The sequence below is a fragment of the Vicia villosa genome, linkage group LG1, assembly GCF_029867415.1.
Source record: "Vicia villosa cultivar HV-30 ecotype Madison, WI linkage group LG1, Vvil1.0, whole genome shotgun sequence".
NCBI lineage: Eukaryota > Viridiplantae > Streptophyta > Magnoliopsida > Fabales > Fabaceae > Vicia > Vicia villosa.
The window spans coordinates 82,942,439-83,014,527 of NC_081180.1; the positions used below are offsets into that span (position 1 = coordinate 82,942,439).

The 72,089-nt window shown below is 36.3% G+C and overlaps 1 protein-coding gene across 1 annotated transcript; it reads right to left on the minus strand.

Moving 5' to 3' along the window:
- Positions 1–19,955: 19,955 nt before the first annotated feature.
- LOC131610936 (uncharacterized) lies at positions 19,956–25,668 on the minus strand. The gene is made up of 7 exons (XM_058883033.1): positions 25,210–25,668; positions 24,816–24,965; positions 22,165–22,257; positions 21,957–22,091; positions 21,618–21,809; positions 20,988–21,535; positions 19,956–20,697 (listed from the first exon to the last, which is right to left on the minus strand). The coding sequence occupies exons 1-7, from the start codon at positions 25,658–25,660 to the stop codon at positions 20,083–20,085; spliced, it is 2,184 nt and encodes a 727-aa protein (XP_058739016.1). The 5' UTR covers positions 25,661–25,668; the 3' UTR covers positions 19,956–20,082.
- Between the last annotated feature and the right edge of the window lie 46,421 nt (positions 25,669–72,089).

Below are 72,089 nucleotides of genomic sequence, written 5' to 3' on the forward strand. Positions count from 1 at the left end.
CCCCAGTTTGGCTCTTTGAATTACTCCACACCTTTGAATTTTTGAAGTTCTCTATGTCTTTCACCTTTTGCAATTCACACCTTTTACCTTTTCGAGGTTCACTACACCTTTAACCTTTGGAGGTTCTCCACACCTTTAACCTCTCGAGGTTTTCCACACCTTTAATCTTTCGGGGTTCTCCACACCTTTAACCTTTGAATTAATCACCTTATGTAATTCTCCACACCTTCACCTTTTTTTGGAATTCTCCACACCTTTCGAGATTCTCCACGCCTTTAACTTTTTGAGATTCTTCGTGCCTTTAACCTTTTGCGGTTCTCCACTCCTTTAACCTTTGGAGATTCTCCACACCTTATGGGCTTGATATCCCATGCCCCAATGTTTAGTGGAAAGGATGCATATTATCTTCAAGCCATGAAGGGAGTCCCCTGAGGAGTAACCTTGTCATACGCTTCAACGTTTAGGTCAAAGGGCATGCCCTTGATCTCAAAGATATGGAGGATTATCCATAGTGCTCTATCCTTTTGAATTTGAATTCTTCCCATGTTTGACATGCCCCTGTTTGTGATTGCTTCGAGGTGTTCCCTAAGTCGATTGAACCTTATGAAGAATGCCCCCAGTGAATAAGATGTTTGGTTGCATGCCCCTACAACCCTTGAAATTTTTCCCCTATTTAGGAGAACCCTCTAGATGTGATTCCCCCCATTCCAGAGTCTTTATTCGAAATGATCGCCTTTGATTAAACCAGTTTCGAGATTTCCTCGATGCTAAGTGTATATTCGTAGATGACGTTGTACCCTTTGAAAAGTAACTCCAATGCGATGTGTATGCATGTTTTGGAATCGAAGTCCGTTATGAATTAGGAATGGATGGTTAGAAATGAATGCTTGAAGAAGCATAGTGGTTAGAAATAGTTTTAACAAACCTAGGAGTCAGTATAACAAATCCTGCTTAATATGCTTTCGTTGTTAACCTTGCCTCAATTAGGACTTTTGAATGTTGTAACTTGGCCCGGTTCACGGTTTTAAGAAACAATGGATATAAGGCTCAAAATTCATTTAACCCACCCCTTTCTCCTTGATGTTCTTCAAATCCTAAAGTTCGCCTAATCCAACGAATGTGCTTTGTTTGCAACAAAATCGCTTCAGTTTTGATGTTGAACAGAAGCCTTAGTAGAGATCCAAACACTGGTAAAAATGTTGTAAAGATCCAAGCATTGATGTGAAGCTTTGATGATTTGGCAGTCACAAGATTATATTTTGTATTTCTCCTTTGTTTTTATCCCTTATTTTTGCATGAACCAATTCCTTTGAGTTTGATCCATCAGGATGCCCTAATTTTTGCCTAAGTCATTTTTGTTTTCTTTCCTGAAATTTTCTATTTTGACTTAGCGGGCGTTTTTCTTTTGAAAGCTTCTTTTGAGATTTGATCCTTGGATATTTGATGTTGTGACTGCCATATTGACTTTGATTTGCAAGCTTCGTCTTTGATACATCCTCGATCTTGAATGATATATGAGGAAGAAGATTGTTGTGAATGTTATCTCCATTACTCCCACATTCTTGTATGTATGCGAGGAAAAAGATATGCTTGAACCTTCGCTTGCCTCGATCCTCAGGTTTGAACCTTGCTTGGATTGACTGATTCTCTTGACAACCAAAATACTCCATTGAATTAATTGAAATCTACCCTGCCCCTGGTTAAAATCAAGGTTTATTTGAAAAATAGAAACAAACTCCAACTCCTGGCTCGAGGGGGGTGACGAGGGATTAACATCCTTATATCTTCACTGCTTAGGAATTGAAACAATGCATGTACATCCTCGGCTCGGTCTTACCTTGAAAGCATACGTTTAGCAAGACTTAGTTATTTGCATTCGTCATTCTCCCTTAAGTTTGTTAATAACCATAATGTCATACCCCAAAATTTGCCCATACTATTTCTCTTGTTCAAATTCAAATCAAGGTACAATGTTCAAAGACACCCTCTCCTAAACAAAGTTCAAAGAATTAGGGTTTTGTTGTTCTGAGGGAAAATCAATGAACCAATAGCTTCCAAAGTGGGTTGAAGAGGACATGTTGAGCTTTCCAAAAAGTCCTAAAATACCTTCATATGATCATTATTGAGAGGGTTATGGATTATTAAAGATGGACAATTTTGCGAAAATACATGAAAGTAAAAAAATATGAATTTTGATGTTTTGAGCTATTGGGCCTAACTTTTGAATCTCAAAATGTGTCCATGGGCCAAATAAGTACTCATAGGCCAATTAGTTTATTTTATAACATTTATTTTTATTTTTATGAATTTTACTAATTTAAATATCAATAAATCAAGTAAATAATAAATAATTAAAATAAGTCATGAGAGTAATTTTTCAATCATGCCAAGAGATCCAAGCATCAAATATGGAAAAAAATCGTTCAAGACATGATTGGTAAGGATTGATCAAAACTTCCAAAATTGGAAAGATTCCATACAAAATCCAAATGAAATCTCCACATCTCTCCAATCAAATATTTGGTTCATGTTTTGTAAGCCTAATTGAGTTCACTATATATGGATACTATTCTAGACTTGTAGAGGAAAAGAGAACGAAAGTCTGCACACGAAAAAATACAAAAGCTGAACTAAAAATCCGCAGCCTTCAAGAGACTTGAAAGTCAAGAATTCAATCAATCTATGTCATTCTAAGGTTACCAAACGATTTCCCAGGGACTTCTGAAGCTAATCGCACCACCTCCATTGATCAACGCACTCTGAACCATTACGCTAAGGGTCACGGTGTTCCTTTTTCTTTTTCTTTCGATTTCAATCATATGCGTATCATAAACATGTTTAAATGATATATTCATGATCGTGAGAACATATGTGAGGTTTCTGGATGATTTAATTGAATTTTAGATGCAGATTGAAGCAAACACCATTGTTAGGGTTTGGTGTTCGTGAAAAGGGGATTCCCGTTTAGGGACGATTTTAATCCAAATCCATAGGTTTGTTGAACTCGGGATAACATCCTTGCTTGATCTGGGTTACTGTGGTGTCTCGAATCATGTTTGATTTGAAGGTTTGAGATGGGGACCTATAGCCACGTTTAAAAACCGTGGCCAAAGGGTCGGTGCATTCATGACTCCTACGAGGAAGAAGAGGAAGGGATGGCGCGCTGATTCTTTTAAAAAAATTTATCTCTTGTTTTTTTAATATATTATAAATACGTTGCATATGTTATACAACACATGAAAATAGCAGGGATGGCAGAATGCGTATGATGTTAACACTAGAGACTGGGGTTCGAACCCCACTCTGACCTCCTTTAATATTTTTACCATGTTACTAGTTATTCCCAGATCTAATGCTTCTATCCACGCGTGACCTATGGTGTACCATCGTTTTCCTGCCAGCGGATCATTGCACTATCAAATCCAATGCACCAGAAACGCTGGCATACCATGGAACAATATAAGCCATCCACACTGAATCATCAGCTAAGTCTTTTAAGTGTCTTTTTTTTAACATAATTTGTTTTATTATATATTATTTTGTTTAAGTATTTTATACATAACATATACCTTTTAGAATAACTCTTAAAAAGCAAATTATCCTTATTTCTTTTTTTCACAAAAAAATAAGTAAAAATATTTATTTGTTTTAGTTAATTAATTTTATTAATTTAATTTGTCTTGATTATTTATTTAGATTACCTAATTAATTGTTAAAAATATATATTAGGGTTAGGGCATTTAATCACAATCCTATTTTCACCGATTTAATTAATTAGGTTGAAAACCAATAATTAATTAAATTTGATCTTTATTTAATTTCTGCCCGATTTAAGATTTGAAAGAATTTGTCCTACACTAAAAATATTATTTTTGTGTATTCTTTTCAGGGTTAGCAACAAGGTGCCTTCCGATTACGCGTCACCCCCTTCACAAAGCTAAGTCCCATTCAATTTTCTTTATTATTTATTTGAAAAATGCTTAATAGCACGAACAGAAATTCGTGAAAACCATACGAATATTGTTACAAAGCTCAATTACTCTCACTTCACTTCACTGTAGAACCATATGAATGCACGATATAATTAATTACATCATTGCCAATAACAGTACTTCTATAAAGAAACACAATACAGATGTCAAAAGAGTAGATGAAAATAACCGCATAGAAAAAAGTGATGAGATACATTGCAAATCCATGATTATACATATCATACCACTTATCTAGTTTTTTATTTATTAAAAAATAATTACAAGTAGCAATGTTTCAAAAGTGTAGCCAATTTCTGAACACATGTGCCGGTTCGTGAAATTTCGTGAAAATGTTTTTCGCACCATATAGCACTGCTCTATTTATTTTTCCTTTTATTTTTATTTTAATACAATATTATTTTTGCCTTTAATTTTCTTAATGATTTATTTTGCCTTGCTAATTTAAAAAGAACTTTCCTACACTCACTTCCTAATATTTTCCTGTTAATTTTTAGATGTTCAGGGTCAATGCTTAAGGCTAAAGGCAAATCTTTGCCCATCAACCTTCGTCAATCGAAGCTAAGTGTCTTTACCCTTTTCTTGTATTTTTACTTTTATTGATTAGGGTTAACCATATTTATGGCTGAACTGATAGTGCACTCACATATATCCTGTTTTCTATTTTTCCCACCTTTTCAGGGTTTGCCAATTGCCAAAGCTTCGAATAGTCGGTAACCCTAAACCCCGATCTTAACTATTACTTGTTTCTAACTTATTGCTCTGTTTATCCCGCTGGTTTCAATTTCCCTTTCCCCCGCTGGTTTCATTTTCCCTTTCCCCATAATTATTTTAATTGTTAATATTAATTGTTGTGGTTAGTAAATTAGGGACTGCAACTATGAACCGAATTAGAGTCACTTAATTACAAGATAACATTTTTCTGAATCGAATCACGTGATTGCTGCACACACGCACACTTTTGGGGTAACCTCTTTGCTACTTGTTGCCTGTTGCCTTTGTTGCCTTGTGTTTTTGCAGAATAGCCATGTCACTCGAATACGAGGATACCTCAGCCATGTTGCCTCGATTAAGATCACGGGTCCCTAATGATGCTGCCTTCGATACACTAAACATGATCTTGACCCTCGGAAGTTGCCTACGAAAAGGCTGAGGTATCCTCTGGCTGCCTACGAAAGGCTATTCTGGTTCTTCCCTTAGACTACCTGCCTCACTATGGCATGGGACAGTCTTATGGCGAACGAACTCTCGATGACCCTTCAACCTCCAAATGAAAGGCTTCCTGCCCTCTTATGGCATGGATAGACCCTTTCACCCTTAAAGGCTAAAAGAACCTCTTCTACATTATTAAGGTAATTGCCCCTAATTGCTTTGCCTTGCTCTAAAACCTTTTTCATATTCTTTCTCATAAACCTTCAAAATGGCTACGCTCATTTATGAGCTAAAGTCCATATTCTTTTCTTCTACGTTTTTGAAAACAAAGAGCAAAGTAATTAAGAGCCCATGGAAAACCATGGATGCAAAGAGTACCTTACACCTTCCCTTTGCATAATTACCCCCCGAACCCTGTTTTTATTTAAAAGGTTTTTCCTATTCTTTTAGCCTTTCTGATTTAATTTGGATAAAATAAAAGTCGGTGGCGACTCTTGCTTACCACGACATTTCGATAAAAAGTCAGTTCACCGTATTATAGAACTGGCGACTCTGCTGGGGAAGCTTTCGAATAAAAGAGGGGTTACCTTAAAAGTTTAGGATTCACTTAATTGTTTTCTATTGTTTGCTTTGCTTGCTTTATTTTTTCAGGGCTGTTTCGGGAATAACTGAAGAACAAATCCTATACCCCGATTCAAGAACAATTAAGATTAGGAGTGGCATAGTCATGGCGACCTCTTACATATATGTGCGAGATGAGTTAATATGAAGTTCACACTTGAGTTAGGACTTCATAGCATATGCACACCTTTCTCAAATGAGGGGGTCCATGTATGTGTCTACGGGTGCGCCAGAGCTCAAGGACCTTTAGTTACCCTTAACCCATCATGGCCTTTAGGAACGTAGTGGGGGGACTACTCTTGACAAATATTGAGAACTAGTCGCTACCCGATGCTACAATTCAGATAGGTCCTTTCTCAAAGTATCATTGCATGGTGCGAATGCATCATGTCCGAGGGTGCTTTGGAAGGGTTGACAATTCTGGATAACTTATAGAACCTGTTGCTGAAATCTCCTTATCCATAGAAATACCCTTGGCAAAGACACCTGATCAGACTCCATGCAAGCCTTAAGCCATAAATTGTGTGACTTATGTGACTTGTTTGTGTTCGCTACTAACCTTCGTTTTCCTGCAGGTTTTGTTAAAAGGACTTATTTGTCCTTACTATCTCACACTATGCCTAATGCACTGCATTCGCATTACATTCATGACATCATAAGCATAACATGATTTAACTAACCCTTTCAAGGATCTTAGGAATTTAGGGCGCAGAATTTCAGGTGCTCTAATCAAGGAAAAAATTCCTATCTAGGGGCAAGAAGATTTACTTTCCTCTGGCCATTGGTCTTCTAAATGAAAGACACCGTACCTATCAAAGGGCAAAAGGATTTATTTTCCTTTGGCCACATACCTTCCAATTCAGAGACTCAGTACCTACCAAGGGGCAAGAGGATTTAGTTTCCTCTAGCCATATACCTTCAAGTTCAAAGATATCCCGAATTAGAGGCGATGACCCACTCGATATGGTGAGCTTGATTCTCAAAGAAGGACGTGCCAAGACGACACTCAAAGTTCTTCAGACGAAGCTGGGATTGATTTAATGTCTAAATATTGCAAACTAAATTTCTTAAAGATCCTTGAAAACATTGCATCTGCATTCATAGCATCGCATCACAGGTTTCTACCACAGGTTTTTCACCTCCTCGCTGTTTATTTCAGCATCATGAATCTCGAACAATCAGTCAAAAATCTCCAAGCTCAGAATGCTAAATTCCTAGTTTTGATCCTTAACTTGGCCAAGGGGCAAGAAGAATTGAAGGCACTATTGATCGAGAAGGAGAAGAATCAACATAAGCATCAAGGCGGTCAAGATAATCGGAGATCCAAGCATAATCAATCATTTTCTCTGTTACCCATGCCGTTGTCTCAAGTTCTACAACATCTGATCAATCAGAACTTGATAACTCTATTGCCTCCATATTCATTTCCTACCAATCCTACTCCTGGGTGCAAGTACCATGCAAGATGTGCTTATCATTCGAATAGTCCTGGTCATGATACAGAGGATTGCTGGCAATTAAAGCACAAGATTCAAGACCTCATTGATGACAAGATCATCGACTTCAACTCACCTGAGGAACCTCACCTGACCAATGTTGTGCACAATCGGAAAGGTCGCAATGAACACAACCAATCTGTGGGGACAATTCTGATCTCTACACTAGTTCCACAACAAAGACGCAAGTCAAATGCACCTAAGCGTCAGTTCACAAAGATCAACATGTCACTGGTTTAAGCATTACAACATTTATTGAAAGCAAACTTGATTACTGTGACGGATCCTCCTGTGAAGCCCAACACTTCCGCTCCTAGCTATAAACCCAATGTGAGGTGCGCATATCACTCCAATAGCACTGGACATGACACGAATGATTGTTGGCCATTAAAGAATAAGATTCAAGATATGATCGATGCTGGTGAAATCGAATTCCCTCATCCCAAGACTCCTGTAGTGATCACTACTCCCAGACATAATCAGGACAAGACTGATTAATGTCTAAATGGATGAACTTTTAATCATTAGCTTTACCTTCATTTGCAATTTATATTCTGTTTGTTTAAAAATTTGACTTATGATAGACATTATATGTTTTAATAATCATCATCAGTGTATTGCATATGTTTGTCTTGAATAAATTATTTCGCTACCACTCATTTTAAATTATGTCTTTACTTTACATGTGTTTTGTGATACTCAACTCCTGCTAAGTTGTATGCCTTTTAAGGGAGGATGATGAAAACGATATCGCAACCTCATACAGTGTGCTTTTGAATGGACTATGTTGATGATGTACAGGCATTGTTTCAATTCCCAAACAGTGGAGATATAAGGATGTTAATCCCTCGTCAACCCCTTTGAGCCTAAGGATTAGAAGTCTTCTTTCATGAGCAAATTGAAACCCTTGATCATAACCTGGGGCAGGGTAGTTCCCAGTTAATTTGGTTGTGCATTCTATTTTAAGAGAATCATTCAATACACCTTTCAACAAAGGTTTCAATCACAAGCGTTCATCCGCACACATCAAAGAAGTGTTGGAGATGTCAATCAAAAGCCAATAATGGTTCATCAATCATTAAGCAAAGCAGCCAATATCTTTCGGGAAAAAAAATGAATGAAAAAACATATATACAAAGAAAAGTCTGCTAAGTCAAAAATCAAAAAGAAGACTTAGGCAAAAATCAAGGCGTCCCGCTGACTGTAAAATAGACAGTTCAGGAAAAAGTTAGAGATATCAGAAAGATGAAAGAAGAGAAGTCAATAAATTCCTGAACAACACAATGTCGTGACTACCAAAAGGAAGAAGTTACTGCCATCTCAAAATTTCTCTTTGCTTGTGAACCATCATCATTATCAAAGGTGCAAATCCAAAAGTCTCTTGGAACCTGAATGCATAAGGTGAATTAACTGAACTTAGGACTGAAGATCATCACAAAGAGGGGTGGGTACAAATAAACTTTGAGCCTTTATCCATTGTTTCTTAAACCGTGAACCGAGCCAAGTTACAACCCTTGAAAGTCCTAACTGAAGCGTGGTTAGTTCAAAAGCATAATGTCACCAAAAAGGTATCCTGACTCCTTAAGGTTTATCACAAATGCCGAGTTGATGTTTCGTTTTTTCAAATATCATGTTTTTATAAACATCACGCTTTTACATCTCCTGTTTTAATGTTTTTAAAAAAAAAATTCAAGACGGACGTAAGCATTGCATCTCATGAATTCATTATTAAACATATTCTGCTACATAATTTCAAATGTTAGCAACAGAAAGAATTTGCACAGGGTACAACTAATAACTGAAAGTTATCCCGATAGACAATATTACTCCAAGAAGCCATACAAGGGGGATGACACATTCTGCCCAATCAATTTGGGGAAATCAAGTCAATATTCCAAGAATCTCTCAAATGACAAACAGTCAAAGGCATACATCCCAAGTGGATTTCCAACTATTCCTCTGATCAATTTGGGGCAATCGAGTCAATATTCCAAGAATCTCTCAAATGACAAACAGTCAAAGGCACATATCCCAAGTGGATTTCCAACTATTCCTCTGATCAATTTGGGGCAATCGAGTTAAGATTCCGAGGATCTCTCAAAGACGCCGAGACAATCAGGGGCATGCATCCAAGTAGATTTGAAGCTACTTCCCAACCAACATGGGATATTGTCTTTGGCCTATGATTACTAGGGGCATGTCGCCCATAGTGCACGTCTCATAAAGTCCTCACAAGGCGAATCTCTCCAAACTCCCTACTAGCAGGGGCAAAGTTGTGCAAAGTCTGTTTAACACTTCAACCAACACTCGCTGATGTGCCCCAATCAATACAAATCCAGGAATGACAGTTAATATAATACTGGGGGCAACATTCAAGACATCCATATATTCCCACAAAGTCGGTTTCACAGGATCATATCCCCACAGAGTAATTATTAAGAAGATATCTTCAAATGTTCTCGTCCCAACAAGGAGTTAGTTCCCCAACCGAGTTTTACATCTTCGACACTACTGATTCCCCGACTCTTTTCTCTTCTCCAAACGGGTTTATTCATCCTTCTTATCCCAAGTTAGGGTATATCAAGATCAATCACTCAAATGGCTCTCATCCCCAAGCAGAAATCATACATCACCAGCTGAGCATCTCCAAGACAATATCAAACATCAAAATCACAATAAAACATAGATTTATTTTCTCAAAACACTCCAAACAGCATCAGTCATACATCATATATTCATACATTGCATACATTACCTCATAATAAATTGATACATAACACGCAAGTTTCTCATTTATTTTGAGAGACTCGTCACATAAATACATGCATCATGACATTGCATAAAGACTAACGGTGTTGACACAATCAAAGAAAGAGACAGACTTGATCACGACACTCAATTTAGAAAAGACAAATGAGTCACGATAACGGAATCACGACAACTGAGTCACGATAATGAAATCACGACAACTGAGTCACGATGATGGAATCACGACAACTGAGTCACAATAATGGAATCACGAAAACTGAGTCACGATGATGGAATAATGACAACTGAGTCACGATAATGGAATCACGACAACTGAGTTACGATGATGGAATCACGACAACTGAGTCACGATGATGGAATCACGACAACTGAGTCACGAAAATATAATCACGACAACTGAGTCACAATAATAGAATCACGACAACCGAGTCACGATGATGGAATCATGACAACTGAGTCACGATAATGGAATCACGAAAACTGAGTCACGATGATGGAATCACGACAACTGAGTCACGATGATGGAATCACGACAACTGAGTCACGATAATAGAATCAGGAAAACTGAGTCACAATAATAGAATCATGACAACTGAGTCATGATGATGGAATCACGACAACTGAGTCACGATAATGGAATCACGACAACTGAGTCACGATAATAAAATCACGACAACTGAGTCACGATAATGGAATCACGACAACTGAGTCACGATAATGGAATCACGACAACTGAGTCACGATAATGGAGTCACGACGATTGAGTCACATATCTATTCCCAGTATTTAGTTTAGGAACGATCATGAAAATAGAGTCACTACAATTAATTCACTTCACACTCCCAACATTCAGATGGCATCTGTAAGCCCATCTCCGATAAACTTTCTGTCAACACCTGAGGGCATCTTCAAGCCCATCTCCGACAAAAGTCCCTACTTCAGCTAGGGCAAATTCCTGGGTATTCTAGTGTTCAATCTTCTTCTACCTTTAGATTCCGACAGGCACACATGCCAATCTACATCTTCAGATATAAGAAGATTGAACAGGGGCAGCTGTCATACCCCAAAATTTGCCCATACTATTTCTCTTGTTCAAATTCAAATCAATGTACAATGTTCAAAGACACCCTCTCCTAAACAAAGTTCAAAGAATTAGGGTTTTGTTGTTCTGAGGGAAAATCAATGAACCAAAAGCTTCCAAAGTGGGTTGAAGAGGACATCTTGAGCTTTCCAAAAAGTCCTAGAATACCTTCATATGATCATTATTGAGAGAGTTATGGATTATTAAAGATGGACAATTTTGCGAAAATACATGAAAGTCAAAAAATATGAATTTTGATGTTTTGAGCTGTTGGGCCTAACTTTTGAATCTCAAAATGTGTCCATGGGCCAAATAAGTACTCATAGGCCAATTATTTTATTTTATAACATTTATTTTTATTTGTATGAATTTTACTCATTTAAATATCAATAAATCAAGTAAATAATAAATAATTAAAATAAGTCATGAGAGTAATTTTCCAATCATACCAAGAGATCCAAGCATAAAATATGGGAAAAAATCGTTCAAGACATGATTGGTAAGGATCGATCAAAATTTCCAAAATTGGAAAGATTCCATACAAATTCCAAATGAAATCTCCACATCTCTCCAATCAAATATTTGGTTCATGTTTTGTAAACCTAATTGAGTTCACTATATATGGATACTATTCTAGAGTTGTAGAGGAAAAGAGAACGAAAGTTTGCAGACGAAAAAATACAAAAGCTGAACTAAAAATCCGCAGCCTTCAAGAGACTTGAAAGTCAAGAATTCAATCAATCTAGGTCATTCTAAGGTTACCAAACGATTTCCCAGGGACTTCTGAAGCTAATCGCACCACCTCCATTGATCAACGCACTCTGAACCATTACGTAAGGGTCACGGTTTTCCTTTTTCTTTTTCTTTCGATTTCAATCATATGCGTATCATAAACATGTTTAAATGATATATTCATGATCATGAGAACATATGTGAGGTTTCTGGATGATTTAATTGAATTTTAGATACAGATTGAAGCAAACACCATTGTTAGGGTTTGGTGTTCTTGAAAAGGGGATTCCCGTTTTGGGACGATTTTAATCCAAATCCATAGGTTTGTTGAACTCGGGATAACATACTTGCTTGATCTGGGTTACTGTGGTGTCTCGATTCATGTTTGATTTGCAGGTTTGAGATGGGGACCTATAGCCACGTTTAAAAACCGTGGCCAAAGGGTTTGTGCATTCGTAACTCCTACGAGAAAGAAGAGGAAGCGATGGCGTGCTGATTCTTTTAAAAAAATTTATCTCTTGTTTTTTTAATATATTATAAATACGTTGCATTTGTTATGCAACACATGAAAATAGCAGGGATGGCAGAATGCGTATGATGGTAACACTGGAGACTGGGTTCGAATCCCACTCCGACCCTCCTTTTTATATTTTTACCATGTTACTAGTTATTCCCAGATCTAATGCTTCTATCCACGCGTGACCTATGGTGTACCATCATTTTCCTGCCACCAGATCATTGCACTATCAAATCCAACGCACCAGAAACGCTGGCATACCATGGAACATTATAAGCCATCTCCACTGAATCATCAGCTAAGTCTTTTAAGTGTCCTTTTTTAATTACATAGTTTGTTTTATTATATATTATTTTGTTTAAATAGTTTATACATAACATATAAATGTCTCTTAAAAAGCAAATTATCCTAATTTCTTTTTTTCAAAAAAAAATAAGTAAAAATATTTATTTGTTTTAATAAATTAATTTTATTATTTTAATTTGTCTAGATTATTTATTTAGATTAGCTAATTAACTGTTAAAAATATATATAAGGGTTAGGGCATTTAATCAAAATCCTATTTTCACCGATTTAATTAATTAGGTTGAAAACCAATAATTAATTAAATCTGATCTTTATTTAATTTCTGCCCGATTTAAGATTTGCAAGAATTTGTCCTACACTAAAAATATTATTTCTGTGTATTCTTTTCAGGGTTAGCAACAAGGTGCCTTCCGATTACGCGTCACGCCCTTCACAAAGCTAAGTCCCATTCAATTTTCTTTAATATTTATTTTTCCTTTTATTTTTATTTTAATACAATATTATTTTTGCCTTTAATTTTCTTAATTATTTATTTTGCCTTGCTAATTTTAAAAGAACTTTCATACACTCACTTCCTATTATTTTCCGGTTAATTCTCAGATGTTCAGGGTCAATGCTTAAGGCTCAAGGAAAATCTTTGCCCATCAACCTTCGTCAATCGAAGCTAAGTGTCTTTACCCTTTTCTTGTATTTTTACTTTGATTGATTAGGGTTAACCATATTTATGGCTGAACTGATAATGCACTCAAATATATCCTGTTTTCTATTTTTCCCACCTTTTCGGGGTTCGCCAATTGTCAAAGCTTCGAATAGTCGGTAACCCTAAACCCTGATCTTAATTATTACTTGTTTCAAACTTATTTCTCTGTTTATCCCGCTGGTTTTAATTTCCCTTTCCCCCGCTGGTTTCATTTTCCCTTTCCCCATTATCATTTTAATTGTTAATATTAATTGCTGTGGTTAGTAAATTAGGGAGTGCAACTATGAACCGAATTAGAGTCACTTAATTACAAGATAACATTTTCTGAATCGAATCACGTGATTGCTGCACACACGCACACTTTTGGGGTAACCTCTCTGCTGCCTGTTGCCTGTTGCCTGTTGCCTTGTGTTTTTGCAGAATAGCCATGTCCCTCGAATACGAGGATACCTCAGCCATGTTGCCTCGATTAAGATCATGGGTCCCTAATGATGCTGCCTTTGATACACTAAACATGAACCTTACCTCGGAAGTTGCCTACGAAAAGGCTGAGGTATCCTCTGGCTGCCTACGGAAGGCTATTCTGGTTCTTCCCTTAGACTACCTGCCTCTCTATGGCATGGGACAGTCTTATGGCGAACGAACTCTCGATGAACCTTCAACCTCCAAATGAAAGGCTTCATGCCCTCTTATGGCATGGATAGACCCTTTCACCCTGAAAGGCTAAAAGAACCTCTTCTACATTATTAAGGTAATTGCCCCTAATTTCTTTGCCTTGCTCTAAAACATTTTTCATATTCTTTCTCATAAACCTTCAAAATGGCTACGCTGATTTATGAGCTAAAGTCCATATTCTTTTCTTCTAAGTTTTTGAAAACAAAGAGCAAAACAATTAAGAGCCCATGGAAAACCATGGATGCAAAGGGTTCCTTACACCTTCCCTTTCATAATTGCCCCCCGAACCCTGTTTTTATTTAAAGGGTTTTTCCTGTTCTTTTAGCCTTTCTGATTTAATTTGGATAAAATAGAAGTCGGTGGGGACTCTTGCTTACCACGACATTTCGATAAAAAGTCAGTTCACCGTATTACAAATAAATTTAAAATAGAATAGAAGCGTGCGAGTGGAAATTCATAGCGGTGAGCGAATGAATTGATTCCAAAACCCGCATGGTTGTCCCATTAGAATTGCTAAATCCGAAGGTACAACTTCTATCCTGAGTAATTCTTAGTGTTCGTAAGGGTTGAAATTGTGAGCATGGTAAACACCTATTGATCCTAAGGATAATCTCCTTTGTAGATCCATTGACCTTGTTTCACTCCTTAGTCCATGGACTTGTAGAAGTAAAGGGTAACCTTGAATTCTCCTCGGGCACGTCAAACTTGTCGGGCATAAATTGTTAGCGGTGGGTTTTCGTCGTTTCGAAACTTCATGAGTTTCCTTAGACTAAACCTCTTTTGCTTTTTCTAAGGATAGTATCACACCATTTGCAACCTCTAGAGTTTGTAGATTGATATACAGAACCTATGACCCTTTTGCTCCTTGACGTGGAGTTAACATATGTCGCCTTCCCTCCATCGTAGTTACGCATCTTTGTTCAGGATATTGCCCCAGTTGGACGAACCCTTGCCCCTAGGTTATCGTGGAGTGTCCTTGTAAGTTTGATATGTTCTAAGATGAACCCCTTTATAACTAGATACATCTTGAGTGTACCTATGAGGGAACTTCTTTGTTGAATTGATCCTTTCTCGGTCATAACCTTTATATTTATGATCCTGTTACGACAAGGCATGGACATGTGGAAGGCATGGTGAAAGGTATCCTCTATCTCTTGTGAGACCAAGCTCATTCCCATTAATTGATCCTCTTTTCTCCGTAGTTTATGATCCTTTGATTTTTTTCGTGAGTCTCGGGAAATAGGCTAACATGGTAGGTGTGGATGCGAGCGAAGATATGAATGCAAATGTAAAGGCATGAAAATACAAATGCATATGTATGGGAGAGACCCCTTGTATTATAACTCCTTGTATGCAATGCAGACGTGTAACGTATGATCCTTGGGATAGCTTTAGAGGAGACATTAGAACCTATTGAAATCCTTGTAAGATAGATGTTATGACACGCCCATGGAAATCCCTTAGATTAGGGAGTGTGCGGAAGGTAGCGACTGGTCACCGTTACAAACAGTCACCAAGTCTCATGGTCATCGAGAGGCCGTTCGACGTGAACCAATGAGGTTGTCCCTCGTGGGAAGGTTCTGTATGTGGAACACAACCTTTCTAAGGACGATATTAACCGGAGAGAAATCCCTACAGGCTAGAGACGAGATGTGTAAATGGAAAATCCGAAACTCTACAAGTTAGAGGGTGCGCAGGAATAAGCACGGTGTGACCGTTCAAGACAGTCGCCGAATCTCATGGCCATCGAGAGGCCAATCGATGTGCGTTAATGAGGACGTCCTTCGTGGAAGGACAAAGTTATTATGAAAACACAAGGATATAAAAGGAGAATCCCTACAGGCTAGGGAGTACGTAGGAGCGAGCACGGAGTGACTATTCAAGACAGACACTGTATCTCATGGCCATCGAGAGGCCAATCGACGTGCATTAATAAAGATGTCCTTCGTGGGAAGGACGTGATTTTTTTTATAGAATCCCTACTGGCTAGGGAGTGCGTAGATGTAGGCACATGGTGACCGTCCAAGATAGTCACTAGATCGCATGGCCATCGAGAGGCCAATTGACTTGCGTAAACGAAGATGTCCTTCGTGGGAAGGACACATTGTTGTAAGAGTACAAGGAAATAAAAGGAAACTCCCTACAGGTTAGGGAGTGCGTAGATGCAGACGCGGGGTGACTGTTCATGACAGTCACTGAGTCTCATGGCCATCGTGAGGCCAATCAACGTGCATAAATGGGGGTGTCCTTCGTGGGAAGGACATGGTTTTGGAAATAAGGTCCCTATAGGCCAGGGAACGCGTAGGAATACCTGCAAAATCAAAATGCAAGATATTCACAATATAAATTGCAACCACATAATAAGCATATAAGCACATAAGCCTTAGGTTCATAGGTTCGACGTAACGGCTTAGGGTGCCTACCCTTCCCATTTGTATGTTCTAGAAGTTCTCATGGGGTCGTTCGTAGCTGCCGATAATTTTTGTCTCTTTGGATTTTAGAACAACTCTTTTATCCATGAGGTTCTAGTTTTAGGGGTAGGTTCCCAGAGAGATCAGCCAAATACCAAGTCCAGCCCTCAACAAGGTCAAGCCTCGTGTCAGACCTTTCCGGATATTCAACCCACTCTTAGTGGATTAATAATAAGACTCGTAGGCGATGTAATTCCCCTCTGGTCTTAAATATAATTCCCACGCTTAGGTTTGACGGAAATTTATATACAACCCAGAAATGCAATAAAAATAACAAATATTCAAATAATCGAATATTTAATAAAAATTGCTATAAACAAATTAAATTGTAAATAAATAAATAAATAAATCAAATTAAACAATTTAAATATTTATATAAAGACCATAAACCCTGGAAATTTCAAATAAATATATAAATAAAAATTTAAATATTTAAATATAAAAGGAAAGAAATAAAACCTGAACCCTGATCCAAGACCCTAATTTTGGCAAATTAGCCAAACCCTAAAAAATTCGCCAAAACCCTAAATATTCGCCAAAACCTAAACCCTGCCAAAACCTATAGGAGCATAATAATTCACCATTTTTAGTTATCCCCAGCAGAGTCGCCAGCTGTAGCAACCTGCCCTAAAAATTAAGACTTAGAGTCGCCACCTATTCTGAAGGGCGAATAGGAAACCCTACGCAGTTTAGAGATTCAGGGTAAGTTATTATAATCAGGTTGAGGGAAGGTGTTAGGCACCCTCAACCCTTTCCTAAGGTTTGTTCTAAGGCAAAAGTTTTATGGCTAAAATTTAGAGGTTTAATAGCTAAGGAAATGAATAAGGTGAAAATTGAGATTTGAAAGTGAATTGAAATTGTAAGGGGGGAGACTCACCTTGTTACCTACGTATCTCCTTATGGAGAATCAGAGTCAACGTAGTTCGGGCACAGGGTTGTACGCCTTAGAATTTGAATCTGATTTGATATGGTTTGGAAGTTGTTTTAAAGGCTTTTTGAATGGCCTATCACAGTTTTGAAATGCGAAGTTCACAAGGTATTTTGAATTACCTTATCGTAGTTTTGAACATCGCAGTGTTGAAGAGATGAATTTTTTAGTGTCGTGGTTTAGTGTGTTTTCAATGTTTGAGCGTACAACCCTGATTTAATATGTCACCGTTAGTTGCGATGATCAATAGGTTTGATCATTATAGTTAACGGATTAAATAATGTATTGCTGGTTGCTTTGATTAATAGATTTGATCGTCGCGGACAACAAATGAAATGTGTTTTAAATTTTGTCATCAAATTATAGGTTTTATCATTGCCTCTCATAACCAATAGATTTGGTTATTACATGAGAACGAATTCAATTATTTACGTTTTATTATTTTATCTCTCGTCATTGCGACTAATAGATTTAGTCGGGTCTAGGAGAGAATTAAACCAGAATTAGTTAAATTAATATTAACAAATGAATTGATTAGATTAAATTTATTTCTCGCCAATGCGACTAGTAGATATAGTCGGATCGAGGAGAAAATTATATTAATCAAGATTTTTGTGATTTTAACCGTTAAAATTAATTAAGTAAATTAAATCGAAAATAATCGAGTAATCGGGAAAATAATCCTAACGTTGATTATGTTAATAATATGTTTTAAGAATTAAATATATACATGATAGAAATAACTAAAATCAACTATACAATTATATAAATGATACAAAACAAAATAAAATAAAAATATATAAAGCGAACCTGGGGGTCGAACCGGTGCCCCTGCATATTAACCCTCATAGCCAATCCCTTTGCCACTAGGAAAATTTCGCTTGGTGATTATGAATTGCAACGGATCCTCCTTCAACCCTCAAACGACGCGAAAAGTTTTAAAAAAAACCCAGCACCCTTCTTCCATGCGTGACTTTTCTTCTTCTTTTTTTATATTAGTCAATTTGGGTTTTTCTTACACTTAATGGGCCTACTAAAACTAAACCTAATAATCCTAAAACTAACTCTAATAATAATAGTTAGTAATAATAATATTTAATAACAATAATCCTAATAATAACTAATACTAATTCTAATAATAATAGTTAGTAATAATAATATTTAATAACAATAATCCTAATAATAACTAATACTAATAACTAATAATAATAGTTAATAATAATAAAAACTAATGATAATCCTAAAAAATCAACAATAATTAGTTAGTAAAATTAAAAAAATTAATACTAACTAATAATAAAATTAATATTAGTAATAAAAAAAACAAAGTGTTAGTGAAACACAAATAACATCCCAAAAATGATAGAACTTTTTTGTGTAATAATTGGGCCCATTATTTGGATCCCAAAAATACTTGCTATTCAAACCCCTATTTTATTTCAACCGATTTATAAGGGAATTTTATAAGAGGTCGAGTTTAATAATAGATATATTAAACCCTATGGCTCTTAATTTTTTTCAACACCCTTAGTAAATTAGAAGATGTGGATTATATCGAGTAAATTTTGGGGTATGACAATTTGTAGCAGTAATTTCATGCTTTGCGGCTTGTAACTTAATTTTCATTCCTGCCAAGGGAAAAAGTATGGTTTTCATTCCAACACGTCATTTTGAAAATATTGTTGTTTGCAATCGAACTCATGACTATTGTCACTTTTTATATTAGTTGAAATAGATCTGACGAAAAAGTAGTGCATTTTTCATGATACCCTAAATTACCTCGCCACCCAAATGAGATAAAAACCCTATTCCAACAAAGATAAATGTTATTTTTGTTGAAGTTAAAGTTTGTTAGTGAAGCATGAAATGAAAGATGGGTTTTTTCGAATAAATAGAAATTGTAATATTAAGTAATATACATTTATATTAATTAATAAATTACTTGAAAATGCATAAGGGCTTTGGCTAATATGCATAAGGATTTTCCTTATGCACCATGCATAAGTCAACCTAATTCATTGGATCCTATTTTTAATCCATTATTGAGTATTGAGTGGTGAATATTGAGTATTGAGTAATAACAATTGATATTTAGAATTTGATCTAATGATCCATGGGTCCATAATAATCTATGCACGGTGCATAGATTTTTATCTATGCACGGTAACTGCACCCATGCATAAGTATAAATTATATTACAATAATATTATTTATATTTTAGTAATATTTTTAATAAATTTATAAATATTTTATTTATACTGACTACTTTAATATAATAAGTTGATATTTTACGAATAAATTAAATGAATACTTTATAATATGAGTAAAAACAATATTACAATAATATTACTTATTATTATATATGACAACTTTATACAACAAATAATTTAATACTTTTATAATAACAACTAATTAACGTAATCATAAGAATACGCGAACATTTTAATAATATGAATAGTGTATGAGAAATTACATGGGAAGAAGTTGAAAATTAATGTCATCATTTTCACACATTATAGTTATACAAGAGAGTCAATTCACACTACATTCAGAAGAGTACTCAACTTTAGAAAAAATACATTAATCAAGTACAAACCAAACACATTAGTTTCAATTCACATAAAAATACATCAAAACAAACACCTCTACTGAAGAAAACCCTTAATAGGCTCTGGTGGAGACTTTATCAAAATAATTTTAAAAAGATCAACGATCAAATGAAACTGCACAGCTGCAAAGAATATGACTGGCAAACAAATGGAAATATATAAATAGAACAAGACACCTTCGTTTGTATATTTATCTGTGAGCACGAAGAAATGTCCAGCACAAAAAGAAACAAACATGGAAACAATGGATACGAAGAGAGAACTCAATCCGAAAAGAAGCTTCATTGGCAAGTTTAGACGAAATTGTTCGACTTCTTTTCTTGAAGTGAGAATAGAAAGGAACATGATGAGTGCACTGACAGAGAAGTAAAGTCCAATCAATGAAGTTATAGCAAATACTTCAAATCCATGTTGTCCTTTTAATGCTGGTTCTCCTGTTGGTTGATTGCCACCAGGTACACTACCTGATGTCGCAAAGGCGACACCAGCAATGAGAGCTGCTACAACTGAGTATGACTCTGTTGTGTTTTTCAACCAATCAACATTTTCTTTTAGAAGTTCTGTGTGTTGCTCCTCAAAGATTTCACTTGGAATTTTTCCTTTCTTATTGGCTAAAATATTGAAATGCTCTGGTACTAGGTTTTTAATATACTGTACCAGAAAATATATGTTAACAATACTTTAATAAAGTTACATAAAAATATATATTCGTAAGAAATAATTAAACATAAGACTCTCTTAATGTTTTACGGGCTCTGTGTAGGTTATCCACGACTTAGCCATGACAAAACAATGAGAGATCCTATTTAACCATGGTTTAACTATGACAAATTGCATGAGACCATATTTAGCCGTAGTTTAACCTCGGGAAATTTTGGGCTCTTTGTCGTAGCCCACCTTACACACCCTCAAAGTACATTCTTATTAAAATATAAACGTACCTCATACCACTTGATCTCCAATGTCATTTGCATGACAGCACCAGATATCTTCCAAGTATTTTTTCTCTCGAATGATGTATATGCTGCCAAGTGTAACATGGTATCCCCGTTATTATTAACTTGTAAGCTTAGGATATCAAAGGCTTCTTTATTAAATACCTTTACCATCCATCGAACAACACGTGGTTTCCTATTCTTTACTGCCAAAAGCAATGCATTTTCATTCTTAGTGTTAGTCTCAAAGACCACGCTACTTATACTAAATAGAAGAAAGGCCATCATCTCAACTATTCCAAAACTTGATGCAATCAAAAAGGGTGGATTTTTTGCTGAACTTTCCTCTTCTGATGATTCCTTTTTATTATTCTTTTGTGCAACAAGTAACATATCTTTCTTATCAAATGTAATTTGTATATTAGAATTAAGCACTTCCATAATTTCTTCTGTTGATATTTTTTTTGCTGCAAAAAATGTTGTATTTGTTACATCAATATTTCCTAAAATTTCCATTTCTTTGTATTCTTTTGTCTCTTGCATTGAGGCACTTCCTGAAATATACAAATAATTAAATTCTTTAGATTTTAATCATTTCGTTATCTTTATTAATTTTTTGTACTTATTTTTATTTACCTTCATCCCGTGCGCGCTTGATAAACTCATAAAAATTTAGAAAGTTATCTTCCATTATTCCATGATATTCTATGTATCCTGTTGGATTATCCCCACCACCCATGTATTCCAAAGTAACTGATTTCATATATTCGTCCAAGATCCAACGGCCATATATGTGCTTCTTCTTAATAGCCTTTATTGCATGTAAATCTTCAAAATTAATCAAGCAGAAGAGCACTTATTGATGAGTTGTGGAAACAAACTTATACATCCAACATTTATCTCACTTGTGTACTTTAAATGTACACTTAAATCAAAGCATGTAAAATTAAATTTAGAAGTGTTCAATACACATACCCAATAGTGACATGAATGGCCATATGAATACTAACTTTAGATTGCCAATACATAATTGAGTATTAGAAAGTTGTATTCTATTTGTGTTTTCTAATGATTCCATGTCGACTATCATCTCGGCATCTCCAAATCTCACTGCAATATTGACATCTCTTTAGTAAATAATAATGGAAAAGTTATCATAAGAGCTAGTTCTTTGGAAGCATACCAATGGGTCCACTTTTTCTTTCTTCTTCCGATATAGCATTCTTTAAATGCAATTCCATTTCATTTTTCCCGTCGTAGAGGCTTATAGGAATACCTTTTACACAAAAATTTCGACAACAACATTAAATATTTTTTTCATGAAATTTGATCAAAAAGTAAAAAATAATGCTAGAAAATGTCATTTATGTTTTAGTGGCGGAAGGACTCGCGGGGCTTGTGAGATATCTTGTTGGGTGGATTTGTGACAATTTGCGGATGACACTTTAATTGTGGGGGAAGGGCCTTGAAAGCATGTATGGGCAATAAAGGCGATCTTAGAGCATTTGAAAATGTTTCGGGTCTTGGCATCAATTATCACAAGAGTAAGTTGATTGGAATAAATATTAGTAATTCTTTTATGGAAGCGGCGGTGAAATTTCTCTCTTGTAAAGTAGAGGATAGCAACTTTCTGTTTCTTGGTATTCCTATTAGGCAAGATCCAAGGAAGGAGGCAACGTGGAATCCTACTCTATAAAAATTGAAGAAAAGATTGGGAGGTTGGAAGAATCGGTTTCTTAATTTGGAAGGTAGGATCACTCTTTTGAAATCTATTCGCGATTGTTTCCACATTTGCTCGACCTCTCAACCAATAAACTTTGCAAGGTTAGTGATGTCATTTCTTGGAGCGAAGGTGCTTTCTCTTGGAATGTCAATGCCCTCTTCGGCCTTGATGGTTTGGACATCTTGAACTCGTTTTCCTCCCATTCCGTCCAAAATGACACCATCTTGGATATAGCTCTTCAATTGAGGGAATTAAAAGAGTCTTTGGAGAGCATTAGTCCAACTAATACGGAGCATGATGTTTTTCGTTGGAACTAAATCCTTCCGGTGTTTTTTCGGTTGCAAGTGTGTCTAGCTTGGTTTCTAACGCCAAAGACTATGCTTGACCAATCAATACTATTAAGTTGTTGATAACAATGTGGAAGACTAAGGTACCGAAAAAAGTCCATATTTTTTCTTGGAGATTCTTTGTTGATCGAATCCCTTTGAAAGACCTTTTGCTTCATAAAGGAGTGTCGAATCTCGATTCTCTTGATTGTGTCTTTTGCTCCAATCACCCGGAATCTTGGGAACACATCTTCTTTCATTGCAATGTTTCGAAAGCGGTTTGGGAGTAAATTTTCAAGTGGTTGGGAAACGACTTGGAGTTCAACTTGGAAGAGTTCTAAAGCTTCGGTTGCATTCAACAAAAGGTGAAGAAACACAACATTAGAGCTAAATTAAATTCAATTTGGTTAGCTTTAATTTGGTGTATTTGGTTGATGAGGAATGCCATTATCTTTGAGAATGTAACGTTTAGTTTTGAAACGGTAATCTCCAACATTTTGTTTTTTTCTTGGAGATGGTTGGGTAGTAGTAATTCTACTTCTAGGACCCCTTTTTATGATTGGTATAAATTACCTTTAAATTGTTTCAACTCTTTATAGTGTTCTTGTTGTAAGGGTTGCACCCCTAGTGCAATTTCTTATATAATTGCTTATTAAAAAAAATCTCTTGTGGGGGGAGGGGGTGGATGAAAAAAGAAAGATTCACTGTGCGAGTTGGAAAAACGTTAATCTACCTTTTGAAAACGGAGGGTTGGGGGTAAAGAGCATTCCGACTTTTAATTTAGCACTTCTAAACAAGTGGAGATGGAGGATTCTTCAAGGGAATAATTCACTTTGGTTTAGAATATTGAAGGCCCGATATAGGGATTTATCTTCCCATGTTTATAGTGAAGGAAATTGCACAAAAAATTCTTCTCTTTCTAATTGGTGGAGGGACATTGTTCATACTGGGAAAGATTATTATAGAGATCGTATTGTTAAATGTTGTTGCTTTGATGTTCATAATGGGTACATAACACCTTTTTGGGAATCTATTTGGTTGGGCGAAGAGTCTTTGAAGAATGCTTTTCCGGAGTTATTTGAAGCTTCTCGTCTTAAAGGGGTTTCGGTTGGGGCGATGGGAGGATGGATTGATGGTAGTTAGAAGTGGGGGGATTTCGGGATTTCCGCGGATTTTTTGGATGATGCCGAAATTGCTCTTTGGGTGGGTAAATTGGATAGTTTGGAGGAGGAATGTTTGTCAAGTTTTATGGATTGACATTTCTTTTTCCGAGTTCACAATATGAAGATTAGTAAGATGGATGTGGTTTGGCTTGCCACTTCTTGGTCGTTATGATTGTTAAGGAACAGGGTGTGTTTCCGGGAAGAAGGATGGAGTTTAAACGACACGGTTTGGAACATAAAGATTTTGGCTTGCAAGTGGTCTTTTTTTGACAAAATTATTCATCCCAATTATTACTTTTATGAATTTTGTAAAGATCCTATTTCTTTTTTCTCGTAGTGTAATTGGTGGGTAATTTTTCTCTTTTATTGGGTGTTGCCCGTCATATTATGTAAAAAGGTTGTTGCCCGTCATATTATGTAATTTTTCTCTTTTTTCTCGTAGTGTAATTGGTGGGTAATTTTTCTCTTTTATTGGTGACTCATCCCTTGCACCTGATTAGTTTTTTTTTTCCGCATTTGAGTTCAAACTTTAAACAAGGAATGAATTTTGACATTTGAAATACTGAGTAAAATAATAATTTAAAATCATTATTTATAATATACATAAGTATGTGTAACTTACAGTAGTATAAAATTTGCTTCCACCATGAGAGACGACATTCACTCTTGAAGGCTGATGTCTTAGTAGCGAGAATTCCAAGGGGTGTATTTCCATTCTTGTCATTCATAGAGATAAGACCTCTGTAGTAACATATTATTATAATCGCCCAATCTATTAAACAAGAAACGTAGATTATTATTATTATTATTATTGACAAGATGCAATGTTCAAAATTATTATCTAATATAGTATAAATTTGTTATGAATTTCCAATATCAGCTTATTTAATAAACTCAGAAAGGGATTCAAGGAGGATAAACTCATCCTCTAGGATCTAAGGAAGAACTAGTCTTTTTCTCTCCACATCTCTAGAATAAATAAGTAAATAAATAAAGAAAAAGATTAAAAAACTGACCAAACATTTCTTTGGAGATGGCAACATGAAGGATGCTAGTATTATGCTTATCGATAGCAATATTGAGGTCAAGAGGATAAAACTGTCGTAGGTAAACAAACACTGATATGTGACGTGCACGTACAGCCCAAAAAAGTGGTGTTTCTCCATTTTCATCTTTCACTTGAACTAAAGGTTTCCTTTGACCCTCTTTTCCAATTATAATTTCACATGCATTTGTGTATCCTATCTGCGCTGCAAGGTGAAGAGGAGTAGCACCTCTGTCATTCACAATTTTCAAACTACTTTGATCACCAAATTCTAATATTGCTTCAACAAGACTTTTTAGTACATCATTGCGCCAACTGTTTATTGCCACGTGTAACGCTGTTCCTCTTCTCTCGAGTAATATATTGTGATAATTACTATCTTCTTGGTATTTTTCGATTACATCATCCCATTTCCCTTCCATTACTAGGTCTTGAAACATCGTAACTACATAATTTCATTTTACAACTTGCGTTAATGAATAACAAAATGTGGAGAAGCTATTGAGTGTTAGTATATAATGAAAGTTTAGACTTACCTTGGTAATCTTCCATTTCTCAAGATTGAAATGCACAATGAATGAGTGTTGCTGCAAGGTACTAGTGCAAGCCTAATTGTCTTATATAGGAAAAGAAATGAATCTGATACTTTGGAAAAACATCGAGCATACACGAGTATCACATTTGGAGTGTCACTTAGTAATATTTGTATTCCTTTTTTCAACTTTGCAGCTTTCAAGTGTGTAACAAACATATAATATGATGCCAAAAGTAAAGAACAATATGTTCGGTGCTGACTGCTGAGTGAGAATCAAGCTAAACCAAAAGCTACTAAGTACCTTCTTTTATATTTTACGTTGGTCTAAAGTAAAAGCTACATTCTTTTTTTAACATTAGCCTAATATAAGGCTTCTAATATCACGTTGTGTAGAATCCAGCACTATAAAGCACAATACTTGATACGGAATGGTTGGACATGCACGTCAATCATTTCCAAATTAAATATCAAGTGTGTGTTTTCAACTTTAATTTTCATTTTTCAAGTTAATTAGAAATATTGTATTCCTTTTTTCAATTTTGCTTTTGAAGTGAGTGAGACAAATCATATCATGAGAAAAGCAAAGTGCAATAGTTCACAAAATGTTCACTTCTGTTCTGAGTGAGACTCATGCTTAAGCAAAAGCTAATTACCTTCTTTTATATATTTTTTCTTTAGCCTAATATAAGGCTTCTAATATCTCTCCACGAGTAGAATCCTACATATGAAGTACAAATCAGAAGTCTTGAACACTACATGGATATTTCTCGTATATTTTAGCTGAGCAAATTTTGTTAAAATTAATGTGTTGTACCCACCACTGGCTTTAGTAAGAATTATGAGAGAACTGCAACCATCAAATTCTAATTATTGTCTTTATTTAGAGTTATGTTAGAGTTGTAACATTAAGATTGAGAAAACCAAGAGTCCTCATCTTAATTTTCATCTTATTGTATTCTATGTCAGTTTTGATTCAAGCCTATATAAAGGCTTTGTAATGCTAAGAAAGATATAGCAGTTGGTGGTGAATTCAATAAAATAGCAGTTTTAAAGCATATCTTCCACCAGTGGAAGTATAGCGAGAAAAGTGTCCTGTGCAGTTTTAAAGCATATCTTCCACCAGTGGAAGTATAGTGAGAAAAGTGTCTTGTGCAGTTTTAAAGCATATCTTCCACTAGTGGAAGTATAGTGCAAAAAGTGACTAAATCTAGTTTCCTCTGCAGAATACTGCAACACCATAATTTATCACATACCACCTATATAATACCACCAATAGAGTGGTATCAGAGCTGTAGATCCTTGCAGTTGCAGCAAAAACAACAAAAGTTATGGCTTCCACAAACAATCATTCTGCAACTTACAACAATGTCAAAGTTCCTCTATTTGAAAGAGAGAACTATGATTTTTGGGCTGTTAAAATGGAGACTCTATTCACATCTTTGGATGTTCTAGAGTATGTCAAAAACGGATATGAAGAACCGGTACCAACGGAGGCTGAAAAATCAAAAGAAAAAGCTGAAGAATCAAGCCAACGGCTTGAAGAGTTGAAGAAGAAGAAGATCACAGATGCTGGAGTTCTCGGAATGATTCAAAGAAGAGTCTCTCTATCCATTTTCCCAAGGATTAGGAGAGCTAAAACATTAAAAGAAGCCTTGAGTATCCTACAACAAGATTTCAAAAGAGACTCAAAGGTGCGAACGGTGAAGCTTCAATCTCTTAAGAGAGATTATGAAAATGAAAGGATGAAGGAGAACGAGAGCCTGAATGAGTACTTCAACAGACTCTCCGAGTTGGTGAATCAGATGAAGTCACATGGTGATACGATAGAAGATCGCAGAATTGTTGACAAAATTCTGATTAGTTTGACAGTAAGATTTGACCCAATGGTGGGTGTGATAGAAGAAACCAAGGATCTATCAACCTTGACTGTTCAAGGGTTGATGGGGTCTTTGAGATCCTACGAGCAAAGGATGTTACGTTATTCTGAAAAATCAATTGAGAGTGCCTTTGAATCTAAACTCAACATTCAGCCCAACAATGGTGAAAATAAGCCCCAAATACAAACTAGAGGTGAGTCTTCTAGAGGTGGCAGATTTGGAATAGCCAGAGGCAGAGGTCAAAACTCACGTAGCAGATTTGGAAGAGGCAGGGGCAGAGGTCGAAACCATCGTGGCAAATATGGAAGAGGCGCAAATGGCGGAAGATGGAATGAAGCATCAAATAAATGGTGCAAAATTTGTAGCAGCGACACTCATGACGAGAAGGACTGTTGGAACAAAGGCAAACTGCAATACCACAATTGCAAGAGATTCAGGCACCTTCAAAAGGATTGTCGTCTTTCAAATCAACAACATGCTTCGTATGCAGAAGGAGAATCTGATGAAGGAAATTCGCTTTTTGCTTGTCAAAAAGCATTGCATGAAGAAGATAAAAATGTTTGGTATTTGGACAACAGCTGTAGCAACCATATGACCGGACAAAAGGAAGCATTTATAAAGATTGATTCATCATTTGGCTCAAATGATAAATTGGGCAATGGAGAACATGTCAAAGTGAAAGGGAAAGGAAGCATTGGAGTCACCACGAAGCAAGGAAGCAAAGTCATACATGACACGCTTTATGTGCCTAAGTTAGAAGAAAATTTGCTTAGCATTGGACAACATCTGGAGCATGGCTATTCTCTAAACTTTGAGAATAGAGGGTGCATAATTTTTTACTCAGAAAGAAGAAGTGTTGCCGTTGTGAAGATGACTAGCAACAGGAGCTTTCCACTATCTTTCAACTATGAGAAAAATGTAAGCACGATGGCCAGAGAAGAGAATGACTCGTGTTTATGGCACAGGAGACTTGGGCATTTGAATTACGAAAGTCTCAAGTTACTCTATCAAAAGAAGAAGGTGTATGGGCTGCCAAGAATCGAAGGAAAATCTGGTGTGTGTGTGTGTGTGTGTGTGTGTGAAAGACGTGTTATTGGAAAACACCACCGGCAATCATTTCCAAAGGAACGTGCATGGAGAGCCAAACAAGTGTTGGAACTTGTACACACAGATGTGTGTGATCCTATGAATACTTTGTCTCATGGCAAAAAAAGGTACTTTATCTTGTTTATTGAAGACTTTACCCGCATGACTTGGGTATATTTCATGAGACAAAAATCTGAAGCGTTTGTAATCTTTAAGAAATTCAAAGCATTAGTTGAAAAACAAAGTGGAAGATTTATAAAGATGCTGAGAAGTGATCGAGGAAAGGAGTACACCTTAAATGAATTTCACAAATTTTGTGAAGATGAAGGTGTTGAAAGACAGCTCACTGTAGGATATACACCTCAACAAAATGGTGTATCTGAAAGAAAGAACCAAACTGTGACGGAGATAGGGAAATCTATGCTACTTAAGAAAGGCTTACCTAAAACCTTTTGGCCCGGGGCCGTTAACACTGCTGTGTATTTGATGAACAGGTGTCCAACAAAGGCCGTATGGAAAAAGAATCGGTTTGAAGCTTGGAGTGGAAGAACACCGTCGGTGAACCATCTTTAATTTTTTGGATGTGTTTGCTATGCTCAAATTCCAAAACAAAAGAGGACAAAGCTGGAAGAAACAAGTGAAAGATGTGTCTTTATTTGCTATAGTTCCATGTCAAAGGGCTATAAACTTTACAACTTGAAGACAAACAAGGTGATCATTAGTCGGGATGTTGTATTTGATGAGAATGCTTCTTGGAATTGGGAAGAAGACAAAATGAAGGAGAAAACAATCCCTGCAATCATATTACAACAACAAAATTCAGCAATTGAGAATGAGCAACCAGCTCCATGTACACCAAGTTCCTCATCCTCTCCAAGTTCACCAAGTTCAAGTTCATCATCTCCCAGCTCAACTTCAATAAAATTGAAGGATTTGAGCGATATTTATTCAAGATGCAACTATTGTGTTGTGGAACCAGAAAATTTTGATGAAGCAATCAAAGAAGATGTTTGGAGGAATGCGATGCAAGAAGAGATAAATGCCATTGAGAAAAACAAAACATGACAACTATTTGAAAAGTCAAATGACAAAGAAGCTATTAGAGTAAAGTGGGTGTATGATCGCGACTTTGCGTGTCTATTAGTCGGGATAACTGCAAGTGCACAGTCGTGTCGTGTAGTTTTAAAATATATCGAATCCACAGGGACTATAAATCGACCTACCGTTATCTAAAGTTACTATGTAAAGCTAAGGCTAATGATATTTGGGTTTCTTTTATAAATGGGGAAACTAAAGTCCTAAATCTAAATAAAATATAATAACAAACAGATATCAGTATGTATTTCATCTAACTTAGGTGATCCGAAGGTCCATTGGCTATGGTGTTAATTCAATTAAAGATCTTTATTAATTTTATTGATTAAAAGTCCTCCTCTCAAACTGTCGCTCTGTTGATTTAGACTACTATCCTAACTCGTAATGTACGCTTTCGCCATCCCATTAGATTTAGAAAAGCTTTTTGAAAACAACATAATTAATAAAATGCTTGTTTTATGAAGTCGTTATTTATTTAAATCACCTAATCTCAAACTCTCGCTCTATTGACTCGGAACATGCTAATATCCCTAACGTACGCTTTCGCCATCCCGCGCGGGTGTAAAAACATTTTTTGAAAATAAATAAGTTCTAATTAGTTTTAATACGCTTTCGCCATCCTTAAAACTAATGTCCTATGCCTACTATCCAGTTAAAGATCTCAAACTGTCGCTCTATTGATTTTAACCTTTGACCGTCTTAACCCCTTAAACTTTCGCTCTATTGGTTTTAAGACTTACTAATTAAATTAGACATACAAACCAAAAACAAGTGACATTTAATAAAACATAATTAAGCCAATTTATTTCAAATCTCTACGGTTAAATTACTTTACATACCGACATCTAAATAAATTAGCCAGACATATAAATATGGTTAAACATGCATAAATATATTCGGTTCATAATAATAGGCATATTAATTGGCATATAATATATCATGCAAATAAATATAAATAAAGGCGGTAAATAATAAACCTGAATAAAATTAATCTGGAATAAATCTTTAGATCTTCAAGTACTCGAACCTCCACCACAAATCGGTTGGATTGTTCTTCGATAAATTCTTCGATCAAATAATTATAAAAACAAGGAAATAAAATACTATGATCTAACGTAAGGTTAGATCCAGTAAAAGGTTCACAACAATTTCCGGTGGAGAAATTGTTGTGAGAAAAGATGAACGGGATAGAAAATAATTGCTGGAAATAAAATACTGGAATAAAAATAATACGAAAGCTTAAAACTAAAATGTTGATCCTTGCTGAAAAACTCGGACCCTGGAAACTGAAGTATCAGTCTCCTTTTATAGCTGAGCGTAGGCAGTTTCGTTCCGTGAATATAGCACCTTCTGACGCAGACTTGGGAGACGCACGTCTCCACTTCTTCAGGAAGACTAGGCAAACAGACTTGAGACGTGCGTCTCAAGTGGAGCTTTTTTAGGGAGGGTTGGAGACGTGCGCCTTGTGTGAGAAAGAAGTGGAGAAAATAGTGGAGAGGTGGAGACGGGCGTCTCCATTTGTGACGTGGTCATTTGTGGGCTTTGGGCCTTTGGAGACGGGGGTCTCCAACTTTGGAGATGGGCATCTCAACTTTGGAGACGGGGGTCTCATTTTGGAGACGGGGGTCTCCATTTGGAGATGGGCATCTCCCTCTATCTTCGTGGATTGGGCTTGCATCTTTGCACAATTGGGTCTTCTTTGCACCCATTTCTTACTTCAGCACCCATTTTTCATCCTTTAAGCATAAATAGTAGTGGATTTAGCTCCATTTCTTCTCCTTTTCACAAATAGTCCTCAAAACGAACATAAAACCTAAAACAATGAATATACCAGCATAATACCGACATAAAGCAACAAAATTAAGATAAAATAGGGAAATAATATATGTAAATAAAGCCAAATATGTGATACATTTTCGTGTTATCAAATACCCCCACACTTAAACCATTGCTTGTCCTCAAGCAATCAACCACACGGTAAAAGAAATAGTTAAGCTCGATTCGAAACAAGGGCATGACACGACTCCTAATAATATTTTTGTAAGGCAAATGTTACATCGATAGGAAATAGATATCAACACCAAGGATACCGTAACGACACAATGTTCAAAAACTCCCTTATTATACAAACCAATTCGAATTATGCCATTATAACTCAACCTATATCTCTCGTTTTTCCTTTCACTCTTTTCATTCTAGCGCAATCACATTAAGCCCGTTATCCGTACACGCACATAGTAGGGAAATCGGTTAGCGACTATGATCCTTTTCTTTTCTTTAGCACGGGGTTCTGGTTTTTTAAATGGCGAAGCCCCATATTTCCCAACTGCGGTTGCGGGGGATCAGACCGTAGTCCACCCTACCAAGCCCAGTACCAGTGACCTCTAGGCCAACCAACAGTGGGTGCTAATTATTAAATCCTTATAGGCGTAACAACCATTGGGCTAAACGACCGGGTGAGGGTCACCTAACTTAAAAGGTTATTTTTCAATTAAAACATTTATTAAAAACAGGATCATTCACTTATATTCATCGACTCCCTACGTAGTTTGTGCTTAAGATGGTGCCGACTGCTAATATAAACTACTTAAGAGCTACTTTGAAATTTGAGCCTAAGGTCTCGACATAATGGGCATCCAAATTGATATCACATAATGAGGGGGTTTAGGGTGTCAGGATGGTATCGATGTTGTTGAAACATCTCCAAGTCTTTCTAACAATGCCTAAAGTGTGACAACCTCTATACTTTCAGAGTGTGTATGCCATACGTCAAAATTCAAATTTTTGTTGGAGGTTAAAATTTTCAAATTTTGGGGACATTCGATAACAACAAAAATCATATATAAAGACTTGACAACATAACTAGAAAACAATAAAGCAATAAATGAAAGCGGTAAAGCTTCTCCCCCACACTTAAACCAAACATTATCCTCAATGTTTCAATCCAAGGTGGAGAAGAAAAGACAGAACCTATATGGATGCTACCGGTGGGCTATCACGACCAAATCCGCTCCGCGTCCGGAGGAAATACCTTCTCCTATCATGCTCATCAACAGTGTCACCACCAGCAGCAACATTCGTTGGAATGTGCGTGGAGACCAGCTCATCTTTGAGATGATCGTCTATAGATTTTTCGCCTAGAAATGGTTGAGACGTGACAAGAGATCCATATCTTTATTATCTTCAAGTTCAAACGATAAAAGGAAAACATTAAACTGAAAACTCGTGGGTTGCCTCCCACACAGCGCTTTGTTTAATGTCGATAGCTCGACGGTTTAAGAGTGCAAGCACTCAAGGTGTTTCTTTCGAGAAAGACTCCTCGGTTGAACTTTTAGAAAACCTCGTTTTCCATGGCCATTTATCAAGCCATCTCACATATCCCTCACCTTTTCTTTTCTTTCTTCTGTGGGGTGGTTCATTCTTTTGAAATCGTGGTGGCGATTCTGGATCGATCCTAAGTATCAGCTTTTCAAGTTCGGGCTTAGTGATATTATCCACCACCTCAAAGATTAACCTTACCCTCTTATCACTAGCGATATTCTTAGTTTCATGGTCGTCTAAATTTCTCTTTTTATGCAAGACTTCAAATAAAGGTGCATTAGTGTGGATATTTTCCAATATCTTCACATACATTATGGATTTGGAGTCTACTTTAGCTTCCATAAAACTTTGCGGGAAAGGAATCAGTTGGGAATAGAGAAGAGGAATAACAATAGGTGCTTCCTTCTCTATCTCCTCTACAACCTCCCTTTCAGATGGTGTTGGTGGATTTTTCTGAATCTCCACTCTTTTCTTACTAGAAATCTCTTCAACCACATTATCACTCTCCTCAATCTCATAATCACTCTCCTCAATATCATTATCACTCTCCTCAGGAATTTCAATTTGTTTTTCACTAATGGTTGTTTCAACATCCACATGTTCCTCAAGGAAGGGTCCTAGAAGGTTTTGTTCAAGTTGGGAGATTTGAGTCTCTAATGTCATGTTGTGGGTCGCGAGGGACTCAACCATATTGGTCAGTTGCCTAAGGGTTTCATTGTTTTGATGACTTTGTTTAATAAACTCTTGGTTTTGAACAATTTGTGTCTCTACAAAGTGCTCCATCATGGCTTCTAATCTAGAGTGAGTTAGCGTCTCGTAGGGATCCTCCATTGATGTTTCAAAGTTAAAATTATGGGATTCTTGAGTTTCTTCAAAGGGAGTTAGCGTTGCGTTTTGTGTTTCCTCAAGGTGCTTCGTCATAATAGATTCTAGCCTAGAGAGAGTTTGTGCTTCAATGAATTCCTCCATTATGATTTCGAGGTTGGATTTAGGATAACCTTTAGACTCCTCAAAATGTTGGGCATGGTGATCGTAGAGGAAATTTGGTTGATGATAAGTTTGCGTTGCATTGGAATCCTCTATTAATGCTTCAAGGTTAGAGTTATAGGATTCTTGTGGTTCCTCGAAGTAGGTTGGCGTCGCATTTTGTGTTTCCACAAAGTTCCTTGTCATCATAGATGTTTCATTAAAATTTTCCATTATTATTTCGAGGTCGGATTTATGGGATTCTGGTGATTCCTCAAAATATTGGTTGTGGTGATCGTAGAGGAAATTCGGTTGAGGAAAGGTTTGGTTGGAATAAAATTCTTGCGACTCCTCAAAATGTTGGGATTGATAGTTGTAAAGGGAATTCGATTGAGGATAAGCTAATGTCGAATTGTAATCCCCAATTAATGTTTCGAGGTTTGGATTGTAGGTTTCTTGTGGTTCCTCGAAATGTTGAGATTGGGAGTTGCAGAGGTGATTTGGGTGAAAATGAGTTTGTGACGCTTTGAAATTTTCCAACAGTATTTCGAGGTTTGATTTATGGGATTCTTGGTATCCCTCGAAATACTGTTGTTGGGAGTTGTAGAAAAAGTTTGGGTGATACATAGTAGTAAATGAAAACAAAATAAAAAATGCCTTAGTCTCTACGGTGTAACTAAAAGAGTTACGATATCGACTTGAATAGTCCCCGGCAACGGCGCCAAAAACTTGATCGCGACTTTGCGTGTCTATTAGTCGGGATAACTGCAAGTGCACAGTCGTGTCGTGTAGTTTTAAAAGATATCGAATCCACAGGGACTATAAATCGACCTACCGTTATCTAAAGTTACTATGTAAAGCTAAGGCTAATGATATTTGGGTTTCTTTTATAAATGGGGAAACTAAAGTCCTAAATCTAAATAAAATATAATAACAAACAGATATCAGTATGTATTTCATCTAACTTAGGTGATCCGAAGGTCCATTGGCTATGGTGTTAATTCAATTAAAGATCTTTATTAATTCTATTGATTAAAAGTCCTCCTCTCAAAGTGTCGCTCTGTTGATTTAGACTACTATCCTAACTCGTAATGTACGCTTTCGCCATCCCATTAGATTTAGAAAAGCTTTTTGAAAACAACATAATTAATAAAATGCTTGTTTTATGAAGTCGTTATCTATTTAAATCTCCTAATCTCAAACTCTCGCTCTGTTGACTCGGAACATGCTAATATCCCTAACGTACGCTTTCGCCATCCCGCGCGGGTGTAAAAACATTTTTTGAAAATAAATAAGTTCTAATTAGTTTTAATACGCTCTCGCCATCCTTAAAACTAATGTCCTATGCCTACTATCCAGTTAAAGATCTCAAACTTTCGCTCTATTGATTTTAACCTTTGACCGTCTTAACCCCTCAAACTTTCGCTCTATTGGTTTTAAGACTTACTAATTAAATTAGACATACAAACCAAAAACAAGTGACATTTAATAAAATATAATTAAGCCAATTTATTTCGGATCCCTACGGTTAAATTACTTTACATACCGACATCTAAATAAATTAGCCAGACATATTAATATGGTTAAACATGCATAAATAAATTCGGTTCATAATAATAGGCATATTAATTGGCATATAATATATCATGCAAATAAATATAAATAAAGGCGGTAAATAATAAACCTGAATAAAATTATTCTGGAATAAATCTTTAGATCTTCAAGTACTCGAACCTCCACCACAAATCGGTTGGATTGTTCTTCGATAAATTCTTCGATCAAATAATTATAAAAACAAGGAAATAAAATACTATAATCTAACGTAAGGTTAGATCCAGTAAAAGGTTCACAACAATTTCCGGTGGAGAAATTGTTGTGAGAAAAGATGAACGGGATAGAAAATAATTGCTGGAAATAAAATACTGGAATAAAAATAATACGAAAGCTTAAAACTAAAATGTTGATCCTTGCTGAAAAACTCGGACCCTGGAAACTAAAGTATCAGTCTCCTTTTATAGCTGAGCGTAGGCAGTTTCGTTCCGTGAATATAGCACCTTCTGACGCAGACTTGGGAGACGCACTTCTCCACTTCTTCAGGAAGACTAGGCAAACAGACTTGAGACGTGCGTCTCAAGTGGAGCTTTTTTAGGGAGGGTTGGAGACGTGCGCCTTGTGTGAGAAAGAAGTGGAGAAAATAGTGGAGAGGTGGAGACGGGCGTCTCCATTTGTGACGTGGTCATTTGTGGGCTTTGGGCCTTTGGAGACGGGGGTCTCCAACTTTGGAGATGGGCATCTAAACTTCGGAGACGGGGGTCTCAGTTTGGAGACGGGGGTCTAAATTTGGAGATGGGCATCTCCCTCTATCTTCGTGGATTGGGCTTGCATCTTTGCACAATTGGGTCTTCTTTGCACCCATTTCTTACTTCAGCACCCCTTTTTCATCCTTTAAGCATAAGTAGTAGTGGATTTAGCTCCATTTCTTCTCCTTTTCACAAATAGTCCTCAAAACGAACATAAAACCTAAAACAATGAATATACCAGCATAATACCGACATAAAGCAACAAAATTAAGATAAAATAGGAAATAATATATGTAAATAAAGCCAAATATGTGATACATTTTCGTGTTATCAGTGTACAATTTGAATCACAATCCACATGGGTCAATTCAAAGAGCCAAGGCTAGATTGGTAGTAAAAAAGGCTGTGCACAACAGCCTGAAATTTACTATAGTGAAACTTTTGCCCCAGTTACAAGATTGGATACTGTACGAACAGTTATTGCATTAGCAGCTCAGAAAGGGTGGAACCTGTACCAACTTGATGTGAAGTCAGCTTTCCTGAATGGAGAATTAAAAGAAGAGGTATATGTGCAGCAACCTCAAGGCTTTGTGACTAAATGCCAAGAAAAAAAAGTTTACAAGTTGAAGAAAGCTCTCTATGGGTTGAAAAAAGCCCCTAGAGCATGGTATAGTAAAATTGACAGCTACTTCATTCAACAAGGATTTCAAAGAAGTCAGAGTGAGCATACCTGGTATGTGAAACATCAAGGTAAAGATGATATCCTTTTTGTTGCCCTTTATGTTGATGATTTGGTGTATACGGGTAACAAAAAGAAAATGGTTGAAAATTATAAAATAGAAATGATGAAATAATATGAGATGAGTGATCTTGGCTTGGTGCATCATTTTCTTGGTATTGAGGTTTACCAAGATGAATATGAAGTTTTTATTTGTCAAAGGAGATATGCTGAAAATATTTTGAAAAAGTTTGGAATGAAAGACTGCAAACCTGTTGACATTCCTTTAGTGGTGAATGAAAAATTAAAGAAGGAAGATGGTGGAAGATTAATAGATGCAAGCATGTATAGAAGTTTGGTTAGAAGCTTGTTTTATCTAACAGCTACACGACCTGACTTAATGTTCGCTGCTAGTTTACTCTCAAGGTTCATGAGTAAACGAAGTCATTTACATCTTGGAGCAGCAAAACGAGTTCTAAGGTATGTCATGGGAACCACGGAGCATGGGATTAGGTTTAAAAATAATTTTAAACTTGAAGCTAAAGGCTACTGTGACAGTGATTGGGCCGGAAGTGTTGAAGACATGAAAAGCACTTCTGGTCATGTGTTCAGCCTGGGATGAGGAGTAATTTCTTGGTGTTAAAAGAAACAAGACACTGTAGCGCAGTCTTCAGCTGAAGCATAATATTTGGCAGATGGTTTGGCTACACAACAATCATTGTGGTTGAGAAGAATACTTGAAGATATCGGAGAAAAGCAAGAAGAAAGTTTGCTGCTTCATAGTGACAATAAATCAGCAATAGCCATGGCGAAGAATCCTGTTTGCCACAGTCGAACAAGACATATTAATATAAATCACCACTTCATTTGAAGTGTGATGGAAGATGGTGATATACAGTTAGTGTTCTGCAGTTCACAAGAGCAGCTTGTAGACATTTTTACTAAAGCACTACCAAGAGGAAGATTTCAACAACTTAGAGAAGCAATGAGAGTTAAAGAGCAACACATTAAGGGGGCGTGTTAAAATTAATGTTTTGTAACCACCACTGGCTTTAGTAAGAATTATGAGAGAATTGCAACCATCAAATTCTAATTATTGTCTTTATTTAGAGTTATGTTAGAGTTGTAACATTAAGATTACGAAAACCAAGAGTCCTCATCTTAATTAGCATCTTATTGTATTCTATGTCAGCTTTGATTCAAGCCTATATAAAAGCTTTGTAATGCTAAGAAAGATATAGCAGTTGGTGGTGAATTCAATAAAATAGCAGTTTTAAAGCATATCTTCCACCAGTGGAAGTATAGTGAGAAAAGTGTCATGTGCAGTTTTAAAACATATATTCCACCAGTGGAAGTATAGTGTAAAAAGTGACTAAATCCAGTTTTCCTCTGCAGAATACTGCAACACCATAATTTATCACATACCACCCTTAAAATACCATCAACAAATTTACTGAAGCGAGCACAAGGATACTTACTATAAATTCATTACAAAAATCTGAATGCCCTGCACAATAAATACAAGCTAGAGGGTTCATAAATAAAAAAAATAGTAAAAGACATGAGCGTCCGCACGAGAATAAATTTATGCGTATCTTAAATGATTCTATAGAAATGTCATTATAAATAACCGTTATACACATATTTAAAACTAAAAGAAAAAAAGTTTAATTGAGAGATCTATTTAGAATTTGAGAAAATTATGAAAGAATATTTCCCTTCGCATGAAAAAATCATCTTTAATAAGAAAAATTTATTACATTATTTTTCAATAGGCAATTTGTATAAAGATATCGCACTAGGGGTGCAACCTTTCCACGAAACAAGAATTACACAGAATTAAAGCACTCCAACGGTGCCTTGTACCAATCATAGAAACTAAAAATAGACAAAGAATTACCTTTAGCTAACCACCTCCAAGACAAAAACAAAACATTAGGAAAAATAACATCGAAACTAAAGGACGCGCTCTCAAAAATGATAGCGTTCCTAATAATCCACAAGCTCCAAGTTGTTGCACTTCAAATAATATTGATTTTATCCCTAACCAAACCATTCTTCACCTTTTCTTGAATGTCGCAGAATTCCAACAAATCACCAAAATTAATATGAGAATTAACACCTAGCCACATGTAAATCCAATACGAAATCTTCTTTGAGACATAACAAGAAAAGAATAAATAATTCGATGTTTCCGGTTGGCTCCCGCAAAACACACAACAAGGATTTGTGGAGACATTCTAAATACCTCAATAAATGAGAAGGTCTTTGGTAGGAACTCTATAAATTAAAATTCTCCACACAAAGATCTTGTATTTAGGAGGAATTTTCATCATCCACATGGCTTTCAACGCGGAAATTCGTATGCGGCAAGCAAGCCTCAACCTTGAAATCGGAAACCAGAACCGCCATGCTTGCTGTTGTGAAATCACCATCAGTATTATGCTTCCATTTAAACGAATCGCTACCTTCCTGCCCCACATCTTCAACTGGCAACAAGTTGGAAAACTGTTGCCATTGTTGCTGAAACACTAGGCTGCCAGCGCTACCAGCTGTGGTTGTTTCCAACTAATCCGCACCAAAAAGTTTCTCAAAATGTCACTCCTTCAAACCATTGGTGCTAGACTAAACTTCCTCCACCGTACCAAGCTTCAAAATGGACAGATCAAAGAGGTCCGGAAACATACTATTGAGCGGAACTTCCAACCACGAACTGAATTAGAACAGAGTTATGTTTCCTTTTTTCCAACAGCTCTGCACACAATTAGAAAAACCGGCACCACTAAGATCTAGTTTAAAATCATTCATGATGATGTCCCTCCACCACAAGGAATCGTCTGATTTAAAAACATCTGCAGTGGTTGCATGCACCTTCAATACCGGGTCAGAGTATCTTAACCGCAAAACAATCACTCCAAATAACTTTGTCCTCCATCCACTACTACAAATATGACTTATAATAGCACCAAATTAATAGCCCTTATTTGTAAAACGCTATTAAAATATTGAGTTAGTGATCTATAATAACGCTTTTCTGTCGGGCACTATTAAAAGGTATCATCGTAGATTGTTGGCGGAACAAACAAACAGTTAAAGAGGGTTTTAATAGCGCTTTTGGATTACATGCTATTGTTGGAAACCCCTTTGTTAGCGTTTTTAATTAACGCTATTATTAGCAAATTCGTTTTACTAAAAAATACACGCTCAAATAATTTTTTTTTTGGTTTTCTTCAAATTAAAAAGAAAACGCTCTGCTTAAAAAAAAGAACCTATGTTCTCATCCATAAGTACGAACTCACCTTTTTGTTTCCAAAATTCATAAATCGTGTTCTTTCCCAACGAGTTAATTTGAACCACCATCACTGTTCTCTCCATCGAGCTCAAAAAAATCTTCTTCTCTCCGTAAAACCCAACTTCTATTCACCAAAGCAAAAACCCTAAAACCAAAATCAATTGGAATTGGAAATCAAAAGGCCCAAATATCCCATAAAACCCTAATGTTGATCGAACCCATAACTCGAAAATCAATTAATTTGTTTTAGAAATTAATTGAAACCCTAAAACCACTTTCACTAATCTTTTTGTTAATCCTGAAGTGAAGCAGAGCAACCTGTTCAGTTCATAAAGGTGAATGCAACAATGTAATCTTAAGTCAACACAACAACTTTTGGCCTCAGAGTCTTAACTTCCCACAGGTTTTCAATTGATCTCACTTGTTTCACCTTTTTTCTTTCAACTTGAAGAATTTCGTTGTGTTTAATGGAAATTTCCTCAGCTTTGACGATTTTATTATTTGTTTATCTTCATAACCCAATGTTATAACTTTTCTAATTTATGTTAACTGCAATTGTAAATTAGGCTCAAATGATTTGGAGATTAAAAATGGATATGAACGCAATAGAAGTTCCATACTAAGAGGTGTTTGTCAAAGATAATAAAATCCATATCAGTAGAGAGCTTAACTTGAATTGTTGCTCTTTTATGTCATTTTGATTGTATATTGTGCTTAATCAATTTGCATTTTTATGTATATTTATATGTCATTGATTTGCAAAATATATCCAATCTAAATCATACAACTCTCCTCTAATATCTATTAGGCTTGTTATTATGGGTGTGATTTTTCTTATTGGTTATTGTTACAATATTTTAGGTGGAGCTAGGGTTTTAAAAAATGGTTTGCAACTGCGAAACGGCAGCGACAAAATGGTATCTGCAAGTGCCGATACCGATACCGTTTTCATAGTTTTATATAAGTTATGGTTAATACACACTTAGACAACCGCAATCCGAGTCGCGACACCTGTGTAACAACAACTTCCAATGCTTTTGTCATGGTATGGGCATATCAGTTTCTATTTGCTTAAACTGGTGTGTATTTTCCTAGCTTCAAGTTTACTAATGTAGGGTACACAAAGTATTTGGATTTGTTGAATGAAAAGAAAAAAAGGACAGGTCGGGAAACGTGTTTCAACTGCACAATGATCACTTTTTATATCGACATCAAAGCAGTTAATAGCATAATTACAGAATATTCTATCTTATTCTATGCCAATCTTATTTCAATAAAGAAAATACATGGATCCTGATGTTTTCAAAAGGATTTTTTGAGATTTTCGAACAAGATTTCAGTTGAAACTCGATTGAACCTCTGTTTCAATAAAATGGAAATCAAAACACGACTCTTTGATTAATTTGAAGCTGGGGGAGATAAAGGAATGTAGCGAAATGATGCAAATTTTAGTTATTATACCCATAATACTTGTACTGGTTTCTATATAAGTAAACATATTTTTGGCTTCCAAATAGTTAGTTGTTTTTGTATATATTTTAGATTAAGAAATTTAATCTATGCTTTAGGGAGGAGCCATGAATCTTATATAAGAGTATTAAGTATTCAGAAAGTTGCATCATATTATGTTTATAAATAACCAACGTATTGGATGTGGCGTAATGTTAATATTATTGTTTATTAAGTTGTTTTTTTAAAAGCACTTTAGATATAGATAGTAAGGTGTTATGCATATTCATCGCATTGGACAAACAAAGAAGGTGGCCATCAAACAGTTTATTGTGAAGGTATATTTAGTATCCCAATTTTGGGAATTCTTGCATACATGGAACATGATTTTATCATCATATACTTTAAATTGGGCCTTGTTTATTGCTTCACTAGGTATGAGGAATTTCGTAGTGAACTAGTTAAGTTTGGGTTGCAAAGCCACCACCTGAGATGAAAATTTTCTTTTCACATGTGAAAATTTCATCTAAAATTTGTTTAGTTGGTGTTAAAATTTTAACAAGGTTGTGTTTGCTTATGAGTCTAATATGAGATTGTTAGGTTTAAGAGAGTTAATATGCATGGATAGTTATGCATGGTTGTTAGCATATATCAACAAATGACGCGACTTCATTGACTCATATAAGACTTCATTGACTTCAGTAGAGATTTAGAATTGGAGAAGATCCATATTGACCATGCAACCAAATTGTGGAGCTCATTTTGGAGGATTAGGTTTCTCGTTTAAACAAGATTAGAAGAAAATGAAATAGTTAGAAAGAAGTTTTTGCAGGTTTCAGCCAAGAAGGCGTACACACCAACTTGCCAAGTTTTCGATCATAATCATTCTCTTGGAAATTTTACTGTCTGACTCGAATTTTTGGTAAGAAGCAATATTGACAAAGCTGACACTTTAAGCATACAAATGCTAAATGTTTCGTATATACATTATGTGCACTTTATTTCCTTTATTTGTAAACAATTTTATCTTGATCAGTTTTCATATGTGAATACCACCACAAAAGCTGCTATCTGTTTCTATATTATTTTCTAGCCTATGAAATTTACTACTTTTGGCACTTTAAAGAAAAGTAGTGTTCCTGCAGGACTCAATACATATCCAGCTAAAACTCTTGACTGTTGCTCTTGTTTTAGTTTTATTTTTCTTAAATTTCTGAATTCAATCCTTTTCTTCCAACTAAAATACTTATTATCGCTCTTCCAAATTTGCCAATTTATGAATTAATTTTCTAATAACAACAATGCTCTGAAGAAATTCTTTTATCTTGTCCATGACCAATTTTTTAAGGTTGCCGATCATTTTCTCGATGAAAGTCACATTGAAGATCTACAGTAAGTCAAACTCCTTCGACCTAATTTATAGAGAAGCTCTTCAAGTTGTTGAGGTATTTTTTTAAGCAATAGTTTATGTTTTTTTAATAAGAGAACATCATATGACGCTGATGCTTAACCTTTTAATTTATCAATTTAGTGAAATATCTAAATGTTGTGATTTTGACACCATTCTTCATCGTAAAAGTGTTATTAAGAATTAATTATTTTAATTAGTGAACCTATCCACCTATACAGACACATACAATGTTTTGAAGTTCTCATTGAAATGAAAGAAATAATAAATCTTCAGTTTTTCTAGAGAACTTCATATTATGGTTATGTCTTGGTTCCATATTTATCAACAAATTTATTTCTTCCTATAAAAGGATGCTAAGTACTGCATTGTGTTACCAAAATACGAGATTTGTTTCAAACTTATTAACAACTCCTTGTTTATGTTGGCTAGGTTGTACCATCTTCATTAGCTAAATAGTCAACAATAATCCCTAAACAAATTGTTAGATCAGAATTTGAATTATGGTGTTTCAGTTTATGGATATCCACTTACTTCTTCAGAGTACAAGAAATATTGAGGTTAGAAGTTATTTTGTTATACATATTCATATCCTTAATTGCTTACCCGCATAACGGAAACATGAAACCGAAAGCTGACTTATTTCTTACTTTAATTGCTAGTACATTAATAATCTTTACTTATCTATTCTCTCATGTGCTACTAATTGTATTGTTTATCATTTTGAAGAGCAGCAATGTCAAGGAAGAACATGAAAGTAATCTCGAAGTTAATATAACAAATAAAGTACAAATTACTATTTGTAATTTTATTCATAATAAAATTGCAATAATGTCATGAAGTTTATATTGTTTATGAGACCTCATCAATACAAATTAATTGATCTTGTTTTGAATGAAATGAATGTGTTGTTTTTATTGAAAATTGATATTCACATTTTAAGTAGAGTTGTTGTGGTGTTTTTGTTCTATTATCGAGTTCTAAAATATAAATTTATGATTTTATTAATTAAAAATAAGAGAAAAATAAGGGCCTTTAATAGCGCTTTTTGAAAACACGTTATTAAAACCAAAGCTAGCAATAGGGCCTCTAGTATAAACGCTATTAACTCCTATTTAGAAAAGTAACGTTCCAACTAGGCTTTGATAGCAGATTTTCGGAAAATGCTATTAAATATACTATGTTCAATATCGCTTTTAAGCGCTATTAAATGTGTCTATCCTTTAATAGAGGCAGCTTTAATAGCACTTAAAAACGATATTAAAAGCCAAAAAAATCGCTATCAAAAATTAATTTTGGCGTAGTGAATATCCTCCATTTCCACCTGAGAAGGAGAATTTTATTCATCTCACCAACATCTCTAATACCAAGCCCACCTTTTTCTTTCGTATTGCAAACTGTATCCCATTTTACTCAATGTATGCATTTTTTTTAGCGTTTCCGCTCCACAAGAAATTACTTAGAAGACTTCTAATTTGGTTAATTATAACTTATATATGATTCGTCTTATAAATTTTATTACTGTCATAATTTATATATAATTCGTCTTATAAATTGTAGATCCAATGATTTTGTATTAAAATAACAGTATTTTCTACATATATATTAGCTCATCAAAATTAGACTTGAAAAGTATATATATATATATATATATATATATATATATATATATATATTTATATATATATTTCCCTTGTTATTCTCTTTGTCCCATTTGAAGGAGGCTTCGGTGGGGAGCATGGGTGGTTGGGTGAATGAGGTTTATGGGAGTGGGGTGATTTGGGAACTCCTTCTCAAAACAGCCCCGGTATAATGGAAGCGACGTTTTCTTTGCGGGAAATTTTGCTTTCTTTCTCTCCGCTATTGGAAGGGAAAGACAAGGTTGTTTGGAAGGATGGAGTGAATCTAGCTTTTTCGGTAAAGGGATGCTATGAGTTCCTTTCTTCTTCGTATATCCGTTTAGGTCCGGCGAATATTTTTGATAAGGCTCTTGGTCTGATTTGGAAGATGGAAGTTTCTCTCAAGATTAAAGCTTTTGGTTGGCGGTGTTTTATCGATAGGCTTCCTACTAGAGATTTGCTTTCTTTTCAAGGTATTCTTCCTAACACTACTGGTATCTCTTGTGTTCTTTGTAGAGCTGCTCCCGAATATTCGTCTCATTCTTTACTATCTTGCTATGTGGCCGATATAGTTTGGAAGGAAGTGGCCGGTTGGATTGATTTTGTTGATTTTGAAGCGATTAATGTTATGGAAAGTTTCTTGAGGTGGAGTTCCTTTTGTAAAACTAAAGGTTGTGTTTGGCTTGCAACCATTTGGAGTTTATGGACTCTAAGGAATGAGATTATCTTTTGAGAGGAGAATTGGAATAGTTTGGATGTGGTTTGGAATATCAAAGCGTTGTTATGGAGATAGTCTTTTATAGAAAATATTACACATATCAATTGCAACTACTATGAGTTTTGTAAAAACCCTTTGTTTTACTTTTCTTAAGTTTCATTTGGTATGTAATTTGTTTTTCCGAGTAGCTTTCTTGGCATTTCTGTAACCGAGTTCTTATCATTAATGAATCTTGCTTAATATATATATATATATATATATATATATATATATATATATATATTCAATAATTCAATAAATTTGAAAAAAAACAACATCAAGCTTAATAATATGCTTTTGAGCTAGTCAGTTTTTTATATGAGGTGAGAAAAAGAAATAGTAAGAAAAAATTCAAAATTATATCAAAATTATAGCTTATATAATGTCAGGATGAAAAATTTGTGTCTGAAAAAATTTGTGTCTGAATAACATGTATTTTTATCAATATTTTTTTAAACAAGGAATTATATATAAGAAAGAACTAAAGGATTCTCCAATCTGATTACATTGAGAAAAGGTGAAAGCCCGACAAAAGAAATTTCCCACCAAGTACAATTACGAAAAAAAAGCAAACGCTCTTTGCCATATTCGTAAGATGAATGATACTTGAAATGATGACTGATACTTCAAAATAAAGATGTTGACAAAAAATCAGGAATTTTGACTGCACTTTGACAAAAAGTCCACCTCCACACCAAAATTATGATATTCCTAACCAAATCATCAAGATTCCAATCTTCCTCGATAAAGCAAACTTCATTCCTAGCCAACCAAATGGACCATGTCTTAGCTAGCCAAATCACATCTAATTTCTTCAGATCCACCTTTTTAGATACACAAAACAAGTGCTAATCCATAAAACTTGACAAACACTCATCCTCCTCTGTCCCCACATTATCTATCCAAAATGCTATATCCTTCCAAATATTTTTTACCATATAACACACAAAAAAAGAATGATCCTTATTTTTCGAATCAATACCACAAAAAGAATACATTAAATGACCAAAAGGAATCATAATACCTCTATACACCAAAAGGTCTTTAGTTGGAAACCTATTTGCAATGAGCCTCCACCCAAAAGCCTTAATCTTTGAATGACACCTCCGATTTCTACACTAACCCCTTTGCCTCATCAAATCTACAAGGGGGACCAAAAGACGTTTGCATGCTAGTATACCCTTCATAACAAAAAGCCACCAAAAATCCTTCTTCCCAATTTACATTTCACTCAACCAAATCTTTTCCTTCCCCCAACCCCCCAAAAACCTCCAAAGATTCACGCAACTCCTCCAACTCGGCCCATAAAAGCGAATTCACCATCAACGCCTCCAGAACACATAAATCCCCCCTTCTCCACACTTCATCCATCCAACCACCCATACCCATACCCGCCACCGATACCTCTTCAAATAAGACGCCTAAAAAACAACCGGAAAATCTTCCTTAAAAAATATACCATCCAACCACTTTGCTTCCCAAAAATGAGTGACAAAGCCATTATTATAAGAGAAGCTACAAGAAGAAACAAAACGCTCATTATAAGTTATACTCCCACCTCTCAAAATTTCTTTCCAGCACACGGAACCCCGCCTAGTACCATTTTAAGAACCACCCCCCCCCCCCCCCAAAAAAAACTTGAGTCGCTAAATCACCATAACAAGACTTCAGGATATTGTACCTTTGAGAATCAACTCCTTGAAGAATTTTCCACCTCCATTTTTACAAAAGAGATACATTGAAATTTAAAATATTTTTGACACCTAAATCCCCTTATCCAAAGATTGATTAACAACCTTCCAACTAATCCAATGAATACTCCTCTTTTCCTCCAAACCTCCCCAAAGAAAATTACTTTGAACCCTCGTAAGCTCATTCGCTACCTTCACCGGCATCTTGTAAAAAGACATAGTGAATATCTGTAATACGGTGAACTGACTTTTTATCGATCGAAATGTCGCGGTTAAGCAAGAGTCGCCACCGACTTTTATTTTATCCAAACAAATTCAGAAAGGCTAAAAGAAACAGAAAAAAACCTTTTAAAGAAATCTAAGTTCGGGGGTAATTTATGCAAAGGGAAGGTGTAAGGCACCCTTTGCATCCATGGTTTTCCATGGGCTCTTAATTGCTTTGCTTGCTCGTTTTCAGAAAATGTAGATGAAAGAGGAAAAAATGGACTTTAGCTCGTAAAATGAGCGTAGCCAGTTTTTTGAAGAATTTTGAGAAAGAATATAGAAAATAGAGCATGACAAGGAAATTAGGGGCAATTACCTTAAACTCAGATGATAGGTCTCTTTTTAGCCTTTCAGAATGAAAGGGTCAGTCCTTGCCATAAGAGGGCAGGAAGCCTTTCGTTTGGAGGTAGAAGGGTCATCGAATTATCATTCGCTCAAAGACTGACCCATGCCATAGAGAGGCAGGTAGTCTAAGGGGAAGGATCAGAATAGCCTTTCGTAGGCAACCAGAAGATACCCCAGCCTTCTCCGTAGGCAACTTCCGAGGGTCGAGGTCATGTTAGTGTATCGAAGGCAGCATCATTAGGGACCATGACCTTTAATCGAGGCAACATGGCTGAGGTATCCTCGTATTCGAGGGACTGACTATTCTGCACAAAATACAAGGCAACAAGGCAACAGGCAACAAGGCAACAGGCAACAAGGCAACAGAGAGGTTACCCAAAAGTGTGTGTGTGTGCATCAATCACGTGATCATATTCGAATATATTATCTTGTAAAATTAGTGATTCTATGTTCAATTCAAAGGTTGCGCTCCCTAGGATTACTAACCACGCATTTAAATAATATAACCAAAACAGATATGAGGGAGGGAAATTGTAACCAGCGGATCCCTTAATAGGGTTTGACATAAGTAATAATTAAAAGCCATAAAATAAAATAGGGTTTAGGGTTACCAACGACGTAACTTTGGCATTTGACAAACCCTGAAAAGGAAAAAGAAGAGACAGAAAACAGAGAAAACAGAGAGTGAGTGCATTATCGGTTCGAAGGCGAACTTTATTAACCATAAAAGTAAAAGAATAATGAAATTAAAAGTAAAATAGAGAAAGGACACTTAGCTTCGAATTTGATCTGATATGGTTGGCGGGAAGCCTCGGGGTAACCCTGAAAAAGGCAAGGCAGAAACAGTGAAGGCAAGACAAACCCCTGATTTTAAAAGAAAATAAAATATGCTTTAAAGATAAGGTACTTAGCTTTGGGTTTTTGATCGGGCGCGTTATCGGAGTGAACCATGTTGATAACCCTGAAAAGAAGACACAAAACAAAAATACTCAGTGTAGGGTTATTTCTTGTGAACCCTAATCAGGATTCGAAGGGAATATGATTTTAATTAATTATTGGTCTCGCGACCTAATTAATTAAATCAGGATAGGAAAATAAAATCGAGTGTAAAAATAATTTTCATAATTTTGGGATTAAAATAAAATAAATATGGATTTTTAAAGTAATTAAGTAATTTAAATGTAAATTAAAAATAATCTAAATGAAATAACTTTAAAATAAAATATTTATTATTATTATTATTATTATTATTATTATGATGAAAAAGAAAAAATGGTTTTTAGAAAACTAAATAAAGTTTTATTAATAAATAAAAATAAAACAAAACAAAAAATATATATATAAATATAAATAAAGAGTTATGCAATTAAAAATAAAAAAAAAAATTAGAAACTTAGCTGGTCGATCCGGTGTGCTTCACGTGCGTGGAACATGGTGTGGTCGCAGCTCTGGAAACGTTGGATGAGTCCATCTGGAAATCTGAAGGTGATGCGCTGAGGGAGTACCGTATGGTCGTGAGTCATAATGCACTGGATTGTTGAGCATTCCCAATTTGCTTCGCGCGCGTATGGGATTTGAATGGGCCACTCAGATGACGCCACGCAGTCATCTCCTTCCTCAGAACCGTCGCCTTAGGTTCCCCAGCTTTTGCCTACGGACGAATCATCCGTTGCTACAAACCTGCATCTACGAATACAACAAAACAACACCAAAAATGTTTCGCGACCCCATGGACGTGATCGTCCAGGCCTCACGGTTCCAATGGTACCAATAATTGACCCTAATTTTGCATAATAAGAAAAGCCCTAATTTGAGCTTTCTAGGTCTACAATGGCGGATTCACGTACCGTGAGTATACGTGGTAATTCTGTATGCGTTTCTTGCGTGCGTGGATTGGGAATGCTTTAGAGAACACCAGGGAACGTTTTGCAATGCTTGGTATGCTTTGAATCCTTGCCAATCCTCAAAACCAAACTTGACTTGTTCTTGAAGATTTTGAAGCTTTAAGGTGTGGTTTGACTGCCAAATTTTCGTAACCCTCATATCTGAATGGCTTAGGTACTTATAAGGGAAGGATTTAGGTCAATAAAACTCAAACAAATCCTTTTGAATCTTGGATTGAAAGTTTTGGAAATTTGATTGAAAATCTCTTTTGAAAACTTTCTTAATTTGCTCAATTTCAATCTAATCTCTCCAAATCTTATTTGCACGAATTTGTAATGATTATATGATATATTTGATGATGAAAATAGACCCAAATCATATCTTTTATAAAGTATTTGATTTTCTTCTAATTTATATGATTTTAATTCTTTTTAATTAGAATAAAAAATCAAAATAAATCAAATTAATCATATATTTTCGTGGCAAAGAGATTTTGGGCTCTTGAATACTTGGGGACCAAGATTGAAGCAAAATAATTTGGGCCCATTTGCAAAAGGTTCCAAGTTTCTTCACATTTTTCCCTCCAAAATGACCCAACTCTAATAAGGCCTATCTCTCTCAATTTTTGAGGTATGGAAGTGTTCTAAGACTTTTTAGAAACCTTAGAGAGTCGTCTAACCAACATCTTTGGTCTCATGTCAAAATTATTTTCCACGCTCCTGGTGTGTCCTTTTGAAAAAAGTGACTTCTTGTTGACTTTTGAAAAGGACCTGTAATGTTTTGTTCCATATCTCTGAAATGAAGCATTTTTAGACTTGGCATGTGAGAGACAAAGTTGTAGAGAATCAAATTTCCTTCAAGATGAGCTTTGGATGGCAAATTTTGGATGTTCCATGTGAGAGTTATGGCTGGTCAAAGTTCAGTTGACTTTTCCTATACAAAACCCTAATTTAGAAACTTTTTGATTTGTTGATTTTTGATCTTTCCTTGATGAGCCATGACCAATTCTTGATCAAATGGTGAATGATACTTCAATATGAGGATCTTTGACAAAAAAATCAGAAGTTTTGACTATGGTCTGACCATAGTTGACTTTTAGGTTAACATAGTCGACTGTTGATTTTCTGAACAATTAAGTGACCATTCCATTGAATTGAGACTTGATACTTGTCATAGAGATAGTGTGAGATATATTGAGCCACATGATATGCCTTGGAGCCATTGATTCATTGATTTTCCTTTGAGCAGACCAAACCCTAGTTTCAGAGCCTTGCATAGGAGAGTGTGTCTTGGAGCTTTGTGTATTGATTTGAATTTGTATAAGAGAAATTGTATGGGCAAATTTTAGGGTATGACAGCTGCCCCTGTTCAATTATCTTAAACCTGAAGATGTAGAGTGGTTTGTATGCCAATCGGTATCTGAAGGTGGAAGATGATTGAACACTAGAATACCAAGAAATTTGCCCTTGCTGAAGTAGGGACCTTTGTCGGAGATGGGCTTGAAGATGCCTTCCAGGTGTATGACGGGGATGGGCTTGAAGATGCCTTCCAGGTGTATGACGGGGATGGGCTTGAAGATGCCATTCAATAAATCATGCATTTGATCATGTTTGGAGTGTTTGAGAGGTAGTTGTTTGAGTGTTGATCGGGTCATTACTGTTCGTAGTAAATGAATTAGATCTTCGAGAGTTGATCGTGTCAGTACCATTCGTAATACTTGAATTAGATCTCGGAAAGATGATCGTGTCTACATCGTTCGTGATGATAGAATTAGCTCTCTTGTCGTGTCAGCACCGTTCGTAGTAACCGAATTAGACTTTAGAAGCAGTTGATCGTGTCCACACCGTTCGTGATGATGGAATTAGATCTCTGAGATTTGATCGTGTCAGTACCGTTCGTGATATCTGAATTAGATCTTGGAAAGATGATCGTGTCTACACCGTTCGTGATGATAGAATTAGACTCTTTAGAGGTCGATCGTGTCAGCACCGTTCGTAGTAACCGAATTAGATCTTGGAGAGATAATCGTGTCTACATCGTTCGTGATGGTAGAATTAGATTCTCTTGTCATGTCAGCACTGTTCGTAGTAACTGAATTAGACTGGGAAGGTCAGTGATCGTGTCTACACCGTTCGTGATGATAGAATTAGATCTCTGAGTGTTAACCGTGTCAGTACCGTTCGTAGTAACTGAATTAGATCTTCTGTCGTGTCAGTACCGTTCGTAGTAGCTGAATTAGACTTAGTTGGTCATTGATCGTGTCCACACCGTTCGTGATGATAGAATTAGATCTCTGAAAATGATCGTGTCAGTACCGTTCGTAGTACCCGAATTAGATCTTTTGTCGTGTCAGTACCGTTCGTAGTAGCTGAATTAGACTTAGTTGGTCATTGATCGTGTCCACACCGTTCGTGATGATAGAATTAGATCTCTGAAAATGATCGTGTCATTACCGTTTGTGGTATATGAATTAGATCTTGGAAGATGATCGTGTCTACACCGTTCGTGATGATAGAATTAGATCTTTGAATGTTGATCGTGTCAGTACTGTTCGTAGTAACTGAATTAGATCTTGGAAAGTTGGAGATTTTGTTCGTTCGTCTGTATCCTGCAATAGACATAGCAAGTTTTTATGCAATGTCGTGATGCATGTTTTATGTAATGAGTTTCTTAAAATAAATGAGAAACTTATATGCTATGTATCATGAAGTGATGTATGCGATGTATGAATATGTATGTGATATATATGATGTATGACTAATATTGTTCTGAGAAAATAAATCTCTGTATCATTGTGACTTTGATGTCTGATCTTGTTTTGAAGACATAAGCTGGGGATTTATGATTTTTGCTTGGGGATGATCAGTAACTTGATGTGCCCAGACTAGGGATAGGAGATATTGATAAACCATGTTGGAGGAGAGCAGAGTGTCGGAGAACCGGTAGTGTTGAAGATGTAAACTCTGTCGGGGAGTCATGTCTTTGTCAGGATGAATATGTTTGAAGATATCTTCTTGATAATTGCTCTGTGGGGATATGATCTTGTGAACCCGGCTCTGTGGGGAGACATGGGTGTCTTGGAAGTTGCCCCCATTATTATAGTAACTACCATTCTTGGATTTGATTAGGACACATCATTGAGTATTGATCAAGATGTCAAATTGGACTTTCATAGATTTGCCCCTGCTAGTAGGAACTTGAAGAGATTCACCTCGCGAGGACTTTATGAAGTGTATATTGTTGGCGACATGCCCCTAGTAATCGTAAACTTAGGAGGATGCCCCTGACTGTTTGGCTTTTGAGAGATTTTTTGAATCTTGACTTGATTGCCCCAGATTGGTTGGGCAAACCATGTCGTCCCCCTTGAATACATAAGAGACATTACTTCTGAAGTGATTTTGTCTGTCGGGATAACTTTTAGTCATTAGTTGTACCCTGTGCAAATTCTTTCTGTTGCTAACATTTGAAATTATGTAGCAGAATTTGTTTAATAATGAATTCATGAGATGCAATGCATACGTTTGTCCTGAGTTTTTGAAAAACATTAAAACAAGAGATGTAAAGGCGTGATATTTGTAAAAACATGATATTCGTAACAAAACGTGATATCAACTTAGCATTTTTGGTAACCTTAAGGAGTCGGGATACCTTTTTGATGACAGTATGCTTTCAAACTAACCATGCTTCAATTAGGACTTTCAAGGGTTGTAACGTGGCTTGGTTCACGGTTTAAGAAACAAAGGATAAAGGCTCAAAATTTGATTGTACCCACCCCTCTTCGTGATGATCTTCAGTCTTAAGCTCAGTTAATTCAACTTATGCATTCAGGTTCCAAGAGACTTTTGGATTTACACCTTTGATAATGACGATGGTTAATAAGCAAAGAGAACTTTTGAGATGGCAGTCGCCTCTTCCCTTTTGGTAGTCCCAACATTATGTTGTTCAGGAACTTATTGACTTCTCTGTTTTCATCTTTTTGATATCCCTAACTTTTGCCTGAACTGTTTTTTTTTTTTTTTTTTGATATTACAGTCAGCGGGATGCCTTGATTTTTGCCTAAGTCACCTTTTTGATTTTTGACTTAGCAGGCTTTTCTTGGTGTATATGTTTTTTCATTTTTTTCTTTTTGAAAGATATTGACTGCCTTGCTTAATGATTGATGAACCATCATTAGCTTTTGACATCTCCCACACTTCTCTAGCGTGTGCGGATGAACGCTTGTGATTGAAATCTTTGTTGAAAGGTGTACCGAATGATTCTTCTTAAAATAGAATGCACAGCCAAATTAACTGAGAATTACCCTGCCCTAGGTTATGATCAAGGGTTAATTAGTACAAGAAAGAAACTTCTACTTCTTAGGCTCAAAGGGGGTTGACAAGGGATTAGCATCCTTATATCTCCACTGTTTAGGAATTGAAACAATGCCTGTACATCGTCAACATAGTCCGCTCAAAAGCATACTGTATGAGGTTGCGGTATCGTTTTCGTCATCCTCACTCAAAAGGTATACAACTTTAGCAGGAGTTGAGTATCACAAAAGCATATGCAGAATAAAGACATAATAAAAATGAGTGATAACGAAATAATTTATTCAAGACAAACAAATGCAATGCACTGATGATGATTATTAAAATAGATAATGTCTATCATAATTTGAATGTTTAAACAAACAGAATAGAAATTGCAAATGAAAGTAAATCTAATGATCTAAAGTTCATCCCCTCTGACATTAATCAGTCTTGTCGTGATTGTGTAAGGGAGCAGTGATCACTACAGGAGTCTTGGGATGAGGGAATTCAATTTCACCAGCATCGATCATATCTTGAATCTTGTTCCTCAATGTCCAGCAATTGTCAGTGTCATGTCCAGGACTATTAGAGTGATATGCACACCTTGCATTAGGATTATAACGAGAAGAAGAAGTACTAGGGTTCCTCGGAGGGTCCTTCAAAGTAATCAACTCTGACTTCAACAAGTGTCGTAATGCCTGAGCCAGCGTCATATTGATCTTTGTGAATTGACGCCTAGGTGCATCTGACTTGCATCTTTGTTGTGGAACTGGTGTAGAGATCAGAATTGTCCCCACAGATTGGTTGGGTTCATTGTGACCTTTCCGATTGTTCCCAGCTTTAGCCATATGAGGTTTCTCAGGTGAGTTGAAATCAATGATCTTATCATCAATGAGGTCTTGGATTTTATTCTTCAATAGCCAGCAATCGTTAGTGTCATGTCCGATGCTGTCGGAGTGGTAAGCACATCTTTCATTAGGATTATACTGATGAGACAAAGTGTTAGGATTCCGAGGAGGATCCCTCAAAGTCATTAGTCCTTTCTTCGGCATCTGTTGCAACGCTTCAGCCAAAGTCATGTTGATCTTTGTGAATTGTCTTTTAGGCGCGTTATGCTTACGTTGTGGTTGTGATGCTGATGTGGAGATCAGAGCTTCCCCAACTTGTTGGTTACGTATAGTATTAGCCATGTAAGGCCCCTTAATTGAATTGAAGTCAATGATCTTGTCGTCAATTAAGTCTTGGATCTTATGCTTCAATGGTCCACAATCCTTTGTGTCATGGACAGGACTATTCGAATGATAAGCACATCTCGCATGGTACTTATACCCAGGAGCAGGATTTGTAGGGATTGAATATGAAGGTAATAAGGTTATCAAGTTCTGGTTGAGCAGTTGTTGCAGAACTTGAGACATCGGCATGTGCAACGGAGTGAATGATCGCTTGGGTTTGGATTTCCATTTACCTTGACCATCTTGTTGCCTATGTTGATCCTTCTCTTTCTCAATCAGAAGTGCCTTTAGTTCTTCTTGCCCCTTGGCCAAGTTAAAGATCATCTCTTGGAATTGGTTGTTCTGAGTTTGGAGACTTTTGACAGATTGTTCAAGGTCCATGATGCTGAAATAAACAGCGAGGGAGGATGAGAGACCTATTGTAAGAAACCTGTTATGCGATGTTATGAATGCAAATGCAATATTTTCAAGGATCTTTAGGAATTTAGTTAGCAACTTTAGAAAATGATTTGGTCGCGCCTTTGTCTGAAGAAACCTGAACTTTGTCTTTGAACGTCTTTCTTTGAGAATCAAGCTCACCATATCGAGTGGGTCATCGCCTCTGATTTGGGATACCTCTGAATTTGAAGGTATATGGCTAGAGGAAAACAAATCCTCTTGCCCCTTGATGGGTACTGAGCCTTTGAATTGGAAGGTATAAGGCCAAAGGAAAATAAATCCTTTTGCCCCTTGATAGGTGCGGTGTCTTTGAATTGGAGGGTACGTGGCCAGAGGAAAATAAGTCCTCTTGCCCCTTGATAAGAGTTCAGTTCTTGATAAGAGCACCTGAAATTGTGCGCCCTAAATTCCTAAGATCCTTGAAAGGGTTAGTTAAATCATGTTATGCTTATGATGTCATGATGTCATGTGAATGCAGTGCATTAGGCGTAGTGTGAGATAGTAAGGACAAACAAGTCATTTTAACCAAACCTGCAAGGAAACGAAGGTTAGTAGCAAACATAGGCAAGTCACGCAAGTCACACAAGTCACATAATTTTTGGCTTAAGGCTTGCATGGGGTCTGATCAGGTGTCCTTCCCAAGGGTATTTCTATGGATAAGGAGATTTCAGCAACGGGCTCTACCGAGTTACCCAGAATTGTCAGCCCCCTCTAAAGCACCCTCGAACATGGTACATGCATACCACGCAATGATACTTTAGGAAGAAACCTATCTGAGCTGTAGTATCGGGTAGCGACCATAACTTGGCATGCACCAAGAATAGCCCTCCCACTACGTTCCTAAAAGTCAGGATGGGTTAAAGGTGACTAAAGGTCCTTGAGCTCCGACGCACCCAAAGATACATGCATAAACCTCTCTCATGCAAAAGAGGTACACAATAACCAGTGGAGGCCTAACTCAAGCGCGAACTTCATTTCGACCAACCCCAAGCATGCACAAGGGGGGTCTCCATGACTATGCCGCTCCTAATCTTAAGTGTTCTTGAATCCGGGAATAGGATTCGTCCTTCAATTTTCCCAAAACAGCCCTGAAAAAATAAAACAAGCAAAGCAAACAATAGAAAACATTCAAGTGATTCCTAAACTTTTAAGGTAACCCCTGTTTTATCGAAAATCCCCAGCAGAGTCGCCAGTTCTGTAATACGGTGAACTGACTTTTTATCGATCGAAATGTCGCGGTTAAGCAAGAGTCGCCACCGACTTTTATTTTATCCAAACAAATTCAGAAAGGCTAAAAGAAACAGAAAAAAACCTTTTAAAGAAATCTAAGTTCGGGGGGTAATTTATGCAAAGGGAAGGTGTAAGGCACCCTTTGCATCCATGGTTTTCCATGGGCTCTTAATTGCTTTGCTTGCTCGTTTTCAGAAAATGTAGATGAAAGAGGAAAGAATGGACTTTAGCTCGTAAAATGAGCGTAGCCAGTTTTTTGAAGAATTTTGAGAAAGAATATAGAAAATAGAGCATGACAAGGCAATTAGGGGCAATTACCTTAAACTCAGATGATAGGTCTCTTTTTAGCCTTTCAGAATGAAAGGGTCAGTCCTTGCCATAAGAGGGTAGGAAGCCTTTCGTTTGGAGGTAGAAGGGTCATCGAATTATCATTCGCTCAAAGACTGACCCATGCCATAGAGAGGCAAGTAGTCTAAGGGGAAGGATCAAAATAACCTTTCGTAGGCAACCAGAAGATACCTCAGCCTTCTCCGTAGGCAACTTCCGAGGGTCGAGGTCATGTTAGTGTATCGAAGGCAGCATCATTAGGGACCATGACCTTTAATCGAGGCAACATGGCTGAGGTATCCTCGTATTCGAGGGACTGGCTATTCTGCACAAAATACAAGGCAACAAGGCAACAGGCAACAAGGCAACAGGCAACAGAGAGGTTACCCAAAAGTGTGTGTGTGTGCATCAATCACGTGATCATATTCGAATATATTATCTTGTAAAATTAGTGATTCTATGTTCAATTCAAAGGTTGCACTCCCTAGGATTACTAACCACGCATTTAAATAATATAACCAAAACAGATATGGGGGAGGGAAATTGTAACCAGCGGATCCCTTAATAGGGTTTGACATAAGTAATAATTAAAAGCCATAAAATAAAATAGGGTTTAGGGTTACCAACGACGTAACTTTGGCATTTGACAAACCCTGAAAAGGAAAAAGAAGAGACAGAAAACAGAGAAAACAGAGAGTGAGTGCATTATCGGTTCGAAGGCGAACTTTATTAACCATAAAAGTAAAAGAATAATGAAATTAAAAGTAAAATAGAGAAAGGACACTTAGCTTCGAATTTGATCTGATATGGTTGGCGGGAAGCCTCGGGGTAACCCTGAAAAAGGCAAGGCAGAAACAGTGAAGGCAAGACAAACCCCTGATTTTAAAAGAAAATAAAATATGCTTTAAAGATAAGGTACTTAGCTTTGGGTTTTTGATCGGGCGCGTTATCGGAGTGAACCATGTTGATAACCCTGAAAAGAAGACACAAAACAAAAATACTCAGTGTAGGGTTATTTCTTGTGAACCCTAATCAGGATTCGAAGGGAATATGATTTTAATTAATTATTGGTCTCGCGACCTAATTAATTAAATCAGGATAGGAAAATAAAATCGAGTGTAAAAATAATTTTCATAATTTTGGGATTAAAATAAAATAAATATGGATTTTTAAAGTAATTAAGTAATTTAAATGTAAATTAAAAATAATCTAAATGAAATAACTTTAAAATAAAATATTTATTATTATTATTATTATTATTATGATGATGAAAAAGAAAAAATGGTTTTTAGAAAACTAAATAAAGTTTTATTAATAAATAAAAATAAAACAAAACAAAAAATATATATATAAATATAAATAAAGAGTTATGCAATTAAAAATAAAAAAAAATTAGAAACTTAGCTGGTCGATCCGGTGTGCTTCACGTGCGTGGAACATGGTGTGGTCGCAGCTCTGGAAACGTTGGATGAGTCCATCTGGAAATCTGAAGGTGATGCGCTGAGGGAGTACCGTATGGTCGTGAGTCATAATGCACTGGATTGTTGAGCATTCCCAATTTGCTTCGCGCGCGTATGGGATTTGAATGGGCCACTCAGATGACGCCACGCAGTCATCTCCTTCCTCAGAACTGTCGCCTTAGGTTCCCCAGCTTTTGCCTACGGACGAATAATCCGTTGCTACAAACCTGCATCTACGAATACAACAAAACAACACCAAAAATGTTTCGCGACCCCATGGACGTGATCGTCCAGGCCTCACGGTTCCAATGGTACCAATAATTGACCCTAATTTTGCATAATAAGAAAAGCCCTAATTTGAGCTTTCTAGGTCTACAATGGCGGATTCACGTACCGTGAGTATACGTGGTAATTCTGTATGCGTTTCTTGTGTGCGTGGATTGGGAATGCTTCAGAGAACACCAGGGAACGTTTTGCAATGCTTGGTATGCTTTGAATCCTTGCCAATCCTCAAAACCAAACTTGACTTGTTCTTGAAGATTTTGAAGCTTTAAGGTGTGGTTTGACTGCCAAATTTTCGTAACCCTCATATCTGAATGGCTTTGGTACTTATAAGGGAAGGATTTAGGTCAATAAAACTCAAACAAATCCTTTTGAATCTTGAATTGAAAGTTTTGGAAATTTGATTGAAAATCTCTTATGAAAACTTTCTTAATTTGCTCAATTTCAATCTAATCTCTCCAAATCTTATTTGCACGAATTTGTAATGATTGTATGATATATTTGATGATGAAAATAGACCCAAATCATATCTTTTATAAAGTATTTGATTTTCTTCTAATTTATATGATTTTAATTCTTTTTAATTAGAATAAAAAATCAAAATAAATCAAATTAATCATATATTTTCGTGGCAAAGAGATTTTGGGCTCTTGAATACTTGGGGACCAAGATTGAAGCAAAATAATTTGGGCACATTTGCAAAAGGTTCCAAGTTTCTTCACATTTTTCCCTCCAAAATGACCCAACTGTAATAAGGCCTATCTCTCTCAATTTTTGAGGTATGGAAGTGTTCTAAGACTTTTTAGAAACCTTAGAGAGTCCTCTAACCAACGTCTTTGGTCTCATGTCAAAATTATTTTCCACGCTCCTGGTGTGTCCTTTTGAAAAAAGTGACTTCTTGTTGACTTTTGAAAAGGACCTGTAATGTTTTGTTCCATATCTCTGAAATGAAGCATTTTTAGACTTGGCATGTGAGAGACAAAGTTGTAGAGAATCAAATTTCCTTCAAGATGAGCTTTGGATGGAAAATTTTGGATGTTCCATGTGAGAGTTATGGCTGGTCAAAGTTCAGTTGACTTTTCCTATACAAAACCCTAATTTAGAAACTTTTTGATTTGTTGATTTTTGATCTTTCCTTGATGAGCCATGATCAATTCTTGATCAAATGGTGAATGATACTTCAATATGAGGATCTTTGACAAAAAAATCAGAAGTTTTGACTGTGGTCTGACCATAGTTGACTTTTAGGTTAACATAGTCGACTGTTGATTTTCTGAACAATTAAGTGACCATTCCATTGAATTGAGACCTGATACTTGTCATAGAGATAGTGTGAGATATATTGAGCCACATGATATGCCTTGGAGCCATTGATTCATTGATTTTCCTTTGAGCAGACCAAACCCTAGTTTGAGAGCCTTGCATAGGAGAGTGTGTCTTGGAGCTTTGTGTATTGATTTGAATTTGTATAAGAGAAATTGTATGGGAAAATTTTAGGGTATGACAATATCGTTAAAGAGCTCAAAATAGACTTCAATAAAGTAATCCTCCCACCCATGTTAAGAAACCTATTTTTCCACCCCGCCAAACGATTTTTCATCTTATCAATAAGAGGTCTCCTCATCTCTTCTTTCCTCGGATTAAATCCTACCGGAATCTAAAGAGAGTGAAACATGCTATCCTCCACCTTGCACGAAAGCACACTAGAAGCCTCCTCCAAAAAAATATTGTTAATATTTATTCCAATCAACTTGCTTTTGTGATAATTAATACCCAAACCCGATACTAATTCAAAAGCCCTTAACACCTATTTAATCTCCCAAACTTGATCCAAGTCCCTTTTCCAACCAACAAAGTGTCATCCGCAAATTAAATAATATCCACTTTACAACTACGTTGAATAGAAAAGCTCTCAAATTCTCCAACCATAAAATATTGTCTCAACAACCCCGTAAGCCCTTCCGCCACTAAAACAAAAAGAAAGGACAAAAGAGGATCGCCTTGTCTCAGCCCTTTTCCCACCCAAACTCCCTAGTGGGAATCCCATTAACAAGAACCGACATACTTCTATTAAACATCAACATCTCCATCCATTTCCTTCACTTTAACCCAAATCTCATCCTCCTTAAAAGGTAACGTAAATAATTCCAGCTCACTATGTCATAAGCCTTTTCAAAATCCACTTTAAAGAGTAAACAATCCCTTAATTCTTTCTTCACATTATCGACCACCTCATTCGCCACCAATAACCCCTCTAGCATTTGTCTTCCTGGAACAAAGGCAATTTGACACGAAGAAATTAGCAAGCTCAAAATCCTCTTCAATCTACCCGCCAACAATTTCGCCACCACTTTATACATACAACCTACCAAACGAATAGGTCTATAATCATCTAATGACCAAGGATTTTGGGATTTTGGGATCAATGTTAAAAAAGATGAAGTAATAACCTTTGATAACGAATCTCCTTCATAAAAACTCTTGAAAAAACGAACAAAATAAAATCGTCTTTAAAAAAAAGGCCAAAATCTCTTGATGAAAAGAAAAGAAAACCCATCAACACCCGGAATTCTCAATCCACCACAACTCTAAATGGTATCCTGAATCTCTTCTTCTAGAAAAGGTCTTTCAAGATAAACCATGTCCTCTTCTCTAATTTTGTTGAAAGATATACCGTCCAATAAAGGTCTAACCTCACGTGTCTCCACAAATTTAATTGAAAAGTGCCTATTCGCCTCTTCGTTAATCTCCTCCAATGATTCTAGCGTACCCCTGAAGATTGAATTGGGCCAATGTAATTTGTACTCGTTCTTCCTTTCATAACCTTGTGAAAAAATCCACTATTTGAATCCCTATCCTTTAACCATCTCAACCTAGATTTTTGAAAAAGAATATTCTCTTTGATTCTTAAATTTCTCTAAAAAACTACTAGTTGCCTCCCTTCTATTTTAAACCCCATCGTTAAGCAAATTATCGACCACTTCTTTCACCCTCTCATCGGCCTAATTATTGTCCCTCACTCTCTCCTTCACCTCCAAGTCATACTTCCCAAAAACCTCTTTATTCCACCACTTAAGTTTAATTTTAAGAAGTCTTAACTTCTCTCTCAAGACACAATCGCCTCTCCCCTCCACAACAATACTTTTCCACTCTTTCTCCACAAAAGGGTAAAAAGAGTCAAAAGAGAACCATTCATTATTGAATTTGAATAGTTTTGGACCCCAATCAATCTCATCCACCATAGACCAAATCGGACAATGATCTGAAATATCTCTCTTTCTAATCAATTGACTAATCACACCCCGCCTAGACACCACCACATCCGACAAAAGAAATTGATCAATTTGACTAATATATTTTCCATATCTACCATACCACGAAAATTTCTTTCCCTTATACGAAATGTCCACCAAATAGGTTTTACGGATGAACTCATTGGCATGACAACACCAGATATCTTCCAAGTACTTTTTCTCTCGAATGGTGTCTAAGCTGCAAAGTGTAACATGGTATCCCCGTTATTATTAACTTGTAAGCTTAGGAAATTAAATACTTCTTCAGTAAACATCTTTACCATCCATCGAATAACATGTGTTTTCCTAGTCTTTACTGCCAAAAACAATGAATTTTCATTCTTAGTGTTAGTGTCAAGGATCACACTTGTTATCATTGATACAAGAATGGTCATCATCTCAACTATTCCAAAACATGCCGCAATCAAAAAAGGTGAATTTTTTATGGACTTTCCTCTTATAATGATTTCTTTATTATTATTATTATTATTATTATTATTATTATTATTATTATTTGCAACAAGTAACATATCATTCTATCATTACTCATATTAAGATGAGAGAGAAAGTTAGAGAGAGAAACACTGCTAGGGTTTAGACTTTTTCTAGTTTTACATGGCTTCACAAAGGAAGATTATAGAAGGAGGATTGCAAGAGGTGAAAAGAAAAGGGCGACCTGTTTTAGCAGGAAACAAATGGGACATCTTGAAGAATACCGTTGAAGGAGATATTGGGGAAATCACTTCGTTCTTTATAACGGACTTTGATCACAAATGGAGAGCAAGAGATCTTTTTTACGAATTCAAAGATCTTGGAGTGGTGGATGAAATTGTGATCCCACCAAAGAGAGATTGGAGAGGCGAGAAGTATGGTTTTGTGAGGTTTGCTACTGTAGAAAACATTAGAATATTGGAGATTAAACTGGATAACTTATGGCTTGAAGGCAGAAAGATGAAGGCAAACGTTTCAAAGTTCAAAAGGAAGGATCTGAAGGGAAATTCTAATATGGAGCATCATCCTTTTTCAAGAGGTGGTTCGTATGGTTTAAACAGAAATGTCCTAAAGGGTGAGCAAAGGAGTGGTTCGGCATTAGGGGGAGTAGTAAACAGAGGAATTAAGGATCAGAAAAAATCTTACGCGGATTCTCTGAAGAACAATTCTTCTTTGAGGAACAACACAAATCAAGGGGGAGATTCTGTGAAGAATAACATTTCTATCAAAAACACAGGGGAAGTCAGCATAAAGGAGGACATCAACAAATAGTTTGTTGACAGAAGGCACCAGGGATGGCCTTTGGTGTGAGCGATAGCTTGTTGACAGAAGGCATTTTTTCAGTTGTGGCATCACCTCTGGGACCGAATCTTTGCTTAATGAAAGAGTCCATAGAAGGGGATCTGGCAAGGTTGCTTAAGAATGCTCGAGAGTGGAAAAATAGTGACAAGTGCCAATTTGTAGTGCTTTTGTATTTACAGTTTTGTGGCACTTATAGTGGTTTTGTGTAAATTATGCTGAATAATCCCCCGTTTTGTGTGTAAATATGTTGAGTTTGTTTATACTCGTGTTTTGATTCCTTTATGTACTATTCGATAGTTTTCTATTTATTTTGTAGGTATTGAGGCGTATTTGGAGCATGGGCAATAAAGTGTCGAAGACACGGCTTCAAACGCGTGATTTTGAGCAACGGAATCAATTCATCAAAGAATAAGGCTTAAAATAAGGATGATAAAAATTATCAATTTGGTTGCCATTTTTGCATTGTTAAATAGAGCATTGAATAAGCTTTCCAAGGCTTCGAACCGGTGTGGTGGTCGTTTTCTTTACCTCCCCGTTTCACTTGGGAGGACGGCACGCTAAACCCTTCACGCGAAATTTGGAAGGAGAATGCGCCCGTGGTGGGATGAATTTTATTTCAGTTCTTCCTACGATATCACACGAACTTTCTTATTGGTCCTACGAGTAGGAAAGGGAAAAAAAGATCTCAACTAAACCCTAGGAGTTTGCTAAGTGTGGGGATTTCACCTAGACTAGAAATTCTGGAGTCCGGGGGGTCGGTTATACATAGGGAAGTGTTTAAACACCCTACATATCTGTAGTACTCTACAGGAACCTTCTCTGTGTCATTGTGTTTGTGTTTATTGCTAAAGATTGGGAAAGTTTCTCCTTTGTGTTAGGAGAAGGAATTGATTTGATTTGAAAAGACAGACAGACAGACAGACTGACTATTTTGGTATTTTATTAGCTCGCTGAGGTTCCTTGTGAACCTCATGCCTACATATCCCTAGTGGAAGTCAGAGCTTAATGTAGTTCGGGGAACTAACTAGGGAAATTAATTATTTTTGGTGCCTTGCTTAAAGCTCAAGGTTGAAGTTTGAATTAAATCTCTGTTTACAGTAAAGAGACATGAAATCATCTCTACAGAGAGGTATTTGTACTATTCTACCACAAACATTTAAAGGAGTGACAGAATAACTGAATTCATTTCATTCAAGAGGGGGACCTTACTTGTGTATGTGCAAGTATACTAGTCAAATGCCTCTTAAATGAAATAAAAATGCTCGTCCAAATTAGGGAAAGTTACCACATGTCTGGGTTTTACTGCCAGCTCATGCCTTTCAAAATCCTAAATGGGAGACTTGATTAAAATTGAAATGAAATGTAATGTTTGTTTGAATGTGGTAGAGTAGTAAAAATATCTCTCTATAGAGATAAGCTATGTCTATCTACTGTATAAAGGATTTGACTTTAGCTGGCTTGTATGAGGCCCAAGCTTGAGGCTTTTTGATTGATTAATTAATATATTGACTCTGGGAGATGACTCCACTGGGGATTAATTACAGGGTATTTTTGTGTTCTGTAGAAAGCCCAGAATTGAGGCTAACTCTACTTAGGGAGACTCTATTTATGTGCCTTGTACAAAGCCCAAGGTTGTGGCTAACTGCTGAGGATAATTGAATGAATGACTCTATTTTATGTGCCTTGTACAAAGCCCAAGGTTGTGGCTGACTCTAGCTAGGGAAAACATTATTTTCTGCCTTGTACAAAGCCCAAGGTTGTGGCAGACTCTTAAATAAACTGAGTATGGATGACTCTAAGGGGAAAAGATCCTAGGTGTTAGGAATCTTTGACACATGAAAATATGGTTTATCTGCCTTGTACAAAGCCCAAGGTTGTGGCTTACTGAATGATGAAGAACTCACTGGGGGAGACTCTATTATCTGCCTTGTACAATGCCCAAGGTTGAGGCTGACTCTTGACAGGGGAGTTTTATTGTTTGGTGCCTTGTATGAAGCCCAAGGTTGAGGCTAACTGTTTTTGTTGGTTTTGACTCTACTGAGGAGATTTTATTTATTGAAAGAATGTTTTTCTTTGGAAGCTAACCCTTTCCAGGGATTTTGACTCAGCTGGAGAAATTATTTGGTAAAAGACTGACTTTATCATGTTTTTTGGAGGCTGACCCTTTCCAGGGGTTTTGACTCTTTTGGGGAAATTATCTCCTAAGAGAAATGAATCTTTATTTTTTGACATTTTTATTAATTGGCTTTGGAGGCTAACCCTTTCCAGGGAATTTTATTGAAATGAAGGAATGTGTGGAAGCTAACCCTTTCCAGGGAATTTTATTAAAAATGAAAGAATGTGTGGAAGCTAACCCTTTCCAGGGAATTCTATTAAAAAAATGAAAGAATGTGTGGAAGCTAACCCTTTCCAGGGATTTTGTTGAAAAGGAGGTTGATTTTAATTGACTTTGGAGGCTAACCCTTTCCAGGGATTTTTATTAACATGATTGGCAGAAAGATTATCTAGTGGAGACTTCTTGTTTAAAGCCCAAGATGAAGGCTGACACATGCTGAGGAGAAAATAAACATAGATCCTAGACTCTGCTAAGGAAACTTGATGAAGATCAGGGTGACAGAGACTGTCCATGTCTCTCATTCCAAAAGGTGTACTCAATGCAAAATTGAGACAAACTTAGCTTGTTTAAAGTCTGGTTTAAATTGGAAGAAACTCACCAGGGTAGGCTAAAAGGTGACTAAAGACCTGTTCCTATGTTTATAAGAAACCTGATGGGTCCTTGTATACAAGCTCAAGAGGAAGCTGGAAATGCTTTTAAGAAGCCTGTGGGTCCTTGTACAAAGCCCAAGAGGAGGCTAATCGAGGGTCCTTGTTATAGCACAAGAGAAAGCTATGTGGTTTTGAACTTATTTTGGCTCTAAGCAAATGGGTAAGAGGTTTCACCGGGAATAATTCCTCTTTGGGTGGATGTGTCCTATTATTTGGATTCTAAGGTTTTTGCCAAGATGTTTCACCGGGAATAATTCATCTTGGGGGTTTGAACTACAGATCTCTAATTAGGAAAGAGCCTTCACCGGGAAGACATTCTCAATCCTAGGCCATATTCCTATAATATATATATAGTTTAACTGTCCTAGGGTTTATACTCAAACGTAGTCTAAACTAATATATATGCACAATTTATATTTGACAGTAATTTAAATGAAGACTGTAAATTGAAAGCTTGTAAAGCATAACCTGGATGGAGTGGAGGCCATCGAAGAAGTATGTACAAAGCCTCAACAGTAATTTTTGTTGTTTTGTTGATAACAGTTGAATATATATATGATAAACAGTTAATGGTTTTTGAAAACAGAAGAAGTGAAGATGGACAAAGGTCACATAGGTATCTGAAGAGTTTCACCGGGAATAATGCCCTTCAAATACCAGAAGAATGTTTTGAAAACAGAAAGAAGATTTTGAAAATACAGTTTTGAAAACAAGCTAAGAAGAGAAGGTTTTTGGGACTTACACTCTATTAGAGGCCCAGTACTTTACAGTACTGGTGTAAAAGCAATTTGAAAATGATTTTGAATGATACAAGGTTTTGTTGTTTGAAAACCCTAATCATTTGATTTATTCGGAGATTGAAAACAGTTTTGAAAATTGACAAAAGTCAACTTAATTAAGGTAAAAATAAAGACTTTTAACTAAATAAGACCTAAACAATTAGGGTTTTATCATAAAATTATTTACAAAGTGATTAGGTTAAAATAAAGTGACAATATATATTTAAAGTATTTAAGAAAGCACTTAAAAACATACTATTTTAAACCTAATTAAAATTCATGAAATAAATAATATTTTTATGATTTTTTTGACTATTCACAAAATAGATATATTAAATAATAGGTGTATGAAAAATGAAGTGAAAATGATTTAATTTGATAGGTGAATTAATTGTGTGAAGTTGTGAAGAAAATAGGTGTGACAAGTGATACAAAATTAGGAATGTCTCCACCAAGGCTTGAACTCACGCCCTTTAGGTCACATACCCAAAACCAAACCACTGGGCCAGCGCGCGCATGGTGATAGTGATACACATCCAACACATTATATTTTCAGATAAACGTGTAAATCATGAAAAAAATAAAAGGAATAAAAAATCTGGGGCGAGGGGGATTCGAACCCCAGACTTGAGGCATGAGGAGACTAAGAGCGCATGTGAGGCCACTAGGGCAAACGATGTATTCGTTTAAAACACGCTTTCAGTTAAATATATTTTAAACCCTCCCCTGAGAATTCAAAAATGGCGCCACCCACCATCTTCATCTTCAACCTCAAGCTCTTCAAATTTGAATTTCTGAACTTACTCGTTTCTCAACCAAACGTGATGATGTAAAGATGAATTTCACTCCAAATTTCCTCACGAATCTAAATATGTAACTAATATCTATTTATATTAACTACATCTAACTAATTTACCAGAAATCGTGAAGAACCCTAAATTTTAAAAATCAAATTAAATGACTATACTGAAAGATAAATGAATGATGATAGAGGGTTTTCAATCCTCTGATGATGCTGAACAAGATAGAATCGAGCTTTATCACAAAGAGTGCTTAAATTAAAGAGGTGAGGTTCAGAAACTTACCTCTGAAAATGGAGGTCGTGAGGATGATAGAGAGCACCTGGGCTTGAATGAATGATCTCAATAGCTTCCCTGAGACTCAATGATGCTAACTGAATGCTTATTGGACCTTGAATCCTCCTGAATTGCTCTATGGACCTCCCTCGATTTCAGCTTCAAGTGAACATGGAGGTTGTTGAATTTGGAGTTACAGATGAGCTGCAGCCATCTGGTTAGCTTCACTATGACCTGAGGAGTATGCCTGGATGATTGGCTTGGCTTGAAACCTCCTGAATTACTCTATGGACCTCCAACTGCAAGTGCTCCAAATGAGAGGTGGAGATGATGATTCTCCACGCCCAGCAGTGTTCCAGAGGTTTGGATCACCTCCAAATGCCTCCCTCAATGTGTTTGAATACTTATTTTCAAAGAGAGGGCTTTGGTTTGAAGAATCCGAGTCTTCTTGCCAAAGGACCTTTGAAAAAACTAAGTATGAAGAAAGAAAAGAGAAAGCAAGAATTCTGTTGCTTTGGTGTGTTTTTTGAATGAGAATGAGGCCTCTATTTATAGGCAATTGGTTTAGTATAGTTGCAGAAGAGTGAGCTTGCTTAATGAAAGAAGTTTGGTTTCTTAAGCATGAAGGAAGTTTGCAAATATCTCTTATGCAATGATGAGAATTTTGATTCCATTTGATCAATCCCCTAGCCCTCGATTTTGCTTGATCTTAGGGGACAATTCTGAGCCAGAAATGAGCTCTAATTGGTTGGTGAGAAGATTCCTTGGGTGATTCATCAATTTGCCATAAATTCACAAATGTAATCATTACATAATCACATGTTCTTGTTTTTAGAATCTTCTTCAATCCTTATGGCTTGGTGAAAATGAATGCATGGCATTGTTTCAGATATGTTATGGGTCGTGTAGCATCCATAATTGAGGTCATGTGCACAAAATTTCAAAGTTCAAAAATGATGCATGACCTATAATTTCACCTCATGAGGCCAACTTTGAACAAGCATAACTCTTAGCTCAAATTGAATTTGGAGAAGGTTGAACACAATTTGGAAAGCCCTAAACATCTACTTCAAATCATTAGTTTATGTCTTCTTCAGAATCATTTGGGAAATTTGTGAAAAATGAGCCCAAAGTTGGATGAAAACTAGGTTAAAACACTTAGAAAATTTAAACAGTTCTTAATTTTCAAAACCCTTAAATGGGTATTAATTTATGACCTAAAACTTCAAAATTTTCAAAACCCTTAAATGGTTGATCTTTTGAAAAAAGTTCTTATTTGAGATGTTGTTTTATTTTGCAAGATCTACAACTTTCATGTTGGAAGTTTTTTGAGTTGTGTAGGTGAAATTTTGAGTTCTCACCATGCCCTCAAAAACCCTAATTCCCGACTTTTTGCTCCTTGATGAATTTCTTTGAATTTCTTTGGTCAAATGACTTTGACATCCATATATTGATGATATTGATCTTTGAAAGTCATTTTTTGACCAAAAACCTTAAAAGTCAATGATGATCCCACACAGTTGACTTTTCCTGACAAAGTGAATTTTTGGGCTTTTGTGTAGAAACAAGATCTTTTCCTCAAATGAATGATGTAAATGGATTATATTGAGGTAGTAGAGATTCTTGAATCATGTCTTGAGTTTTGGATCCATGCCCTGATTAAAAGTCAACTATCTTGGTGAATTAGGTCAAAAACCCTAATTGTCGACCAGAGGACAATGATGAGTGTAGACTTTGAATTGAGGTGTAATGTCCAGTGGATCTTGTCATAGGAGTTATTTGAAGATGATTAATGTCTTTGAATGGTTTCCTGGGTCTTTTTAGGGTTTCCCAAAGGTGATCCCTGATTTTAGTCCTTGATAAGGCTCAAAACCCTAGTTTGTTGATCTGAGTAATCCTGTACTTAGATGACTGGGTGTCTTAATCAATCATAGGTGTAATAATGAGGCTTTTGAGTATTATGATTGTTTTAGAGACTAATCCCTCTATTGATTGATCCTTTGCCTGAGTTTTCTTGTCTTTGAACACCCTCGATTGAATGTCAGGCTGTTCTGGGTACTTGCTTTGACTTGATGAAAAATCCTGAAGATATGTCATCTCAGGGGGGTCAAAAATTAGGGTATGACAGATGCCCCTATTTAAGTTTCTTTTATCTGGAGGGAGAGTGATTGAGATCTCGATTTCTCCTGCGTAAAAGAGACTTAAATATCAAAGAATGCCCGAATTTTGGGCGCTCCTGAGATGATAAAATCTTTGCATGATTTGATCCCGTTGTCGCACTTGGCGGGGGATGAGGAGACAAACTCCTGCAGAAATACTTGATGTGGATTCTGGTGAATGGATGGCAATGTAGGATGCGCAATCCATCTTCTTTAACTAAGTGTTGATACTTAGAAAAAGGTAAACAACCTTCCCCTTGTTTCGGATGTCCATATCTCGAAACTGGTCTTAGTTGTGTTTGGACAATATCTCAGATAAAGAGAAAATTTCCAAAGGTTTGTTTCCTCATCAAACTTCTTACCAGCACTTGGAGGTAAGATACCATTTGATGGTAATAAAGAAACTTCAAAGGTTTGTTTCCTCATCAAACTTCTCATCAGCACTTGGAGATGAGATACCATTTGATGGTAATAAAGAAACTTCAAGGGTTGTTTCCTCATCAGACTTCTTACCAGCACTTGGAGGTAAGATACCATTTGATGGTAATAAAGAAACTTCAAGGGTTTGTTTCCTCATCAAACTTCTTACCAGCACTTGGAGGTAAGATACCATTTGATGGTAATAAAGAAACTTCAAGGGTTTGTTTCCTCATCAAACTTCTCATCAGCACTTGGAGATGAGATACCATTTGATGGTAATAAAGAAACTTCAAAGGTTGTTTCCTCATCAAACTTCTTACCAGCACTTGGAGGTAAGATACCATTTGATGGTAATAAAGAAACTTCAAGGGTTTGTTTCCTCATCAAACTTCTCATCAGCACTTGGAGATGAGATACCATTTGATGGTAATAAAGAAACTTCAAAGGTTTGTTTCCTCATCAAACTTCTTACCAGCACTTGGAGGTAAGATACCATTTGATGGTAATAAAGAAACTTCAAAGGTTTGTTTCCTCATCAAACTTCTTACCAGCACTTGGAGATGAGATACCATTTGACGGTAATAAAGAAACTTCACCATCTTCCCTTTTGACCTGGCATCTTTGAAAGATTGTCATATGGGCTCATGCTCTTTTGAGGGGCTAATGACTTTGTTTGAAGGCGAACGAACTGTTTTCGGGGTGAAAACCAACATTCATTGTCCTCCTGAATGTTTAACAGACAAACTGTCTTTCCTTGGGGAAAGACTACCATTTGTTGACTCCGCTGGGGATCATGAACTATCTTCTGGACGAAGACTACCATTCGCTGACTCCGCTGGGGAATCATTTGTCGATCTGCTGGCAGATTTCCTGAATTATTTTCTTTGACGAAAAAGTGGCATCTCTCGACCTTGCTGGGGAAATACCAAACCTCTAGGGAATTCCAAAATGCGAAGCAGACTATCTTATCTGAAGAAGACTGTTGAATGTCGCTCTGCAGGAGAATCTCGGCTGAGGAATTCCAAAAGTGAACAAACTATCTCCTTGAGGGAGACTACCATTTGTTGACTTGCTCGGTGAGATCCTTGTGTATGAACTGTCGTTTCGAAGGAAAAAGTTTCTCCGGAACTCGCAGGGGAAACTTGAGTTCATGCCTCAATGACTTAGGCATTCACAGGATCAAAGCCTGATTCGGCTATG

Coding starts and splice junctions, on each gene's coding strand:
- LOC131610936 (XM_058883033.1), bottom strand. CDS start 25,660: ATGGAAGGGAAATGGGATGATGTAATCGAAAAATACCAAGAAGATAGT. Junction 24,966..25,209: donor CATCTCCAAAGAAATGTTTG/GTCAGTTTTTTA, acceptor CTTGTTTAATAG/ATTGGGCGATTATAATAATA. Junction 20,698..20,987: donor TGGAGATCAAGTGGTATGAG/GTACGTTTATAT, acceptor TTTCTGGTACAG/TATATTAAAAACCTAGTACC.